This window comes from Lissotriton helveticus, chromosome 3_1, assembly GCF_964261635.1.
Source record: "Lissotriton helveticus chromosome 3_1, aLisHel1.1, whole genome shotgun sequence".
Lineage (NCBI taxonomy): Eukaryota > Metazoa > Chordata > Amphibia > Caudata > Salamandridae > Lissotriton > Lissotriton helveticus.
Genome location: NC_136061.1, coordinates 1,676,191,260 through 1,676,263,348, shown reverse-complemented (window position 1 = coordinate 1,676,263,348; position 72,089 = coordinate 1,676,191,260). Strand labels below are relative to the sequence as shown.

Genomic DNA, 72,089 nt, shown 5'->3' with positions numbered 1-72,089 from the left:
TATTTCGGAAGCATCCCATCTCTTGGGCAAGTAGATAGTTTATAAAGTTACGCACCCCTATATTCTCAAATGCTGGTCATGAGGAGCGCCCACAAATGTGTGCGCTTCATGGCTTTGAACACAAACATTGTCTTCCTTCCTTCTCTTCTCACTCAAGAGTCCCATTTCTAGAGTACAAGTCTGCCCAACATTAGTCTCACAGTGCTAATCAGTTGACTTTCATTTGCAACAGCTACAACAGGTTTGGTACTGCTTAAAAAGGGACCTTGGCAACAAAGATACAATGGAAAGGTGTAATATTATCTTCATCAGCCTCCATGCTGTGAGGGATATATGGCTTGGTCTATACCCTGTTCCTAAGAATCACGTAAAAGCGAAGATAGCAGAGAATCAAAAGAAGATGCATCGCGGAACACGTAACTACATTTACCATAGTCCTTAGGGGCAATACCGCTGGTGTGTGAGTAGTGTGCGACTCCACCCCCAATTGTAATGTTAAAGCTCCCTCGAGCAGTTGGCTGACGAGCCTGGGACCCCGCACCTACGTGCCTGAGTGGTACTAAACCTGGCAGATATTTGGCAGCCACCGGCAACCCCAGAACACGGCCTATCCCTGCTGACGAGGGGTGATACCCCGAAACACGTGTCCAGGGATGGCGAAGACAGCGAAGATAGCAGAGAAACGAAAGAAGATGCATCGCGGAACACGTAACTACATTTACCATAGTCCTTAGGGGCGATACCGCTGGTGTGTGAGTAGTGTGCGACCCCAAACCCTATTGTAATGTTAAAGCTCCCTTGAGCAGTTGGCTGACGAGCCTGGGACGCCGCACCTACGCGCCTGAGTGGTACTAAACCTGGCAGATATTTGGCAGCCACCGGCAACCCCAGAACACGGCCTATCCCTGCTGACGAGGGGTGATACCCCGAAACACGTGTCCAGGGATGGCGAAGACAGCGAAGATAGCAGAGAATCGAAAGAAGATGCATCGCGGAACACGTAACTACATTTACCATAGCCCTTAGGGGCGATACCGCTGGTGTGTGAGTAGTGTGCGATCCCACCCCCAATTGTAATGTTAAAGCTCCCTCAAGCAGTTGGCTGACGAGTCTGGGACCCGCACCTACGCGCCTGAGTGGTACTAAATCTGGCAGATATTTGGCAGCCACCGGCAACCCCAGAACACGGCCTATCCCTGCTGACGAGGGGTGATACCCCGAAACACGTGTCCAGGGATGGCGAAGACAGCAGAGAATCGAAAGAAGATGCATCGCGGAACACGTAACTACATTTACCATAGTCCTTAGGGGCGATACCGCTGGTGTGTGAGTAGTGTGCGACCCCACCCCAATTGTAATGTTAAAGCTCCCTCGAGCAGTTGGCTGACAAGCCTGGGACCCCGCACCTACGCGCCTGAGTGGTACTAAACCTGGCAGATATTTGGCAGCCACCGGCAACCCCAGAACATGGCCTATCCCTGCTGACGAGGGGTGATACTCCGAAACACCTGTCAAGGGATGGCGAAGACAGTGAAGATAGCAGAGAATCGAAAGAAGATGCATCGCGGAACACGTAACTACATTTACCATAGTCCTTAGGGGGCGATACCGCTGGTGTGTGAGTAGTGTTTGACCCCACCCCCTATTGTAATGTTAAAGCTCCCTCGAGCAGTTGGCTGACGCGCCTGGGACCCCGCACCTACGTGCCTGAGTGGTACTAAACCTGGCAGATATTTGGCAGCCACCGGCAACCCCAGAACACGGCCTATCCCTGCTGACGAGGGGTGATACCCCGAAACACATGTCCAGGGATGGCGAATACAGCGAAGATAGCAGAGAATCGAAAGAAGATGCATCGCGGAACACGTAACTACATTTACCATAGTCCTTAGGGGCGATACCGCTGGTGTGTGAGTAGTGTGCGACCCCACCCCCAATTGTAATGTTAAAGCTCCCTCGAGCAGTTGGCTGACGAGCCTGGGACCCCGCACCTATGCGCCTTGGTGGTACTAAACCTTGCAGATATTTGGCAGCCACCGGCAACCCCAGAACACGGCCTATCCCTGCTGACGAGGGGTGATACCCCGAAACACGTTTCCAGGGATGGCAAAGACAGCGAAGATAGCAGAAAATCGAAAGAAGATGCATCGCGGAACACGTAACTACATTTACCATAGTCCTTAGGGGCGATACCGCTGGTATGTGAGTAGTGTGCGACCCCACCCCCAATTGTAAAGTTAATTAAGGGCAGCCTGTCTTTCTTTTCTGACCTTGTTTCGGGTCACGCTGACAGAAGGCTCCCAGTTCCATCCCGCCTTCCTACTAACTACTAGTTGGAAAGGATATAGTAGAATAAGCAAAAGGTATGAACTGCCTAAAACATCCCCCTGAAAGTACTATTAGAATACATAAATGCTGTCTGCAACATTGATATAAAGATGGGACAGCACATTTAGGGCAAATGCACGTCAAGATATCTCTTCTAAAATCTTGTGCCTCCAAACCAGTGACAGCCCAAAAACTCACTATACTCTAGGTATGAGGGTAACTACAGCTAACCTTTCTTACCAGTTAGGGATCAGAAACATGCAGAGTTCTGCGAAATTGCCCGGAGAGACTGCATTGATCCTCATTTGAAGGACAGAGAAGAACAGTTGCTCAGGAGAGATATTGGAGGTGATCTTGGATGAGAAAGATACTGCTGAGGAGAGGGGCTGTAAGGATGCTGAGGCAAGATGAACTGTAGGCATCTGCTGCAATGCAAGGAAGAGCCTGCACTGCTTTGCCCAGGGTCTGGGTTGGCAACCTTGATGTGGCCAATCAGCTTGAACAAGAAATATTTATCTGGGATTAGAGTGCCAGGGAAATGGATACTGTATGTATTCCGCTGAATTAGCTCAATGCAAAGAAACATCACAGCACTAAAAATCTCTGACCCCATCCTGCAACTTACTATTAAAGACAAAATGTATTAGAGGAAGTGCCACCCCAATGGAAAAAACTTAAACCAGCCTGAAGTACTCATCACTGTGAAACGGAGCTGGTAAGATTGTTTAGAAGGTGGGGATCATGATTGGGCCTGAGGGACAACCCAAGTGGCAAGATCCACTGCATCGTGAACAATGCACCTCCGGCGCCACCTCCTCTTCAACTGGTACATGCCCTGCTTTCCTGGATCAGTGTGCACAGAAGCACATGTCGAGGACGGCAGGCATATTGGTCGGCTCACATTAGGACATTGCCAACCCCACTCGGTGACCCTTGCTGAGCGCACCCTAACCAGAGTGATGTTGTCTCTCGCCTACAAATGGAGACTGAAACCCCAGTTTTCTCTGAAAGAACTAGATTGAACAAAAGGTACTGTGCAAAGTGGAAATATACTGAGGGGTGGGAGAAAGCCGCTCAGCAAGAGAGGGAGCTGTGGCCAGAATTGGCATAGGCCATACTGCAAATAACTGGCTAGATGTTTATTCTTTAATCTCTAGGAGATGATTTATTGAGTGTTCAGTCTTTAACCTCACATCTCCTTCCTGAGTAAGTAGGGTTTTCACCTGGCTGGTTTTTCTTTTACCGTCCTGTCCCGTAAGTTTAAGTCCAGGCTCGAAAAAGTATTGCAAAAAGCAATCAAATCTGTACTTTTTCTATTTCAAGACATAATCCTGAAACAGTAAACACATAAATATATGAAATAAAATGTATGGCGGAGCTGTCAAACCTGTGTATGTAGACAGAGAAATGGATACTGTATGTATTCCGCTGAATTAACTCAGCGCCAAGAAACATCAGGGCGCTAGAAATCTCTGACCCCATCCTGCAACTTACTATTAAAGATAAAAAGTATTAAAGGAAGTGCCACCCCAATGGTAAGAACTTCAACCTGCCTGAAGTATTCATCACTGTGAAACGGAGCTGGTAAGATTGTTTAGATGGTGGGATCATGATTGCGCCTCAGGGACAACCCAAGTGGCAAGATCCACTGCATCATGAACAATGCACCTCTGACACCTCCTCTCTTCAACTGGTACATGCCCTGCTTTCCTGGATCACTGTGCAGAGAAGCACAAGTCGAGGATGGCAGGCACATTGCTCGGCCCACATTAGGACACTTCCATCCCCGCTCAGTAACCCTTGCTGAGCGCACCCTAACCAGAGTGGTGTTGTCTCACGCCTACCAATGGAGACTGAAAGCCCAGTTTTCTCTAAAAGAAATAGAAATAATGGACAAAAAGTACTGTGCAAAGTGGAAAGATACTGAGGGGTAGGAGAAATCCGTTGAGCCAGAGAGGGAATATTAGCCAGCATTGGCATAGGCCATACGGTAAATCACTTACTAGATGTTTATTCTTTAATCTCTAGGAGATGATTCATTGAGTGTTCAGTCTTTAACCTCACATCTCCTTCCTGAGTAAGTAGGGTTTTCACCTGGCTGTTTTTCTTTTTACTGTCCTGTCCTGTATGTTTAAGTACAGGCAAAAAGCAATAAAATCTGTACTTTTTTAATTTCGAGACATAGGCCTGACACAGCAAACACATAAATATTTCAAATAAAATGTATTTAACAGCTGTGTAAATCGTTTCCTAGTGAATATTGCAGAAGGCAGAGGGAAAATTGACATGTAATAAAAAAATCCTGAGAAATGTACACCAGATCGTGACCGTCTCAGAATAGCAAAACGTAAACAAATGGCCAGTATTTGTTTCTACAAAATGTAGCAGAAAACATGAGTAAGCGTTGGAAAAGTCAATTTGATTACGTAGTCTCAATGTAAAGTGCTAAAAGATTGTCCTTGGCAGGGTGTATCTGCATGTAAATCTGCATGTTGATTTAAATATATATTGCTTTTACCTAGTATGTGTTTACCCAAATGTACAGCAAAGAATTTGGGGCCAGATGTAGGTCACCAAATACCAGTCGGTAACTGCCGAATTCGGCCGTTACCGACCGGGATTTGGTGATTGAGATGTAAGGGGCATTATTTTACAAAATCGGTAAATATACTGAATCGGTAAATTTACAGATTCTGTAAAATACCGAATCGGTAATTTTACCGATTCGGTAAATCCATATGTAGGTGACACTCCTAAGAGTGCCACAGGCCCTTAAGAGTCGGTATTTTACCACCCAATCATATTGGGTGGTAAAATACCGAATTCTGTGCAGGCACACCTGTGCAATGTGACACACAGACATGCCCTTAGGGCATGTATGTGTGCCACATGTCACACATGCCTGTACTTGGGGTACTTGGTGTGCTAGAGGGTGTCAAAGTGACACCCCCTGCACCCTTGCAGGATTCGGTATTTACCGATTCGGTAAATACCGAATCGGTATTTCCCATTGATTCCTATGGGCTTCAAGGCCCATAGGAATCAATAGGCAATACCGAATCGGTATTTACCGATTCGATAAATACCGAATGTTACAGATTCGGTAATTCAAAAACAAAAATTACCTTCATCTCCCTCCTTCATATTTACCGATTCATAAATACCGAATCGGTAAAATTCGGTATTTATGAGTCGGTAAATTAAAGTTACCTACATCTGGCCCTAAGTCACATGTCTTAAACACACAGTGGCAGACTTACCTAACTCCTTCCTCCACAATGATAATTTCCTTTTAGGCTGCAGCAAGCAATGTTCAGAGAAAAAGATGACAATTCTGGAGTTGAAATTCAGAAATGATAAAGAGTTTTTGCTTACAATATATTGCTCTCAAGGACTCGAATCGAAGTAGCAGAGTGAGTGCTGTATAAATCTGGAACTTTGAAAGCATTAGACGACCCTGCCAAGTCAAACTTGCAACGGCTCCACCCACACCAAAGGGCATTTTGGCAAAGGAGGTGTGGTGTTGTCTCCAGCAGAAATAAATCCCCAGACAGTAGTCAATTATTATACATTACACTTCTCAATTCCACAGTGAATGTTTGGCACGGAGTTCTGTTTTTTGCTGCCAACTGGGAGCTGTAATTCTAGCTGAACCGTTGAAATCCAATTTGTATTTCATAACATAACATTTGTATTTGTCTTCATGTGTTATGTAGCTGTGCGTTATATTTACTTGTTGAGAGAGGTAGTGAAGATTCATGGAATATTCGGGATAGGTCTGGGAGGAATTCAAATTAAGAAGGCAGGATTAGTGACGTAGGTCACTACCCCATGCTCGTGCATTTGCTGAATTTCCTTGAGAGTGTGACAAGTGACCTTTTTGCCCACAAAGAAGCTAACTAGTTAACTGGTAGGCATCTTGAAACCAGACCTTGCTGGTGGCTCTATCCTGCCCTGACCAGTGTAGGAGGCTCGGTCTGCTGGCTAGCACCACTAGCCAGTGGTGACTGACCTCAAACGGGGGAATTAAGGAAGTTGTCCAGCTTGCAGGAGCCCCAGGCTCCTTCCTGGTCCAACTCTACCCTGGCCCATGTAGGGAAGGTAGCCCTGCCCAGTGCCTGGAGCCTTGGCTTCTAAGGCGAAAGCCATGACTTTGCATGCCTCTCATGGAGAAGGGGGATTACAAGAGCTGTTCAGTCTGTAGGAGCCCTAGACTACTCCCCTGGTCTGATACCACCCTGGTCCGGGTAGGGAAGGTGACCCTGCCTGTGCCTAGAGCCCTGGTTTCCCAGGTGAAAGTCATGGCTTTGCCCGCCGCTCACAGGGGGTGGGGATTACAGAAGTTGTCCAGCCCACAGGAGCCCCAGACTCTTCCCCTGCTCAATGCCACCCTGACCTTAGTAGGGAAGGTGGCTGAGCTTGGTGCTTAGAGCCCTGATTTTCAGGCAAAAGCAATGGCTTCAGCCAACTGTTATGGGGGGATTATGGGAGCTTTCCTGCGCACAGGAACTCCAGACTCCTTCCTGGTCCCAAGCCACCTTGGCTGATGTAGAGAAGGTAAAACTGCCCTCTGCCTGGAGCCTTGAATTCCCAGGCAAATACCTTGGCTTCCCCCGCCTCTTCTGGGGGGAGGAATTTGGTGAACTGTTCAGCCACAGGAGCCCCAGACTCCTGCCTGGTCCAACGCCACCCTGTCCTAGGTATGGAAGGTGGCCCTGCCTTGTTCAGAGAAACCTGGCTTTGCCTATCTCTCGCGAGCAGGTGGCAGGAACTGTCCAGGCTGCAGGAAACTCAGAATCCTCCCCAGTCTGATGCCAACATGGTCCAGTATCAGCCTAGGCTTCATATTAGATCCTGTCTCCGCTCTACACCCCAGAGGGGCATGAGAGACCTCGGGAGTCTGCAGCCACTGTGCCCAAGCTCCTGATTGTCACACCGGTCCATCGGCTAAAGAAGCCCTGGGTTGGTGCCTTCCACCTTACTGGTGCATGAGCCTCGGATCTAAGGAGGTCAACCCCCAGCCAACCTCTTGTCTCCTCTAGAGCTTGCCTGGGAAGCCATTTTTAGGTCTCGCCTACGCAGCGCGCATGCGCGCTGCTTAGGAGGAGACCTTAGGCCATCGGTCGACTTTTTCACTCAAAACCGTGCATCGTTAATCTTGCAGGCCCCCCCCTCCTCCCCCCTGATGCCGTGCTCGAGCTTGTGCTTGTTTTCTTTTACTTTTACAAGGCACATTCTTGTTTGGCAGGCAGCGGCTTACAGTCCAGTAATTTATACACTAAGCACTTTGGCACGCCTCGCTACTCCTTTAACTATAACGGGCCTGTCATTTATTTTGTTGTGCACTTTAATTACAATAAAAACCTCCCTTCGCACAAGATAAATCCGAAACCGCGTCCTCCGTGTACATTTCTTTGTGCCCTGCCTCCCCTACTCCTCTGACGGCTTTTGTGAAACTAGGGCACTCATATGAAACAATACAATTTAATACCATTGCAGTAAAGATGTAAAACTCATAACGAGGTCATCATGGTGCCTGTGGATACTATGTTATTGTCTAAGGCACAGACCGCCCGGTGAGGAACGGGAGACTTCTAGCAGCCCTCTTATCCCGCCCCACCCCTTCCCATGCTGCCTTTGTAGAGCGCGTCCGATTAGGCTCGAATTACAACTGTCCCCGTGCTTTACAGATGAAAGCTCTCGCTCCAGTGTCAGCCCTGCTCCTGGAGGCACTTAAGGCCTATCATGCTCGACCTCCTGTGATCACTGCCTGGTTCCGTGAACGCCTCCCACAAGCGCAAACATGTAAGGCGAACACTGAGTATGGGTGAAAGTTCTACTGAACAATGCAGAGTTGGGAAAAATGGCCTTTGTATTTGCTTGTGAAGGAACAAAGGCGTCTGTTTGCCCACTCCTTTGTGTATACCTAGGTTTGAGCCGGTAGCCACCACTTCCTATTAAACCAAGCAGCTTAGTCAAACGGCAAGCTAACCGAGAGCAGAGCATTTGGTAATTATATTTTGATTTTTCTTTATTAAGTATTGGACTGCAATGCAACGTGGTGATGCCACCTTAAACCTCTGTATACTTTTTCATTTTTAGGTTCACACGCATTTGAATGCAGGCAGTTGCGTTGCTTCATGATTGAGCTGCTGTGTCTGTAAATATGTGCCTGCTTGCGCCACACGCCAGCACACTGGACGCAACAAGGATTCTCTTGTTGCACAAATAGCAATCACTAAATGATGTTTGGAACCGCTCTCGGTCAGAGTATAGCACATTCAGCCACTTAACAGCCAGCATCAGGGCTTCAAATCAGGAGGCAAACACATTATAATCCCCGAGGGGCAGTATCTGATGATGTTTCCAGTGACTTGCTGTTAAATTATTTTGCGCCTTTCATCTCGTATGTACTCATACGAAAAAATATGAAGTCCCTGACTTTATTCCTGCACAATTTTATCCCCCCATTTAAAGGAGGTGTATTATAAGGGGAAATGGTCTGGTGTGGTATTAAAGCAAAAGGCGGGCGTCAAGCCCACTTGTAAATTTCTGTTAACTGGGCTCTTTCCAAATTACAGATTTCAGTCATCACTCAGTGACCAGGGATGGCCTGCTGCGAAGATTACCATTTAACGGATTTCAGAGGCTACCTGTGGGTGTCCTTCTGCCTGGGGTAAACCCACCCCTTTCCTGCTCTATGGCTCAGTCATACTTTCTTGAATTTATAGTGTTCAACTGCTCACTAAACTAAAGCTCACAAAAACAAATATTAATAAACACATAGGCAATACCTAATGCATTTACCAAAGCTTGTTACTCTTATTATCTCTCCTACATGCCTGTCCTACTTGGCAACTAAACACTTGACCTGAAACGTTTAATAATTCTAGGTTTTGACGAAACTCACGTTGCATTCTGGGATTTATGGACACATGCGCCAAAAAAGAAACACAAATCTACAGGTCCAAGAATGCAGAATGTTTATTGCCAATAAGTAAGGAATGGTGAAAGTGTCAGACATGAGCTCTCTATGACAGAGGGGTGTTATTCGTATTGTTCGGTTTTCTTTTCGACGTTCTGGTATTTGTGGCTGGGACTTGCATGCATTTTTTCGTATTGAATATTCAAAACTAAAAGTATCACATACAAAATAAAAACAAAACAGGACTGGACGAACAACGCACGTATGTTATAATGTGAGATTCTGGACTGTGACTGCAGAATCTGGTAAAGGTGCGCCACTTTACATAGCATAGATGTACCGTGCATGTGAAAAAAAAGGTGATATTTCATTTTTTTCTGCTTAAGAACGCCCATTTTTTTCTGTGGTCCTACGCGCCCTACCTAGCAGAAGAAGCAATGATGGTCTCCAGATTATTGAACAAACATTTTAAGCAAACATCTTCTCACTAGGAATGGGAAATTGACAATATAGAGCAGCTCGTGCATGTGTCTATACGCCAGGTGCACAAGGATGGACAACATTCAACCAAGGAGTCTCGTATTCGCAGAGCCAAGCTCGAGAAGAGCCAAAAGGCAGGGCAACAATCTTGGGGAGGGGCTCCGGCCTTCTGGGCACCCTCCAAAACACTCCTTCAGCCCACATGTGCAAGGGAGCTGGACAAACCCACGTAATTGTAAAGGACTATGTGCACACCTGGGAAGAGTTGAGCCTATGGAGAAAGCTCGGAATAGAATAGGACGGGCTGCCATTACGGCGGTCGCCCTAGTCCCCGGTATTAGAGAGTGGGGGGGAGGCCGCGTCAGCAATGACGTGGCTCATCCCCGCGTTTAACCCAATAGGCGCTAGTTTCCGCCCTCTTGAACCGGAAGCACTTCGGTGCTTCCTGCTCAACGATCCTCGTACGTTCAGTGAGTCAGGTTTGGTCCGGATTCCCTGGGGGCTCCCCCTTATAAGGGAAGGCCGGGGAGTGGAACAGTCTCTTGGTGCTGCTCCCCGCGTTTAGTGCGCTTCAACGGGTAAGCTGCTGGCCCCATAATTTTCTTTTGTTTATATTTCTTCTGGAGGTCGCAGTTGTTGTGGAGCAGTGGTCGGTCGAGTGTCAGCGGTCGAAAAGCGGGAACGGTTTTCCTGTTCCCCAATTGTGTTTCCCACTGCAGGTCGAGGCGGAGGAGCGGCACGACGTGGCAAGGTGCGGGGAGGAGCGGTGCGGCTGGACACGGACGGGTGCCCGGAAGGAGCGGGACCTCTCCGTGTGTACACGGTGAACAAGGGCAGGTCAGCGGGTGCCTCTGGGATTTAATTTGTGCCGCGTAGCGCGGGATCTTTAACGGGCACGGGCCGGGGGTTCACGAATGCCACAAAACGTGTGTAGAGAGTGGGAGCAGACCAAAGGGTGCCTCAGGGGGCTGATTTTTGTGGCGTATAGCGCTTGTTTCCTGTCAGGCTCATGTTTTTATTACCGGCATAAATCTTAGCTGGCAACTTGGTAGTTGGGCAGCCATCTGTGCTGCCGCTTAGCGCATGATCATTGTCAGGCATATTGCTCATTACCAGCAAACATTTTAGCGTGGGTCTGGGGGCAATTTGGTAATTGGCAGCCAGCTGTACTGCCTGCATCATTCCTAGGCAAGTATACCAGTGGGTGTATTTTGTGGTGTGGGACCCTTGCTGTTTTCTGCTGGTGGACGCTGCATAGATTGGCAGCAGGGGGCGCTCGGACTTTATAGGTCCTGCTGAAAAATATTTAAATGAGACGGAGTTCAAGCTCACTGGCTGGCTAAGGGGCGGTCATTAATCCACGCCATTGCTATAATAAGTGGTGCTGCACAGGGTGGTGCTTTTTTCTTCGGGTTTGATCACAGATAGCGCGTGGGTGCAATCTGGTGTTATTTCTGAGAAGGTAGGGTGCCACGTTGTGAAACCAGTGTTTTGTTTTCTTCCCACAGCCAACGCACTATTTGGGGGGACGTCACTCTTCCTCATCCGGACAGCTGTTGGCGATCATCGGGAGGACTTACTCGGTGACCCCGGCTAGCCAGCAGTACATCGCTTCTGGGAGCCATAGACGGTTTGAGCGGGTGGCTCCCCTGAGCCTACTGGGCTAGCCAGTAGGTCTTGGCTCTGGCCGCGTGACTGCAGAGGTTGGCTGGAGCCCGCTACGGCTTGGAGGTAAGAGGTGGCACAGCCACCAGTGGGGAGTGCACGCTTTTGGTAAGCTTTGCACGGTCAGGCACATTTACAGGATAATCAGTGGCCATGGCCCCTAAGGCGCGGCGGAATGAGAAGCGCTCTCACACAGAGGTGATGCTTGAGACATTAATGCAGCAGGTTCAGGCCATGAGGCAGACCTTAAACAGGCTGCAAGATAAGGTGGAGGGGCAGGAGATGCCTGAGGGAAGACATAGGAGGCCTATTGTACCACCAAGGAACTATTCACCGCCCCCACCAAAATGGAACAGGCGTAGACCGACTGGTAAAGGGGTTGGGGGGACACCACTAGCACCTCCTGTCCCGACAGTCATCACAGGCAGCGCCATTCCCGCACCGCAAGGAGTGGGCCAAAATACCTCACCTATGCCACCTCGAGGGGACGGGCCGGGGGAGCTTCCAGTGGGCCAGGCATCAGTTCCTGTGCCCCCACACGGGGTGGGGACAGGGGTGAACACACCGGGGCAGCCTGACATGGCAGCCAGCCTGGCGGCAGTACTGCCATGGCTGGAGACGGTGGGGAACTGGTCCCATGCTGCGGGGGCATCATCTGGGGGAGGCGATGCAATTGAAAGGGCCAGGAAACTGCTAGCCGATTTGGGTGCAGGAAGGCCGAAAGAGGCACCGGCAGTACCTGTGGGGGGAACGCCCACGCCCGCTATCCCAAGTACCCGTGGCATGGTCGTCCTGATGGGGGCAACCCCCTCCAGACACAGTACTGGCTCCCAGTGGGGAAGGGATTCCAATACCAAACAGCAGCATAAAGGAGCCGGAGCCGCACAAGAAGGTTGATGCATCAGCACCAGCAGGTGCAAATGTGACATTGGCATCGTTGGGCGTGGGCGAAATGCGTTCAGGGAGGGAACCTTTAGGGCGACACCTGTCTATTGAGACTAAGGAAAAGATTTGGAAGGGGAAATATGTTAACATGTTTTCTCTCCTGATTGATGAGGAAGAGTGGGAAGAGGCCAGAAAAAATAAGGAATGGACACACCCCTGGGAATGGGCTAACATTTTGATGAAATAGAGGATGGGGGAGAGCTTAGCAAATTGGATCCAGGGTTTTTCCACCTACATGGGGGTCATGCTGGAGCGTTTTCCCGAAATGGGGCCCGAAATGGCAACTTATCAAAATAGGATCACCCTCGCTCACGCAACGAAGGGTGGAAAGATTACGACAAGGATTTTAGGAGAGCAAAGGCGCAGGACCCAACGTTGAGGTGGGACCAAACTGACATGTTTATCCACTTAAAACATCTGGTGCAGGGCCCGACTGACAGTTTGCGGGGCCCCGTAGCCGACAGCGGGCGTTTTCAGCCCTTTAAGCCAAGCCCCACTGGTAACGCGGGGGGAGTACAGCTAAAGCAGGCAACTGTGGAAAAAAGGGAGTCTGTTTTGATTTTAACAAGCGATCCTGCAGTAGGGCACCTGGCACGTGCAAGTTCAAGCACTCCTGTGGGTACTGCGGAAATGCATCACACCCCGAGTCCAAGTGTAACAAAAAGTCCAGGGACAAGGGGGGCAGGAAGCCAGAATAGCGAGGTACTAATAAGTAAGGCTAGATCCCCAGTCAATGTTAGCACCATGATCCCTTGGTTGGAGCGGTACAATTGCACCAAGACAGCCAGGATGATCAGGGAAGGTTTTGTGGAAGGCTTCAGAACACCAGCAAAGGGACACAGCTGGGTGACACATTGTAGGAACCAGCTGTCAGTTAGGTTCAATATGGACGTGGCAAGGACAAAGATAAATAAGGAATTAGGTCAGGGGAGGGTGGCAGGACCATTTGAGGACATCCCTATGGAGGATTTTGTATGCTCGCCCCTAGGGGTGGTGCCAAAAAAGGCGCCCAGCGAATTCAGATTAATCCACAACCTATCCGCACCGAGGGGCAGACACATTGTGCAGCATGAACTACGCCTCCTTCGACCAGGCTTTGGATATACTCCTAACATTAGGCCAGGGGGCTCTGCTAGCAAAATCTGACATTGAGTCCACTTTTCGGCTGCTGCCAGTTCACCCCGCCTATTTCCACCTGTTGGGTTTTCAGTTTCAGGTCAAGTATTCTGTAGACAAATGTATGCCGATGGGTTGCTCAGTGTCTTGTGCATATTTTGAGAAGTTCAGCTCTTTTCATGAATGGGCATTCAGGAGGGATTCTGGGCATCAGTGGGTGCTGCATTACTTGGACGACTTCCTGTTTCTGGGGGCTCCAGGTTCTGGGGAATGTGGGGCTGCACTGGAAAGTTTCTGTGCCCTCATGCGAGAGTTTGGGTGCCCTTAGCCCTGGGTAAAACAGTAGGTCCCCACACCACGGTTGAATTCTTGGGGATTGAACTGGACTCGGTGCAGGGGGTGTCTAGATTACCAGGTGACAAAGTCAGGGATTTCAGAACAACTTTGGAATTTTGCCTTAGCAAAGAAAAGGTCAAGTTACACCAGTTGCAGCAAGTGGTAGGTCAGTTGAACTTTGCTTAACGCATTATCCCGATGGCGCGCCCTTTCTCCCAGACCATCGCGCACACCATTTCGTGCCTTAGGGAAAAGCATCATCACACCAGGCTGTCCAATGAAGTCAGGCAGGATACGCAAATTTGAAAAACATTCCTGCGTGACTTCAACGGCAGAGTAGTCTGGCCCGGCCCACCCGTGTCCAGCCCGGAACTGGGTCTGATGACCGACGCTGCCGGTAGTGAAGGCTTCAGGGCCATTCTGGGGTGCGATTGAGTGGCGCAGCGGTGGCCGGACTGGTGGAGAAGCTCCGGGCTCACCAGTAACATAAGCTTCCTGGAGCTTTTTCCAATTCTGGTGGCACTGTCCGTTTGGGCGTATTGCGAGGAACCAATCGGTGATATTCTGGTCTGACAACATGGCAGTGGTGGAATGCATACACAGTCAAAATGCCAAATGCGGGATGTTGTTGCGTCTGCTGGAAGAGATTGTTTTACAGTGCATAAGGCTGAAAGTCCTTTTCAGAGCCAAACATGTCCCAGGGGTTCTGAACCATGCAGCTGACGCACTGTCTCATTTTAAAATGCAGGTATTCAGGTCACACATTCCAGCGGCTGCTGTTCACGCAACACCTTTCGCAGAACCGCTTTGGCAACTTGGTGCCCCAGAGTTTCGCACCTCGTGGCAGCAAGTCTAGCACCAAAAACCAGGCGTGCCTACGAAGGGGCATTTGGTTCTTTTTGCCTTTTCTTAGGGGAACAGTGGGAACTCAAGTGGCAGGACCAGGAGTCAGTGGTGGCGTACCTTGCTTTCATGTGGGAGCAGGGGCGCACGGTAGCAGGAGCTAGAAGGCATATTGCAGCCATATCGTGTTTTGCAAAGATGAGGGGAAAAGGGGATCCCACAAAGAGCTTTGTGGTACGGCAGGCACTGAAGGAATGGCAGCGACTACAGGGAGGGCAACCTGATGTGAGGAGACCCATAGGGTTGGAGACGCTAGGGAAACTAGTTGGGGCATGACCACAGATTTATGTTTCTCCTGAAGAGACAGTCCTTTTTCAAGCTGCATTCTGCCTGGCGTTTTACGGGGCATTTAGGGTGAGCGAGCTGGTTGCAAAGAATAAGAGGGATTGGGCAGGTGGTTTGCAGGCAGGGCACGTGAAAGTAGGGAAGGATTCGGTACTGATCTCCATTTTAAAGTCAAAAACAGAGCAAGACAGGAAGGGGGACAACGTAGTTTTACACAGGGCAGCGGACACGACATGCTGCCCGGTCTAGAGGTTGGAGGCCTTCATGGCCCAAAGGGCACGAGTATCAGGAGGACCCCTCTTGGTACATGGAGACGGGTTACCACTCACAGTATTCCGGTTCAAGAGAGTCATGCTCCTGGCATTAAAAAAGGCTGGTCTAGACAGTGCAGATTTCGGGAATCATTTGTTCAGGATAGGGGCAGCCACCGAAGCAGCGGCAAGGGGGCTGGGTAGTGAACGTGTTAAGAAGATTGGTAGGTGGCCTTCCAACTGTTACAAGAGATGTGTGCAGCTTCACATGCTCTAGCTCAGGGTGACCCATTGTAATGAGCACAATTTTTTCTGTGTCCCCTTCTTCCTGTGACTCAGAAAAGGGGGGTGGTGTTGCACTAAAATGATGGTATTTTCGTGCAGTTATGGTAGTCATGTGTGATGATCCAGCGTGGAAATCCATTTACCTTGGCTCTCTTTTTTCCACGTTACTTGCAGTTTCTTTATCCTGTGACTCAGGAGAGCTCAAACTTCAGGAGCGACCGTTAGAACGTGGAACAGCAGGATCCAAACGAACGACGCACGTGGTGGCGCAAGTTCACTCTTCGCACGAAGAAGATCAAGAGGTCTGGGTGGTAGGACATTCATATGTTTGCCGTTTGAAGAATTTCTTTACAGGATCTATCAGGGAGAGGGCAGTTCAAATGGGGACAAAATTGTCATTTATTGGACAGGGCGGTTTGTGCGTTGGGCAATTCAGGGAACTGGTGAACCACGCTTTACGAACAAGCACGGGACCACTGGCGATCTGGATCCTGCACCTAGGGGGCAACGACCTGGCACGGTCGGGTAGGAAGGTACTAGTGGAGGACCTACTCACAGAGGTGGGGTGTCTAGCGAAGCAATGCCCTAATTTTCTCATAGTCTGGTTCCACATGATTCCTAGGTTCCAATGGAGGGGGGGGGGGGAATCAGTCAAGGCATTGAATCACGTGGTAAAACGGCTCAACAACAAATTTGATAAGTTATTCAGGACCTCTAGGTTGGGTACCATTAGACACCGGTACATCAGAGGGGAGCAGTTTTTCCTACGGGACGGGGTGCACCTCTCGCATAAAGGGAATCAGGCAGTTATGGAAGACATATTAGCTTGGGTGGAGAGTCTGACGCGCAGGACAGGACCTTTCTAGTGAGCGAGGGGGAGGCCAGGTAGTCAGTCAACTATGCTGGCCTGTTGCGGTAAGGTCAACATTGGTAAGCCTAGTCTGCGGTCCTTAGCGGTCAGCACCATGTTACTCCAGGGGTAGTGACCCCTGATAAGTAGGCTGTTGGGTTGCGGGGACGGGGGGAGTCATCCTTCCCAGTGGGCCCGGGGTCACCCCTGCACACGCATGTGCATCAAGGCGCAGATATGCAGAAGTCTGCAGCCCCCCTAAGGGAGTTCAAGGCACAGGGCATAGGGGGGTCCCGGGGGAAAGTATCCATCTGATAAGCTGTACCCCCTGTGCAACCTTGCTCCGGGAGTAGTATTGGTAGTACCCAGGGACTGGTGAGGAAGCTGCCAGACGTTGACTTTGCGGTAGGCTTTAGAGGGGACACGCAGAAAGTAAAGTCATGCATTGATAGAGTTACGGTAGGAGTGCCTTCTGTATTAGACTGTGTTAAGGTTAGCGATTGAAACAACATGTGTCTATCAATGTAACTGTACTTTCTACGTAAATTTCTGTAATGAAAGTTTTTCAATATTTGTTTGTTGATTTTAATAAAATACAGCCAGGGGGGTTACACCCCTCTAATCCAATTTTTTATCCCAATCTTGGTGTGGTGTCCACTCCTGTGCAAAGGGGGAGGGAGGAGATATCCGGAAACCCAGTGTGTGTAGAAATAGGAGACCTAGGTAAGTACCAGACCATATTGCTATATTCAATGATCACCTTTTTTTCGTAAAAGTGGGCCGTTTATTACCAACATTTGACGTAAAGGGCAGAGAAAGTGACTGAGGCTAAGCTTACCAATTCACTCTATCCATGGACGGCACGATATATTTTTCCTTAATTCATATTCGTTACGTTAATGTGAAAGTAAGACTACAACACCCAGAATGCACTACTTTGTTACGTGAAGCGAGAACTCTGACCCATTGTTACTCCTGTGACTTCAATGTTTTTAATAGCTCTACCTCGGACAGACATGATAATGTACTCAGGACATGATAATGTACTCAGGACACGTGCCCAGAATCAGACTGGCAGAACGCGAAAGCTCAAGACATTCATAACCTCCAAGTGGCAACTTGTCATTTGTGAAACCTTCGGCCAGTCCTGGCTTTTAGCAAAACAAAATGTTGAATTCTTGGTTTTGAAATACAAGTTGAAAAAAAGACCAGCATGCAAAGCGTTTCTTGCTAAAAACAAAAGCCATGGCTGTCTGGACTCTGGCGGCATAACACATCTGTCCAAAGCCATGGCTGTCTGGACTCTGGCGGTATTACACATCTGTCCCTGGCAGATGCAGACATTATGTTGTGAGGTAACCACGTGACCAGGGACCGCAGGGGCACGTGCCAGTCCTGGGCGACCACGGGGCATTGGATGAGTTGAAGTGGTTGCGGCTGCTGCTTTTGGCAGGTAGAAAGTTATTGGACGCGGAACAGCGGTGTCCGAGTGTCAGGTGACTGGGTGCATCTGTGAGTCAGTGGGAGTGATTCACACGTCTCACCCCTGAAGGACAGGGCGTCACACCTTATGGATGCCGCAGCTGGGGGCGGAGTCAGAGCTCCGAACCACAATTCTTCGCTCTGTTAATATTTATCTGACAGTATTTCCAGAGTGCGAACCTGGCTATGAGGGCTCTGAGCACCGTAGTCACACTAAGAGACCACAAAAATGGCTGCTCGCTTCATCCCGTGGATGCGAGAGCTGAACCGTTAAAGGCAACTGGCTCCGTCCACTCTCCTGGGTGATGCCAGTTTGGAGCAGTTGTTCGCGCCCTGATCGCCTCTCACGCTCTCGAGTGAGCTCCATCCAGACAGGGGCACGCGCTCAGCTAAACTGGTAGAACCGTACGCATGCCAGGGAGACACTGGTGTGTTGGCGGGCCGCTACCCTGCACGAGTGATCAGATCTGTCTCTACTCGCATACGGTACCATGGGTGCAGCTTCCACTGGTGCAGCAGGTGTGGTGGGACCGGGGCAGAGAGGCATGAGGGGCTCAGGAGCCCTGGTGACTGCTGTACTTTATAATTCAAACCGCAGCCAAGGGACACATTCCTTCCTTGCACTAGGGCCCAGGACACACTGGCTTTGCTGCTGCGAGTTACCTTTTTTCCCCCTCTTATTTTAGATCCCAATGCCCTCTTCAAGGGCGCCTTGGTTAGTTAAGAGCTAGATGCGGTCATTTGCGGAGGTCTGAGGGTTTTGACTTCTAACCTCGGCAAGGCCTACTCAGCTTCTCACCACACCCGGTCGAAAATTGAGTACTGGTCTATTTAATAATATTAAGAGGTATTACAGTACCCAGAAGCAGAAAAGCTGCTGTATTAAATTCTATACTAAAGCAAACTATAATTAATCATGACATTATGTTAATTGGCTCATCCCTTTACTGTCATCTACTAGATAGTTTTCATCTCATTTCTGGCAAAGGCGCAGCTCATTTTCAATCTTATGAGCGACCAATCGAAGGATCATTCTTCCACATCTATCTTCATCCTCCGGGCAGTCTGTGGTCCAGACCTTCATCATGTCTTGACCTGGCTGTACGTTAACACTTGCTATTGTGGACTTCCAGCTGGGCAGAAAGCTTCTCTCGAGGGAGCCCCGAATGATACTCATCTTCTCTTCCTCCTGTCCCATCACTCCAACATGTCTGCCACCATGACAACTTGCATTGGCTTCCTGTTTCCATCCATATCATTTTGAGAGCCTCCCATAAGTTTGTTCCCTGTTGCTTGCATTCACATTTCAAGTCTTACTGTGTTGCATGTGGTACTTGAATCATCTTCTCCTCTTTGCAGTTCCGTACTTAAAGAAGTCACAATTGGGAGGCGGGTGCGACTCTTATCGAGGTGCAATAGACTGGAACAGCCACCATGTCTCCATCCATCTCATGGATGGACACATGCATTCCATAAAGCTGTTAAAATCCGGATCCCCCTAATTCTTGTCATTTAAAATTTTCTTAACCTACCTATCGTCCTGATACTACGAGCTTGTTGCTAATTCTCTGAAGCACCAAGATTCCCTTATGGGTGACGATTCACAGTGTATAAATATTACACATCATAACAATGCTGTGGAGAGGACACTTCGGCTTCTTCCATTGCTGGGGCACCAGATGGCAAGGATGTGGTAAAAGTTGCGCCAGTACGTTACAGGATGGCACGAGGACATAGATATTGAAGATGGATTTGGACCAACAGGCCCTCGTAGGCTTCCCTTGCTTGTTGTAACTGTGTAATGTTGGGGTGTGCTTCCACAAAGCTCCCAAGTGGCCCCATGTGATATCCGACCACTTCAGACTGCACCCTTCCCCTCCATACTAGTTGTGCACAGCACTCCATTGCTTTACAGATAAGTTTGCATTCTGTGAAGCCGTATATAAAATAATGCTCAGCTCCTGTTAAGTAAGCCGAACAAAAAATTTCCCCACAGAATTTAGAAACAGTATAGAAAGGCTTCTCTCATCTAAAGTTGTTGAAATAGATATTTCCTTGTTTTTTATTTACAAAGTGCAAACTACTGTGATCTTAGTTCTTATCATAGCAAAGCTGTTACCAGTTCCTTCCACAATGCCATCTTTACTGCCTTTGGAGAGTGTAGTACCATCTGGACCGCAGAGAAATCTATTCCAGGCCTCAGATGATAGCACTGATTGTATGCCGGAATTATGCATGTGTTTAGAATGCATACCTTTTTAACGCCGCCATTAGTACTAGCATGTCGTAATGACTCAGTTCTTTACCACTCAAGTCCTTACAACGACTTGCCGGGAGGACAGGGCTTTGGATTAGTATAATTTACTAATCTATCTCCATTCTGCGATTCTGTAGGAAAGATGTTGGATTTTAAATCCAACACCTCTGCACCAATGCAACCCCCCAAAGCAAGTCTTTGTAATGTCTTTTGCGTACTAAACAAATGCGTGTTAATGACACTTTTGTTTAATTGCCGACGCTGTAAAGGCACAGTGTGATTCTGGCGTTGTGGTAAAGGCTGTTTCCCCGAAGCTCTAGTTAGCACTGAAGCGGCCCAAGGATTTTCAGAGCTCCAGGCAAAATTACTTTTGTCACTTGGGTGCTATCTTTCTTCTAGCACCTAGTAATTGTAAACTAGACAAATCTTAAACAAGCATTGACAAAGCCAATAGGTTTCTTTTATGCAAAATCTATTGGCTTTGTTAGTTTTTTTTTAAATGTTGCACAGCGAAGCAAGCTGCTGTGCTAGATAGCTTAAAGTTAAAATATATATATATTCACTGAAAAAACCATAGGTTATAGACCATATATAGTTAGGAATTAGCATTTACAAAACCTTGAAAATTCACTGAAAAAACCATAGGTTATAGACCATATATAGTTAGGAATTAGCATTTACAAAACCTTATTTTACTCACACAAAACCATTGAAATTCCATATATAGTTAGTTGCACTAACTATATATCGCGCACCCGCAATCCACTGCTGATGATGTCACATATTACATCATTCATGACATGGTCAGTGACATCACTGATGACATCACTGATGACATCTCAAATGACATCACTGATGACATCACTGATGACATCACTGATGACAACATACAGTGACTGTATGTTTCTGTAAAGTTAAAATGTGTCTTACATATAGAAGAATGAGTGGAAGTATAAGTGTCTGGACAAAGGATTTAGTAGGTGCATGACTGAATGTATGAGTGAGTGATTAAATGTGTCTCACTGAGTGCATGGGTTAGTGACTAAACTGTCTTAATTTGTGCATCATTATGTCTGTTGTTCTGTAAACTGCTGCATGTGTTGATCAGTAGCTATATGATTAACTATATGGGTTACTGATTGATTGTCCAAGTATTTGTATGGGAGACTGAGTGTGTGTGTGGCTGGCTGGGAGGTGTGTGACTCTGTGCAGATCAATGTGTACTTGTATCAATGATTGTATAAGAAGGTAAGTATGTGTTAGTATATGTTTGAAAATGTAAGGTGCTCTATGTTTAACTGTATAGACAAGAAAATGGAAGTGTCATTGATTCTTTACAGGACTGACTAGGTGTGTGAGTAACTCCATGGATGAGTGGCAGACTGTGAGTGTCTGTATAGGTGTATGAGTGCATATGATAGTGTTGTAAAGATGAGTGATTGTATGTATGAATGATTGTATGAGTGAATGAGTGAATGTGTGTGTAGACATAGGAATCAGTGAGTGCGTATGTAGTAACTAGTATTGGTGTGTCAATGGTTTCAAAAATTATACTCTGTATTTAACACTGGGTGAAACAGAGGTTATATTAAAATGTGAGGAGATGCATTGTATTGTCACATGAATGATATCATCAGTGATGTGGTCATTGATGTCAAATGAGATGTCATCAGTGATGTCATTTGAGATGTCATCAGTGATGTCATCAGTGATGTCACTGACCATGTCATGAATGATGTAATATGTGACATCATCAGCAGTGGATTGCGGGTGCGCGATATATAGTTAGTGCAACTAACTATATATGGAATTTCAATGGTTTTGTGTGAGTAAAATAAGGTTTTGTAAATGCTAATTCCTAACTATAATTGGTCTATAACCTATGGTTTTTTCAGTGAATTTTCAAGGTTTTGTAAATGCTAATTCCTAACTATATATGGTCTATAACCTATGGTTTTTTCAGTGAATTTCATTGGTTTTTTAACAGCTAATATCTGTAGCTGTAAAATGTATTCTTCTTTAAATCCAAAAATATATTTTATATGTTTATGAATATTTTTTTTTTTAAATATTTTTTTTTCTTCGTTCCCGCTTCGCGAATCGGGAAGCTTCCCGTTAGCTGACCTTGATGCCGCGAAATAGACCGCGAGCCGGTAAACGTTTCTTTACCGCAACTGCCGCGTTAGAAAACAACATCGTGACGCCTCCCGTCCGCATGACGTTTCACGTTGTCGCGTGATACGTCATATGACGTGCTACGTTAGCGAACTGGTACGCGAAGCGAGTTGCAAAGCGCAGGTTTCTGGAAGCAAACCGGGAGGCCCTGCAAAGCGCTTAACGTAAACACAGCAGGTCATGTGACTTGGTAATAACACTTTTCATTGGTTCATTTCACTTTTGGTTTCCTAATGATGTAAGACTAGGTCATATAATATAAAATGAACACTTTTCATTGGTTGAGAACTCTTGTTTTTCCCAAATGATGAAAATCCCTCCTTCTTTCCTCACTCTGACTTTCATCTTTGTGAGAGAAAGACCCTTTGTTACCAGTGAGCAATGGCTTCTTTGGTAGCTTCAGCTGGTGCTTCCCCACCACCTCCACCACATCCAAGGAAGAGTGGACCACCTGCTCAAGTTATAATTCAACAAGAAGAGGAAGAAGAGGAACAGGACGACGAGCACGAAGAGAGGCAGTTTTTGCCTGAGGAGCCCAGGACGTCTCACCGGAAAGAAAACTTCATTTGGCAATTGTTTAAAATTCCCAAAGGTCAGAAAAAAGTAAATGCAAGATACGTAACTTGCCTTATATGTCAAGATAGACTGTCCAGAGGGACCGAGAAAAAATACAGTTTCGGAAACTACACAATGCATCGCCATATGACTAGGTGGCATCCTAACAACTACAGTGCTGCACAGTTTCGGAACGACCTAGATAATCTCCCTATTATGGCCAGAAGATCTGTTGTACCGGAAGTAACGGGACCAGAGGGCAGGGAGATAGTGCCAAATATACAAATGAGATTTGGTGAAGTAAAACACGTCTGCGTACATTGCGATGGATTCATTTGCTACGGAGAAAGAAGCATCACTCTGATCAACAGAGCTATTGACTATCATATGCAAGTTTGTACGAAACGCCCAAAATAATAAATACTTTTTTTTTGTTTTGTTGCTCCTGTTGAGCCCTTTACAATGAATCGTTTTCATTGCCCCCTCCAAGAAAAACCCAAAAAAATATAAAACTGTTCAGAAAAATTCAAAAAAAGTAAAAAAATGTTCAGAAAAATAATAAAAAAAATATAAAACAACAAAAACAATAAAAAAAAAGTTCTTTTCAGAACTACCTCCCCGTTATTAAAAAATTGGTACAATATTTGGAACTGTGCCAACCTCTATTTCTCGTAGTTCGCTTCCCAGTTCGCTCGCCGGTACGCGAACCGGAAGTGAACCAAAATTTTTTTTTTTAAAAAAGAACAGTAAGTATAAGGGAAGGAAACAGACACTTATGTTAAAAGAAAGACAGCTATAAGGGAGTAAACTAGAGATACTATTACCCGTAATCCACTGCTGATGATGTCACATATTACATCATTCATGACATGCTCAGTGACATCATCAGCAGAGGATTGTGGGTTTTTTGGCAACGTGCCTTATCCACGGTTTAATAACGCTGCCTTTTGCTTTATATAAGTTTTCAAATTGTATGAAATATATACCAATAGGTCGTTATGAACCTTTAGGTAGTGCTTTTCTTCATGAGGTCTGGTCGCTTCCATACACATACAGATGTTTCAAAGATGATCAAGAAGTTTATCTGAATGGAGAGGAATGCACTGAGACGCCACATCATTCACTAATGTGTAGGCACATACAGTTACACGGTTCATGCAACAAACACCGACCAAATATGGCTTGCGTGTTGCAAGGCACGCCAGTTCCTGCTATCATCCCCACGTTCAAGTTGTTGGAAAATGGTAGTTATTTGATGCTCAATAATGAAGATTGTTCTGGGTTAATTAAAAGTATTCCTTTTATCGTAACAGTAAGTGAACGGGTTATTTGCTGCAGAAATGTTCTATTTCCTCCCACACATGAACATAGGGAGTTTTCAATCTCGCCACAAATACCAACCTTGGGAGCAGATTTCAACGGCATGGCAAGAATAAGAGCTCTTTTGTCTCAGAGAGAGGTGGCCTTGAGTTCGGCCCGTGAAACTTTCGTGCTTCACATAGCGAACACCCGTACAGAGGTGCAGACCCTTTTCAATACAGATTTGCCTTTCCATTTCAGCAAGATGGTTTGGACTATCTTTAACGCGTCCTCCACAAAGGCCCTGGCGCACTTTTTTAAAGTTGTTACCAGTGGTCTCGTGACTTCATTTGAGAAAATCTTTGGAGTCATCCCTGCTTTCTTTCATTCTATTTTTTCCACTCTGCTTCGTGGATTCCCATTTTCACTTGCATTACCAGCGGACGCTCTTGTGCTTTTTTACATTTTTAAATATGGATGTCCCTCCTGTGCAAGCTCCCGTCCTGCAGCTGCTGACACTGTTCCGCAATCGCATGCTAGAATATTATGGCACAATGCCGTTGGCGATATTAAGCACGGCATATGGATTATCTTTTCGATTCTCCTACTTCACCTGTGTCCAGCCTGTATTTCACTGCCTGACCTGTGATTTCGATTGGGCCATTGATTTGTGTCTCTGCGGACCGGTTTCTCCTGACGTCGACTTTAATCAGCTGATGACTCCTATCATTACTCACGAGTTGGTTTGTCCTGGCGAAAGGATTATGGCTGTGGCATTGATGCATGGACTAATTGGTCCCTGGAATTTACTGGCGGCAACACAGTCTTTCTTGGAACAGAGCTTTCTTGAAAACCCACCGAGCTGTCCTCTGATGGTGATAGAGGATCCGGTGTTGGGAGAGCACGTATGTTCTTTTCCGCTTTTAAATTGGATGGCTGAACTGTTTTCGGATGAAGACGGTGACTTCCTATTGGAGGCTGTTGCAGCTTATTTTGCATACACAGTTATGTCATAGACCTTTTTCATGTTTGATATGCTGAGTACTAGCATTTCATTGACAATTCATTGACTTATTTGTCAAGTTTTTATTATTTAGCTTGCCTATTGGCTTAAGACTCGATAAAGTACTTGGCTGTTTTATTTTTCTTTAGCATTAAATTTTCCTAGTTTTTAATGCTTTACCTTGCGGACCGTCCACATATAAACTTGCAATCTGCTCTCATGAGATGGCACTTCTATTATCTTATTCAGTTCGTTTCCGGATCATGGGGAGGTGTCATCTAGGTCCTGGATATCTTTACACCGTGTTAAGTTAGCATGGGCTCATTACCGGTTTAAACGCCATTTTTCCTTTTTTGCAACTTCTGCACACGACACTTAGTTGTTGCTTTAGCTTTCAACCTAGTAGTTCATCGTGGTTTACATGAGAATAATATGTTCTTGCTCTACTATCTGCTTTGCTTGTTAAACTATATTTGTACAGCGAGTGCTGAAGTTTCAAGAACAACACGATACAGAATTGTTATGAGGTCTGATCTCCACGACTTCATACTCATAACATAAGTGCAACTTCTGCCAATTCTGGGCATGAGGCGGGTTTTATATTGCTTTGCCGAACACACATACACAACAGTTGATGCGGTTCACATGAAGAGAGAGCTGGTGTATGCTGATGTGATTCCTTCAAATCTAAGACACTAAAGTATGGGCACGCCCTAAACCAACACAAAGAGACCTTCTTAGCAAATAATATAATATGTGTATTAGGGAGGGTGAGATATAAGCAGCCGCGGGCCGTGGAGGGAGTTACGGTGGGGCAGGGAGGCGGGGAGGGGGAGGGGCAGGGTGGAGCCCTCTCCACCCTGCCCCTCCCCCTCCCCGCCTCCCTGCCCCACCGTAACTCCCTCCACGGCCCGCGGCTGCTTATAAGTGTTGCTAACTCTTATTCATTTACAGCATGTTAACATACTGTCACCATTCGCTTTTTATGTACTAGTAACTATGCTGGTAATTTTGCTACTGATAATATGTGTACTTGTATTATCTAACATACTACGCCTGAGAAGACGGCATTAGTAAATAAACATTTCAAATACACATGTGTTCTTCTTAACTCCATGTTCTGGTTTCTAAGAAATATATAACGACCGACTGTTCATGAGTTCCACGTATCCTGAGGTACTATAAGTTCATATTCTGGATTGTTTAAACATTGAGAGTTTGTTATATCCAATGTGACACTGTACCTAGCTTGCTAAGGGGTTTTGATTACTAAGGTGAGTTCTGGGACACTTTAATTCGCCGAGGTTCCAATCCTCTGTCCACAGTTCTGTGTGAGAACAGAAACCCTGCGACAGGGGCACCCCTGAGCCTTGCTGGAGCTTCATCACACTTGCGATGCAACTCCAGCAATGCGCCACCTTTACGGCACAGATACGTCACGCATCTGTGCTGTTTTTGCCCCATGATGCGCCGCATTGTAAATGCAGCACACCATAGGTGACGGAACAGCGGCACAGAATGACTAACACATCCCTGGTGATGCGCCAGTCATCATAAATCTATCCCTATGCTTCTTATCTTGTTAGAGATGAACCGCCATATGTATCATCAAAGTTTTTTGCATTTCCTAAATAGCGAACTTTAAGGAATAAATAGCGATTCTTTACCATTCCTAGTTTGCGATGACCTATTTGCTAATTACAAATTACCCATTCATTTCCATGCAGCAGGATGCCCATAGGAATGAAGGTGCAATTTGCGATTAGCAATTACCTCATCGCAAATTACGAATTTTTCCGAGGGTGCAGGGGTGTCTCAAGAACACCCTGCTGCACCCCCGAAAAAGAAATTTGGGGGCATATGGCGCACATAAATTTTGAAAACATTACTTTACCTCAAAAACGATTTTCTTTTTTTTTATATATTCATACTTTGAGTTTCAAAACAGTCTCAGAAACACACCAATTTGTCTTCAGCAGAGCAAAAGGTATGCACTCCAGAGTCTGCAGCTATCAAAAGCACAGAAATGCTGTAATTCCTCACACATATCTCTCATGTCACACCAATCAAAACTCTTCCCTCACTTTTTTTCAAAGCAAAACCCTGCCCCCTCTCTGCTTTTTCTGCATAGCAACCACCTCTTGCAAAACCTCTGGTGTTTCCAAGTTCACACAACAATGTTGCAATTGAACTCTGAACTCTCAGTGCACCTGCATATCCAGAGCATCCTTTCATTTAATGATTTTTTCTTCGCCACTCAAAATACATCGTTCAACGAACTCATCCATGCACACTAACTTTCTGTTTTCAGCAATCAAAATCCACCAATCACTCTTACTGCTTCATTAACACAGAAACTCCTCAGTTTTTTTCATTTTACACTCTCATTTTTTCAACTGCCATTTCATTGCCACACTTCATCTGACTGCAGCAGAACCTTCTCTCGCCATATTTTCTGTCTGGATTGTTGGACATAGTTATATCTATTGGGCTCAAAGGTACGCTGAAAACAGGAATTTACCTAACCTCAATTTACAAGATGTGGAAATTAAGTGGTTTGGCCACAGAGGATTAAAATGTCACCAATTGATACCATTGGTGAAAACCTTTATGCATTTGCCAAAACCTGACCTGTTAATTGTGCACTGTGGAGGTAATGATTTGGGCACTTTGACTGGGGTAGGTCTGGAAATGCTTTTAAAGGACACCTTTGAGCAATTGATGGCACTTTTTCCTCAGACTGCCTTGGTATATTCAAATATATGCCAAAGACAAAAATGGAGGTGGTCGAACCAATTTTGTCCACAAATTGAGAAATCGAGGAAGCATGTAAACAAATGTGTTTTAGCTTACATGAGAGACCATGGAATGGGCTCCCTGTACAACAATAACTTGCGTTACTACATGCAAGATATCTACAGAGGAGATGGAGTTCACTTCTCAGATGAGGGCAACAGAATTTTCACTCTGAATTTAAGACTGTGCATTGGTACCTACTTATAAGTACCTAAATGTACCATAAACCCAAAAGCTCTTCTCAGAGCTACCCTACATCTGATCACTCACAATTATTATTTTACTCTAACTTTTTTCACTAATTTTCAAGAAAGTACGCTCCCCAGAACGCTTCCCGGTTCGCGAACCGGGCGCACTCCACGCAAAAAAACTAAAAAAACGGTATATTTTTTTTTTGCCCTGCGAGACCCTTTCAAAGCCTCCACATCAAACCTAGGGGGTCAGGGACGATCTACTATGCCCCCTTATGGTCATTTGCCCCTTCGCTTTGGCCTCCTCTTGTCTCTCGATCCTACCGAGAGACAAGATGGCGGCCGCTACGGACTGTTTGGAATGTTTACAGACGCCGAAGAACCAATCAGCTTCGCAAACCTCCATAACGCGAAAAGTACATGAAGCGGAGCGCTATTACAGATATATATCTTTTCTTTGAACGTTAATTTCTCAAAATCCACTGGAGCACATATATTGAGACCTAGCAAAGGCACATCGGGCTACCAGTCCCTAATATTTTACCAAGTTTCGTGCAAATCCATTCAGCCGTTCGATTATTATTATTATTTTTTTTTTTGCCCCGCGGGGCCCTTTTAAAACCTCCACATCAAACCTAGGGGGTCAGCGAGGATCTACTATGCCCCCTTATGGTCATTTGCCCCTTCGCTTTGGCCTCCTCTTCTCTCTCGATCCTACCGAGAGACAAGATGGCGGCCGCTACGGACTGTTTGGAATGTTTACAGACGCCGGAGAACCAATCAGCTTCGCTTCACAAAGCTCCGTTGCGCGAAAAGTACGCGTCCTGGAGCGCTGCCCGGTCCGCTGTTACAGATATATATCTTTTTTTAAACGTTAATTTCTCAAAATCCACTGTAGCACATATATTGAGACCTACAAAAGGCACATCGGGCTACCAGTCCCTACAATTTTGCCAAGTTTCGTGCAAATCCATTCAGCCGTTCGGGCTAAAAGTGAGGCCAACCGCCCTATGGAAAACTCAATGTTAAAAACACGTTTTGGGACCCCCCTTTTTTCTCGGCCCCCCCTTGACGAACCCCCCCAAATTTTCAAGGGCTGCTCAGAAACAAAATGTGCCATTTTCCTGAAAATTTCAGCCAATTCCGTCCACAAACGCCAAAGTTATTAGACATAGAATTTTCAAAAATCCCATAGAGAAAAAATCCTAACTATATATACCCACTGGCGACCGCCAGTAGGTAATATATATATATATATATATATATATATTCACTGAAAAAACCATAGGTTATACACCATATATAGTTAGGAATTAGCATTTAAAAAACCTTATTTTACTCACACAAAACCATTGAAATTCCATATATAGTTAGTTGCACTAACTATATATCGCGCACCCGCAATCCACTGCTGATCATGTCACATATTACATCATTCATGACATGGTCAGTGACATCACTGATGACATCACTGATGACATCTCAAATGACATCACTGATGACATCTCAAATGACATCACTGATGACATCACTGATGACATCTCAAATGACATCACTGATGAGATCACTGATGACATCATCCAGTGACTGTGTGTTTCTGTAAAGTTTAAATATGTTTTACATATTGAAGAATGAGTAGATGTATAAGTGTCTGGGCGAAGGATTTAGTAGGTGCATGACTGAATGTATGAGTGAGTGATTAAATGTGTCTCACTGAGTGCATGGGTTAGTGAGTAAACTGTCTTAATTTGTGCATCATTATGTCTGTTGTTCTGTAAACTGCTGCATGTGTTGATCAGTAGCTATATGATTAACTATATGGGTTATTGATTGATTGTCCAAGTATTTGTATAGGAGACTGAGTGTGTGTGTGGCTGGCTGGGAGGTGTGTGACTCTGTGCAGATCAATGTGTACTTGTATCAATGATTGTATAAGAAAGTAAGTATGTGTTAGTATATGTTTGAAAATGTAAGGTGCTCTATGTTTAACTGTATAGACAAGAAAATGGAAGTGTGATTGATTCTTTACAGGACTGACTAGGTGTGTGAGTAACTCCATGGATGAGTGGCAGAGTGTAAGTGTCTGTATAGGTGTATGAGTGCATATGATAGTGTTGTAAAGATGAGTGATTGTATGTATGAATGATTGTATGGGTGAATGAGTGAATGTGTGTGTAGACGTAGGAATCAGTGAGTACGTATGTAGTAACTAGTATTGGTGTGTCAATGGTTTCAAAAATTATACTCTGTATTTAACACTGGGTGAAACAGAGGTTATATTAAAACGTGAGGAGATGCATTGTATTGTCACATGAATGATATCATCAGTGATGTGGTCATTGATGTCAAATGAGATGTCATCAGTGATCTCATCAGTGATGTCATTTGAGATGTCATCAGTGATGTCATCAGTGATGTCACTGACCATGTCATGAATGATGTAATATGTGACATGATCAGCAGTGGATTGCGGGTGCGCGATATATAGTTAGTGCAACTAACTATATATGGAATTTCAATGGTTTTGTGTGAGTAAAATAAGGTTTTTTAAATGCTAATTCCTAACTATATATGGTGTATAACCTATGGTTTTTTCAGTGAATTTTCAAGGTTTTGTAAATGCTAATTCCTAACTATATATGGTCTATAACCTATGGTTTTTTCAGTGAATTTCAATGGTTTTTTAATAGCAAATATCATAAGCTGTCGAATGTCAAGTACGTGGTAAGTGAAAACATTTTCGTGTTTATGCACACTGATCTGCTTTGAATGGTGCCCCCCCCCCCTCATTTCTATTAGGAGTACTCTCTCTTTGCAGATAGTGAAAGGTAGTTAACGCAGGCCTTTGCCCCCGTTGTAATCCGTCGTGCCTGCTTCTCTCTCCATTTGATTGATTGTTATCCAAGTATTTACTGTTTTAGAATTAGTTCTCTTTGGTTCATTCTCTATTTACAAACAAACACAGAGTCGCAATACTCTGTTTAGTCTTTGCAGATAACGAAAAATCGTGTAAAAAAAAAGAAAAGGAATCGAGCAAAATCAGTAGGCCACTAATGGGATCTCTTTTTGACCTCGCTAAAATAGAAACATTAGGAACAACCCCTCATGACAAATACAAAACTAGTGAGATGAACTGAACTCCACACAATGATGGCTGCAAAACAGCTCGGCTCCGCCACCCACCCCGCCCAAAATAACGATAAAGAGCGGCTGCCATGATTGGTTGCGGAATGGCCACAACGGAGCTACGAAATGGTGCTGCTCTCATGCTAACCCCAGCTTCGGTCTGAAACATCCAGAAACACTGTAGACAACCAATTCGATCAGTTCCGGTAGCGCCCCAATGTAACCCGGTAGAGAAGAACTAGCCCTCCCCTCTTTGACTGATGGTTCTTGTTGCCTGTCCTTTCTGTTGTCATTTAACAGAACTATTTAGCCTGCTGAAAGGGGTTGTGTTTCGACCGCTGGTTGGTGGAGACATTTTGACTATATTCTGGACCTGCGTTGTCGCGTAATGCGTCATATGACGCGCCGCGTTAGCGCATCCGGAAGTCATCCGGGGCGCGCAGCGCGTAACGTAAGCATAACAAGTCATGTGACTTGTTAATAAAACTTTTCATTGGTTCATTTTACTTTTCTTATTCTAATGATGAAAGCCTTGGTCATATCACTTAAAAATTACGCTTTTAATTACTTCCGAACATTATTTTCTCTTAAATATATGTTATAATGTTCCAGGCTAATGTACTTTCCCGGAAATTTTACAACTGTCCTGCAAGTAAAATATATTCTTTTTTCGAGAAAAAGAGCTTTTCTTCGTCCCATGACGGAGCCGTTGAGCAAAAGAGGGTCGACCTGCTGTCTTAGTCGCCGATACGCCTGAATATGAAATTCTTATCGATCACTTTATGTTGCAGGAATAGAAAACACAACAGCCCTTGACCATTTATCTTTACTGCGTTCCTTCGTATTATACCTTTTACCCTTCATGTAATTGGTCTGCTTTATTTCACTTGCCTTTTAATGATTCTAAAACAGTGACTATTATTAAAAACTTTACCAATGTATACACTACTACCATGTTTTCTTTTAAAAACCTTTATTGTGAAAATTTCATTATACAAATACGAGCCTATAACCACGTGGGCCTGCCACGGAGCAAACTGTAATCGTATATGATGAATAGACATTTACACTGTAGAGGAACGTAACGGGCGGGCCATTAGGTTGCAAAAACTAAGGTGTCTAACAGTTACGGAATCGGTGGACGTACATTTTATAATTAAAATACGACAGGGCCAGTTACAATAAAATTATCTAGATATACATTTGCGGGCAAGTACCATGGGTGACGTTAATTCGAATTTTCAACAGTACAGTAATCAATAACACATCAGAACTTAATATCAATAGGGATGTCGAAATATTCAATCAATTCTCGTCCCCGCCCGCCATGTGCTTCAAAACTGCATACGTATCTCGTGATTTCAAGGTTCTGCAACCAGTACACAACAAGGAGTTACGAGTCCCATTTATTCCGGCGCCATTTTGGGCGAGGACGGGCAGGTCCAGGATATAGTCAAAATGTCTCTACCAACCATCGACTATGATGATGTTCATATGCTGTATTTATTAGAGTAACACTCATCTGCCCACATGAAATTAATTTACCACAATCTAAACATGTCATTTTAATCTTTCCAAAGTTCTTCTAAATATTTGGGACCGTTTCCCTTGCCTCTGAAGCTCTCAGTGCCACTTCTTTGATGAATGTACTAGCAGGTCAGGGGTTCTCCTCCAAATCTCTCTTTTATGCAGCACTATAATTAATTGGTGCCACCTCTCCATATGACGATGCATGGTATAGTTACCACAACTATATATTTTTTCGGTTCCTCTGGAGAGTTCATCGTGGCAGATGAAGCGTGTAACATACCGGGCATTTACCTTTTTTTGCATGTACAGGAAAGGAAAAAAAAATCGAGCGTTCGAGTTCTTAGGTGTCCCAGGGCCATTTTAGTGGACCAGGCCCAAATCCAAAGAACAGCTATCTCACAGGCTAATGGGGCGACCCACGCCGAGTTTCAGCATTGTAGGATGACCACACAAGTACAGCAACTTGCTAGACATCACCTCGGTGCCATCCGGATCTCGGCGCCCCATTGCAGATGAAGTGCCTCTCAACTATGAAACCACCACGGTGACATCCGGATCTTGGCGCGTTGTGCTGCCTTCGGCCTATTCGCACATCGGTCCGCTACTGACGCCATCTCACAGGCTAATGGGGTGACCCACGCCGAGTTTCAGCATTGTAGGATGACCACACCAACTTGCTAGACATCACCTCGGTGCCATCCGAATCTTGGCATCTCAACGCCTAGTGGTATCTTCCATACAGAAAATATTGTTACGCTGCCTTTGGCCCCATTCGCACATCAGTCCGCAACTTAGACATCACCTCGATGCCATCCGGATCTTGGCATCTCAGCGCCTTGTGGTGTCAGTCAGAAAATATTGTTGCGCTGCCTTTGGCCCCATTCGCACATCAGTCCGCTACTGACACCATCTCACAGGCCAATAGGGCGCCCCACGCCGACTTTTACCATTGTACGATGGCCACACCAGTGGCACAACTTCCTAGACATCACCTCGGTGCCATCCGAATCTTGGCATCTCAACGCCTAGTGGTATCTTCCATACAGAAAATCTTGTTACGCTACCTTTGGCCCCATTCGCACATCGGTCCGCAACTTAGACATCACCTCGGTGCCATCCGGATCTTGGCATCTCAGCGCCTTGTGGTGTATTCTCTTCAGAAAATATTGTTGAGCTGCCTTTGGCCCCATTCGCACATCCGTCCGCAACTTACACATCACCTCGGTGCCATCCGGATCTTGGCATCTCAGCGCCTTGTGGTGTCTTCTACTCCGAAAATATAGTAGAAAATATTGTTGCGCTGCCTTTGGCCCCATTCACACATCAGTCCGCTACTGACACCATCTCACAGGCCAACAGGGCGCCCCACGCCGACTTTTACCATTGTACGATGGCCACACCAGTGCCACAACTTGCTAGACACCACCTCGGTGCCATCCGGATCTTGGCATCTCAGCGCCTTGTGGTGTCTTCAAATCAGAAAATATTGTTGCGCTGCCTTTGGCCCCATTCGCACATCGGTCCGCTACTGACGCCATCTCACAGGCCAACGGGGCGCCCCACGCCGACTTTCAACATTGTAGGATGGCCACAGAAGTGCGACAACTTACTAGACACCACCTCGGTGCCATCCGGATCTTGGCGTGTTGTGCTGCCTTCGACCTATTCGCACATCGGTCCGCTACTGACGCAAACTCACAGGCCAACGGGGCGCCCCACGCCGACTTTCAGCATTGTTGGATGGCCACACCAGTGCGACAACTTACTAGACACCACCTCGGTGCCATCCGGATCTTGGCGCGTTGTGCTGCCTTCGGCCTATTCGCACATCGGTCAGCTACTGACGCAAACTCACAGGCCAACGGGGCGCCCCACGCCGACTTTCAGCATTGTAGGATGGCCACACCAGTGCTGCAACTTGCTGGACACCACCTCGGTGCCATCCAGATCTTGGCGCGTTGTGTTGCCTTCGGCCTATTCGCACATCGGTCCGCTACTGACGCCGCCTCACGTGCCAACGTATTTTCTCCTAATTTTACACCCTATGCCGCATAACAGGTCATGTGACTTGTTTATAAAACTTTTCATTGGTTCATTTTACTTTTGGTTTCCTAATGATGGAAGGCTTGATCATGTGACCTAAAAACAACACTTTTCATAGGATGAAAACTTTTTTTTTTCCCCAAACGATGAAAGCCCCACCTTGTTTCTGGATGTTTCAGACTGAAGCTGGCGTCAGCATGAAAGCACCACCATCTCGTAGCTCAGTCGTGGTCATTCCGCGAGCAATCATGGCAGCCGCTCCCCACCAGAAGCCTGCAGGAGTCGGAGCCCCCAAAACTTTTGATGAATTCTCAAGGCGGAGGGGACGCTTTCGAGAATGAGGTCCAAGACCTAGCAGACAAGCGTCCGATTTCCAAGGTGTCCCAGGGCCATTTCAGTGGACCAGGCCCAAAAAGGAAAGAGCCTGCCGCCATTTTGAGAGTCCTGTGACAGCCGCCTATCGCTGCACCGCAAGAGTGGGCGCAACTCAGCTGAATTGCGGCTTTTGACACAGTGGACCAAAAACGGACGGAATGGCAACTGAAACGGTAAAGGGGCGCCCCACTACAACAGATGACACTCCACCTGGAGAGGCCCGTTCACGCCGCCTCCCCCGGGGCGCTCCACGCCGTTATTCGGAGCAGCATTGTAGGATACCAAAACCAGTGCGGCAACTTACTGGACATCACCTTGGTGCCATCGTTCTGCTGCCTTGGAACTATTCGCGCAACAGTTTGCTACTGATGACCCACCCCCCGCGACGCCCCATGCCGTTATTTGCTGGGTGGCAACTTACTAGACATCACTTTCGTGTCATCTAGATTTCAACGCGTTCTGCTGCCTTGGAACTATTCGCACAACAGTTTGCTACTGATGACCCACCCCCCGCGACGCCCCACGCCGGAAATCTGGACGTTGTGCTGCGTTGGGACTATTCGCACAGCCGACCGCTACTTCGTTGTTTTTCCCTAAAAATGTTTATATGTTATTACTATTTTTGTTTTCTTGTATATATTTATAAATTATTAAAGTTTTATAATCTTACTACTTTGTCGGAGTGCTATATATTTTTAATGTGACACATAATTGTAAAAACTTTGATATACAAACAGTCATCCCTGGAATCTTCCGCTTCAGGCTCGGTCCCCTCCCCAATCACAATACAGGATGGTTTTCAGATAATAGCAACGCTTCTGCTGTGACGAATCTCATCGAGTGTGGGCCTTGATCTACTATAACTCCTTTGAAGAGGGGTGATTCTTTACAGCTGTGGCCATAAACTACATCTGCAGGGCTAGCTGATACCCTAGGACCAGCCTGGACAATCGGACACAGAGGAAAAGGAGTGTCAGAGGGTGCGGTAGTGAATAGGGCGAAAGGGAGGTGTCGGGCGGGCACAGGGTGTGATTCTCAGGGAACAGCAGCGCAGATGGGGGAGGTTTATTACCCATGCATAAGACAGAGAGCGGGGGTGACCACTGCCTGGGGGAGATGTTTGCGAGGGTGGGGAGCCATGCTAAGGATCGACAGCGTGCACAGAGTGGGTCTGGTCAAGGCATCTAAAATGGCTGCCGTGCACGACAAAAGTGTGGCATTTGAAAAAAGACAAGATGGCGCAGACAATGTTTTTCAACACTTCCTGATTTCCTTCGAATCGAACGTTAACAGACGTTGGGGCATATTACCAAAGTTAAGCGATATTTATCCCTAACGATGCTTAGCAACGATTTTTTTACCGTCAGAAATTATCGCAGATAAACCTTGCTATTATCAAGGTTTATCGGAAATACGATAAAAAACGACCGCAATGCATTAATATCGCTGAAAACTCAGCGATATTCATGCATTACCGAGCTAATGCTCTTAGCCATGTTATCCACCTCCCATTGGATAACATGGCTAAGAACTGCTCAGGGCAGGTGGTAGCTTTTAGAGATATTCGCCCTTATCTCGAATATTTCCAAAAGTTGATAATAGGAGATAGCGATGTTAGCGACTGTTTCCAGTCGCTAACATCTTGGCATGCCCACTTTGCATGTCATTAGTGATAAATATCACTCACATGCAAAGTGGGGCCCAAGATGGTCGCTATCTTCTACTAGCCGTCGCTAACTGGTGTTAGCAACAGCTAGGTAATACACATATAATTTTATCTCCGCGAAGCGGAGCGCTGTTACAGATATATATCTTGTTTCTGAACGTTAATTTCTCAAAATGCACTGAAGCACATATATTGAGACCTAGCAAAGGCACATCGGGCTACCAGTCCCTACAATTTTGCCAAGTTTCGTGCAAATCCATTCAGCTGTTCGATCCTACCGAGAGACAAGATGGCGGCCGCTACGGACTGTTTGGAATGTTTACAGACACCGGAGAGCCAATCAGCTTCGCTTCGCAAAGCTCCGTAACGCGAAAAGTACGCGAAGCGGTGCGCTGTTACAGATATATACCTTTTTTTGAACGTTAATTTCTCAAAATCCACTGGAGCACATATATTGAGATCTAGCAAAGGCACATCGGGCTACCAGTCCCTACAATTTTGCCAAGTTTCGTGCAAATCCATTCAGCTGTTCGATTATTATTATTTTTATTTTTTTTTGCCCCGCGGGGCCCTTTTAAAACCTCCACATCAAACCTAGGGGGTGAGCGACAATGTACTATGCCCCCTTATGGTCATTTGCCCCTTCGCTTCGGCCTCCTCTTGTCTCTCGATCCTACCGAGAGACAAGATGGCGGCCGCTACGGACTGTTTGGAATGTTGACAGACGCCGGAGAACCAATCAGCTTCGCTTCACAAAGCTCCGTTGCGCGAAAAGTCCGCGAACCAGAGCGCTGCCCGGTCCGCTGTTACAGATATATATCTTTTTTTAAACGTTAATTTCTCAAAATCCACTGGAGCACATATATTGAGACCTACAAAAGGCACATCGGGCTACCAGTCCCTACAATTTTGCCAAGTTTCGTGCAAATCCATTCAGCCGTTCGGGCTAAAAGTGAGGCCAACCGCCCTATGGAAAACTCAATGTTAAAAACACGTTTTGGGACCCCCCTTTTTTCTCAGCCCCCACTGGACGAACCCCCCCCAAATTTTCAAGGGCTGCTCAGAAACAAAATGTGCCATTTTCCTGAAAATTTCAGCCAATTCCGTCCACAAACGCCAAAGTTATTAGACATAGAATTTTCAAAAAACCCATAGAGAAAAAATCCTAACTATATATACCTACTGGCGACCGCCAGTAGGTAATATATATATATATATATATATATAAAGTAGCCAGATCGCTTCATAGCCCTTTTTTTATTTTTTACTTTAAGCAATGGACGTACAAACAAGCAGGGGTAGCTCCTCTAGTAAGGATGAGGAGCGCTGCCCCACTACTTTAAGGTAATGCAAACGAAAAATAAAATGATAATAACGAAACATTATTATCATTTTATTTTCAGTACTAGCAGCCCGTCCCGACGTTGTCCGGGTATGAAATAGAATGTGTGTAATGTGTGTATTTGGCAAGGGCAATTTATTTTAAAATTTCGCAGTAGACAAAATTTTTTGTTTCATTAGAATCGGGATGGAGAAGGTCCAGCTGCAGCCCTGGTTGATGTTAGCAGGCACGTGTAATTGGTGTAGTGATCCGCCGCCTGAGCCTGGCTACAGCCCTGGTTGATGTTAGCAGGCGCGTGTAATGTCGTTGAATGAGAGAGTTATCAGCCGCGGGTAAATCCGTTTAATGAGAGAGTTGAGTGACAGCGAGTAGGAGAGGCTGCAGTAATTGTTCCCGCAGAAACGCTCGTTTGCGTGTTCCCCCGCTTGAAGCCCAGATGCAGGCCTGTTTGATGTTATCAGGCGCGAGTAATTAGTGTACTGATCCGTCGCCTGAGCCTGGCTAGAGCCCTGGTTGATGGTAGCAAGCGCGTGTAATTTAGTTGAATGAGAGAGTTCAGTAACAGCGCAGGAGAGGCTGCAGGAACGTTACTTACCACGCCTCCAGCTGAACGCGTTTGTCACGCCCCGTCACACGGCCACAGCAGACGATCTTCTGATTAATGTACGACCCACATGGCATGAAGGGCGGAACGTAGCACACGCCCCCAGCATTTCTCACGCCCCCAGCATGCCCCTTGATGCGGCGCAATTGCGTTCACATGGCATAAAGGCCGGACACACGCCCCCAGCGTGTCACGCCACCAGAGTGCCCCTTGATGCTGCGCAGCAACGTAATTGGCGCTTGTATGTAGGACTCACATGGCATGAAGGGCAGACACACACCCCAAGCGTTTGTCACGCCCCCAGCGTTTGTCACGCACAAGCCCACAGCCCACGATATGATGGCCGTACCACACGCCCCCAGCGTGAGTCACGCCCCCCAGCTCATGCACACAGCACAACGCAGACACACCCACAAGGGACTACTTTGCTGGCACGGTTCTTTTACCTTTTAAATGTATAAGGTGGCCGTCTGTATAGCCTATGTCCTTCTGCTGCAACTGTCCTTTCCAACGCTGTATTGGGTGTTGTGATTGGTGCTGTGGTTACTGAGATTACCCGCCTCAAAGGTTTGGGCTCTCTCTTTATAATATTAGTATGGATTGCAGTTGCACTGAAGCCAACCAGGAGGCAGGGCGGGAGGAGGAGTGGCGACTGCACCATCAGCGCCATGACGGTTTGGCCTGCCTTCTCGGGTCGGCCAAACCGTCATGCGTACTGTGCATGTTCTCCATAGGCTGTATTATACAGCCTGGGTGGAGAACATGCCCAGCCTCCAAGCCCCTGTCAGAGCGCCGAACCACAGAGCTCAGACCAATCACAACACTGCTTTTATTAATGAAAAAAAACGGAAATAAAACTTACCTCGGTTCGCTGTCACCAGGACAAAGACGTGAAGCTAAGCAGAAAGCTGGAGGGAGGAGGAGGCACTGACCAACAGGAAGAAAGGAAATAAGAGTGACGTGAGAGTTGACCAATGGTAAGTGAAAGGTACATAATGGGTGGATTCTAAGCCCCTTTTAAGATTTTTCTTTAATTACAAGAGATTTAGTAAGCACAGAGAATCTCAATACTGAATACATTTCTACAGATGAGACCTTACCAGTGTTAAGAACATTGTGCAGCAGCAAATCAACCTCCCTTTATGTTGAATTGCATCAGCAGTCCTTTGCACGACAACATTACTTTTCTTTCCCCATGATCTTGTCATTTTGTTTACCCACTTTTAAGTCCTCCAATATGAGATCTCTAGGACACTCAATGACAAGGGATGCTTGCATGGCACCCCTCTGTTCTGTATCTGTTTAATGGGTGCCATGGAAGTTTGCCCTGCTTTTTGCCTGTGTTGTAAGTTTGCTGAGTTAGGTAGGTTTACACTGCAGCACGTGACATCAGCAGAATTAGTCTATTGCATTGTATTGAAACTGCATTCACACAGGCCTTCATACACCTGTCAAGGTGCCAAAGTGCTTCTGGTGGGCGTTAAGCCTCCTGCTATGTAGATGTTGTACCTGTTCTGTTTGCCTGAGGGAGGCTTACAAAGTATGGGTTTTTGTTTACGAACTTAAAGGATTCTGGGAGTGAGTTGAAGTCTTGGTTCACTCTAATTGATGCTGTTCAACCAACGCACCTGAAAATAATGATTTGTAAAAGAAAAGACCAGCACTGAAGCATGAGCCCTTCGCGACATGTAGTCATCTCAGCTAGTAACCTTGGGTAGAAGGCACAAAATCAACAAGCATTGGCATAGCCAATAGGTATCGCCTTTGGAACCTTATAAGTGTTTAACCATGCAACAGTTGATGTTGTTGCACCAAGGATTTTGTGCTGCATATCTAAATAATTATAAGGTCCCAAAAGCGAGACCCATTGGCTATGCCAATGCTTGTTTGTTCTATTGCTGTGATGTAGTTAATCAACCCAGATTGCAAGTGTTATAACAGGCTCACTTAATGTGGGAATACATGTACTTGATGGGCTATGTGACCGTATTAACAATGCCCTGTCGTGCTATATAACTCTAGTTCACAACGTACAGCTCTCTCGAGATGTTGAATCATTATGGTTAAATACATTTAACCACTTGGATGCTAAGCCTATTTGTTGATTCCCATGTAATTTCCATTGAAACCAATGGAAACTCCATGACGAGCTGGGCTCGTCATGAGCGTCGAAGGGGTTAATTTACCGTGCAACACTTTGCCCACATCTTGAGTATAGTGTGATGCATTTTTAAAGGTGTAGAGGACTAGGAATCTGTTGTTTTGTCTGACAATATGTTACTGTAAATGTCATACTTTAGAGTTCTGATACCTGCTACAAAAGTACTTATGAATGTAGATGCTACTAATAGTCTCTAATTACATTACATTGTTTACGGTGCTGGTGAGGGGCACTGGTGTTTTGTAAATATTGGGACCTTATAATATACATACTGTGTTTTTGATGTGTGTTCTTATATCTTTACAGAATGTGGACCTGACTACAAGCTGGCACCACAGATTAATCCTACACTAGTGAAAGTATGGTAACCTACTCTTAATATTATTATTTTTGCATAACTAAGCAAAGTGACCTAGTGAATGGTCCTGAGTAATGGCAAGAACCTTTCTGGTCTATTTAAGGCGGAAACATGTCGACCAGACCCTATTGGGAATATCCATATCTTCACTGAGCATTTTTAATCTATCCACGGGGGACACTAATAAAAGATTAATCTTGCCCACCAGGAGATAGTTTTGAACTCGGATTTAACTTTATTATTTTTTGCACTCTGCCCTTTCACTCCGCCCTACATTGGATGATAAAAAACACCTTGCGCTCCTTTCCTACGGGAGAGTTGTAGCCCACACTGGGTATTTTGTAGTCCCGGTGTGTAAGAAGGAACCCATTGATGAAGCATGTCACCCTAGGGTGAGTGAGGGTTCTCGTCTTAACACATGTGCGCGTCTGTCCATTTTTCCCTACCTTTGTTTCTCCAGTGAGTTGTTAGGATACACCATCCGGTTACCTTTTGTAAGTATAGATTACATGGAGTGGAACTGTGGATGGTAAGAACTCCTCCCTCTAGAACCAGTATAGTGAGATTATATCTAAACTGGTTTGCCTGGCTCCCCTGGTGGCTGACCGGACTGTGCACATCACTGTTGCCCATTCTCATCTTTTATTGATCTTTTGTGGTTTCTTTCAATTGGGTGCTTCTTGCTGTAAAAATGCTGTCCTCAAATTAGGTAGAATGCAAATAACTAGGAACGTAGTAGCAGTAGTCAAAACTCATATACAGAATGTCCCCAATAATGTGACTGTTCTGAAGTATGGGTTGGACAATGTAGTTGAAAATTTAATTACAGAGCGGAAATGCTGTTATTGATAAAAACGGTGCTAATGCTTATGATGGTCCATTCGCATACACAGATGAAATTGCATTGCTATTCTCAAATTCACCCATCATGAGCTCTCCATGAACCCCATTTTGAAAATACGTGATCAGGCAGGCTCTCTAAACCAGGACAGTGGTAACTGATTGACAGGTCATAGATTGGGTGGCACATAGCTGGCATTAAAGTTTTGAACAGGAAACTCAGGTCCATCCCCCAGATAAGCACAGTGACACCACAATGGTCCATGAAAATTAGCTTTGCTAAAGCACACATGGTCAGCGGGGTGCAAGCATTCCCAAACATCATAAAGTCAGATGCCACATAGAGTTAGGAAAACGCAGCCAATCAGGACACAACACACACAGTACATGCATTGATCACGCGCCCCTCATGCCAGACATCTGGACACACTACCCAATGACCCACATTGTGCCCACACAAGGTCCACCATCATTTGTTACCAGTTACCTCTTATTTATGACTCCACAGACAAGACCCGCATTCTTTTACCAAACAAGGATCACCGGATGTAAATGTATTGCCCCCAAAACTGTAGAACAATCGCTTGGATTGATTGTGCTTTGAGACAGTCCTTAGATTTGTTTCTGCAAGCTGTAGTCCTGGCCACAGTGTTTAATTAAACCAACTGTTCCTGGTTTGCCAAACGCCTCTTGTCTTTTGTTTTTTCAAGGGAAATTCACATCGAGCAACACTAAAACTTTTTTGAAGCGGCTTTGTTTGACACTATCATTTAGAGCAGTGAAACTCAAAGTAAAGTCCAGGGGCTGTATGCGGTCCGCCTGACTTTTACATCCGGGCCCTGGTTAAACAGCAGCACTAGGCTGCTGTTTACTTTTCAAAGCTCTAATACTCATAAAGATACTAAATAAATGCAAGCATTTATTTACAGTCGAACTGAAAAAGTAAAAAAACAGTTAAAGAAATAAGAAGCACAGATGCTGTCCCGCACCTCTTGACTTTAAGAACACTTTAATTTTTAAAGATATTTTGCAACATTGCAAAAAACGTATACAAATATTATGAAGTCCCTTCAAAATTCAGAAAAGTGTATTTCATTAACTTGCTGAAGCATTTCACCTCAGTACATCAGATTTTAAAAGTGCAATTTCTTTCTTTAAACTGACAGTTTTCGAGCACAAATCTGGAAACATTCATGTCTCCTTCCTCCCCCACCCTGACAACAATGCCAATAGGCAAAGTAAAACAATTGCCCAGGATCTCACCGTTTGGTCCAGTGTGGAAGCTGGGATTGCTCCCAGGTGCAATTCAAATACTAGATATACATGTGTTGCTTCCCCTACGCCCACTTTACACTTCTCAAGCCCAACAACCACCACCATGCTGGCATTATTGCGGCCCTCGGTCACACCAGAAATGACCTTTTTGCCCCAGGGAAAATGTTTGCGAGTACCCATGATGTAGGGGGAGGTGTATGACTTTTCCGGTCCCTGTATACAGGGGATATAGATGCACTGTAGACAATTCAGACGTAGATATCTGCAGGAGTAATTAGATTAAAAACCATATTTATAGCACCTACTAATTTATTTAGCCCAATTTAATAGCTTTTGTAGAGCTACTCATCCGAACAGAGGGTGTCACAATCTTTTTCTTTGTGAGAAGTTAATTTCGAATCATTTCTAGTACAGGAAAAGACTAGAGCGGAGTGGATGAATACCCTTAAACATGTAAATATGTGAGTGTGACAGATTCACAGTGCAGCCCAACCCTATAAATATTACTTCCTGCCTACTTCCAACACCTCCATGTACATTTCTGGAAAGATGACAAAATTAGAGTCTTGTTAGAATCAAAGCTCAGATATAATATGAGTCCTAGCATAACAGCAGAGGCTAATATCGGTATGCTGATATAATAAGGATGTTGCCATAATTTTTCAACACGATGAATGTCATAAAAAGGGACAACTGGATTTTGTGACATGGCAAGTATTTTTCTGAAAGAATTCTCAGGAGTAGGGATGCACACCATTTTCTTACAATCGCTTTTCAAACTTATATAAGTACGTCCATTATTTGCGTGCCGTTTGGCTTGGTGCCATGCCCTCACGGCACCTGGGTAAATAACATTCTCAAAATAGGGGCGTGTTATTGCCCCTGCCAAACGCACAACTGTAGTTACCTAGTGTAGGCAGTAGTCCAACTAAACCAAGTAAATCCATATATTTCGGTGTAGTCCAGTTTATGCACACTTTTGTTCAATTTTTCAGACATTTTCTCTCCACACGTGGAGTGGATTTGCCAATTTTCATGATTTGACATGTTAAGGCTGGGCCATCCAAACCTCTTGCACAGAACACGAGTAAAGCAATTTCATCACTGACAGTGTAGTTTTTTTAAATACCCAATGTATTGCCATTTACAGCATCAAACATCAAACCAATACATTAATATACAATTAAGTTTCAAAACTCCAGATCATTGGACAAACTTTTCATCTTTCTTACGTAGCCACTGTTATTCATAATACTGGTGAGATTTACTGTCTGTCCCCGTATGTAAGTATATTTCTGAAGCATCCCATCTCTTGGGCAAGTAGATAGTTTATAAAGTTACACACCCCTATATTCTCATATGCTGGTCATGAGGAGCGCCCAAAAATGTGTGTGCTTCATGGCTGAGAACACAAACATTGTCTTCCTTCCTTCTCTTCTCACTCAAGAGTTCCATTTCTAGAGTGCAAGTCTGCCCAACATTAGTCTCACAGTCTCACAGTGCTAATCAGTTGACTTTCATTTGCAAATGCTACAACAGGTTCCGTACTACTTAGAAAGGGACCTTGGCAACAAGAATACAATGGACAGGCGGAATATTATCCTAATCGGCCTCTATGCTGGCTGGATATATGGCTTGGTCTAGACCCTGTTCCTAAGAATCACATAAAAGCATCTGGTTTAACATTGCAAACTCAGATTACTGTTTTCTGGCTTTTCGGCATAGGCGGACTATGAAAGCTTATTGGATTTGACATGGTTTACAAAGACTTTGGAATTGCTTTACAAATAGCAACAAAAATATTATACTGCTTATGAATTGCATTACAACTAAAGTTATGAATTTTGGACACATTAAAAACTGTTTTACTTGGTTTGCTTGTGGATCAAGACTGAATACAGTCACTCATTATAAGTATGATGGCAATACCTTTGACTATCTCTGGTACTGGGACCCACATCTTAACCCAGTGTTGAGATCTAGCTTTCTGCCACATTTGGTGTACTTTCACCTTTTGAATCTTTCCTGGAAGAAGCTGAGGTGGATGAGACTTTTTGGGGGAAAATCTTGTGAAGATTAGTGAAATAATGGCAAATTATAAGCAAACAAAAAAAGCCTTTCCTATGGAAATGTGATGCTAAATATCATTACTGAGTAGCAACTGATTTAATGCTAAAATACACAGTTAAAAACAAAGGCATGGCTCTGGCTTAAATGTGTTAAACTACCGAAATCCGCCAGTTATGGATTCCAACGCATACAACGTACGCCACAACTTATGCCACCCACCATTTTGATTTTTATAGCGTTTTTGTTTTTGTACTGTTGGCAAAACGATGTTTTGAGCATTAGTAGGGCTACCCTTCACAAGTTAACAGGTAGTTAAGTATGGACGGCCTGTCTTTCTTTTCTGTCCATGTTTCGGGTCGCACTGACAGAAGACTCCCAGTTCCACCCCACCTTCCTACTAGCTACTGAGTAGAAAGGTTATAGTAGAATAAGCAAAAGTTATGAACTGCCTAAAACATCCCCCTGAAAGTACTATTAGAATACATAAATGCTGTTTGCAACATTGATATAAAGATGGGACAGCACATTTACAGCGAATGCACGTCAAGATATCTCTTCTAAAATCTTGTGCCTCCAAACAAGTGGCAGCCCAGAAACTCACTATACTCTAGGTATGAGGGTAACTACAGCTAACCTTCCTTAACAGATAGGGTTCAGAAACATGCAGAGTTCTACGTAACTGCCAGGAGAAAATGCATGAATCCTGATTTGAAGGAGAGAGAAGACCAGAAGCTCAGAAGGGAAATTGGAGGTGATCTTGCATGAGGAAGACACTGCTGAGGAGAGGGGCTGTAAGGATGATGAGGCAAGATGAACTGTAGGCATCTGCTGCATTGCAGGGAAGAGCCTGCACTGCTCTGCACAGGGTCTGGGTTGGCAGCCATGAAGTGGCCAATCAGCTTGAACAAGAAATATTTATCTGCGATCAGAGTGCCAGGGAAATGGAAACTGTATGTATTCCGCTGAATTAGCTCAATGCAAAGAAACATCACAGCACTAAAAATCTCTGACCCCATCCTGCAATTTACTATTAAAGACAAAAAATGTTAGAGGAAGTGCCACCCAAATGGAAAAAACTTCAACAAGCCTGAAGTACTCATCACTGTGAAATGGAGCTGATAAGATTGTTTAGATGGTGGGGATCATGATTGGGCCTGAGGAACAACGCAAGTGGCAAGATCCACTGCTGAATTCCAAACTCCAAAAAATAAACACATTTTCAGATACGTCTGATTCAGACGGAGAAATCAGCTCCAATTATCAGAAACAAGATGGCCCTTATAATCCACCTAAAAACCATAGGAACTCTCGCCAGCCTTTTTTAGGACAGCGCGGTATGAAACGGGGTCGCCAACGGGTCAGATTCCAACCACAGCCCGGAGGCCACTACCAGAACCCTCAGTACCTGTCAGACCCTCACCAGTATCTGGAAACACGCAGCAAGCAGTACTGGAAACAAGGAATGTAATTCCTATCTTCAATTTATCTTCACACAATTTAGACCATGCTGGGATGAATTTATTGTCAAAAGGTTTATCCTTTGTTCCACATACTAATGCAAACATTTTTGAATTATATCAGGACATTTATTCTTTCTTCAGAAAAATCAGGTTAAAAAAGTTTTTTTCCAATGATGCAATCTCTGATCGCGACAACAGAATTGACAACATAGTTTCCCTACCATCCACCTTCACACCTACTTTAGAACAAGTAGGGCCTGAAGTCGCTGTTTTCGAAAAGGTTATCCTTAAACAACTAGAACAATCTTTGAAATGTATTCCGAAACCCCGCTATAACATCACCAAAGAAGAATTCAACTCCATACAAAAATTTAAAAACGATAATACCCTCGTCATAAAAAGTTGTGACAAGGGAGGCGGGATCGTTTTGATCAATTCCAAAGATTATGAAATAAATATGCAGAAAATGCTAGATGATCAAACCTTTTATAGGAAAATTCAGAGCAATCCCATTGACAAAATCATCAAATCTATACAAAAAATGACAACTGCAGCTTTAGAACAAGGAATTCTCACTACTAAAGAATATGATTATCTTAACCATTCAGACAAAAAAACTGCGTGTATTTACGGGATCCCCAAAATTCATAAAAATCAACAAGACCCCCCATACCGTCCAATAGTGTCAACGATAGGTACACCAACTGAAGCCATATCAAAATATATAGACAACATTCTTCGTCCTTTCATTCCCCTCACTACTTCTTACATCAGGGATACGGGAGACATCATCTCAAAAGTTGAAAATCTGCCATTTGATCCAGCTAAACACATATTAGTAACATTAGACATCGAGTCTTTATACAGTAATGTACCACAACTGAAAGCACTAGAAGCAGTTATGTGGTTTATAGACACTCATCAAATTCCTTGCTTCAAACCGTTTGTCTATGAGTGCCTTAGTCTAGTGTTAAAAGAAAATGTCTTTGAATTTGGTGATCTCCTGTATCTTCAAACCAAAGGAGTGAGTATGGGAGCCTCGGTAGCTCCATCTATAGCAAATATTTACATGTCTCAGTTTGAGGCTAAATTTATCTACAACGAAGTGGCCCCCTTTTATGAGTCTGTTTCCCATTGGTACCGGTTTATAGATGATATCCTTTTCATCTGGACTGATGGGGAACAGACTCTAAATTATTTCTTTTATGGCTTAACCTGACAGATGTCAATTTGAAATTTACAGCACACACAAGTACCAACCAAGTCGAGTTCTTAGACATTTGTATTAAACATAATCATGGCAGCCTGGAAGTGGATCTGTACATCAAACCAACAGCTAGAAATACGCTGCTCCACTTCCAGAGTTACCGCCCCAGATGCCAAAAAAACAGTATTCCTTTCTCACAATTCCTCAGAGTCAGAAGGAATTGTACTAATCTTAAAGATTTCGACGACCAAGCTATCGAAAGGAAGAAGACATTTCTAGATCGTGGCTACCCTCACCGGCTGGTGAGGGAGTCCTATAAAAGGGCACGCTACTTTGATAGGGACCATCTTCTAAATAACACTAAACAAAATAAAGATTCCAAACTAGTATGCATTACAAAGCATTCTACCCTCAACTCCACAATTAAACAAATTGTTAATTCAAACTGGCACCTATTGAATATTGATCTTAATCAAGAACACATTCCTAAGCAGCTTTTTGCTCATCGCCGAAATAAAAACATTAAAGACCTTATTGTACACTCTAGACATACTGCCACTAATACCAATCGTCCGTTCATTCAGAAATCCATCGACGGCAATAATCCTATCAAAGGCACAGTCAGATGCTCATCTTGTCAGTCATGTTCCAACATCCTAAAAGGCGAAGAAATGATGTTCAATTACTTTAAAATTCAGGCTAAAGAACTATGGAACTGTAACACCAAAAATGTTATTTACTTGATCCTATGCCCGTGTAACCTCGGTTACGTTGGCGAAACCTCGAGAGCCATTAAAACACGCCTCAACGAACACAGATCTGCTATAAACACATCTAAAATGACAGCCCCCCTGGTAAAACATTTCAACGACTTTTAACACTCCCCAACAGACATCAAATGGCGAGTGTTGGAAAAAATAATTATCTCCAATGACAGAGGTGGCGAAAAAATAGGCAAAAAGAGAGAAGTGTTCTGGATCTTCTCTCTAGACACTTTCCACCACGGTCTAAATAATGACCTACCTTGGGAAAATGCCATCATTTAGACATAATAAATATAGTTCAGTTACAATTTTTGCCCACCATAGGTATTTAACCTTGTCTCCTTTAACTCTAGACTGACAAACAATCCTCTATTTTCCCCTTGCATCACAAAATTAGTTCATCACGTTAGATGCCAGTCTGTCTCCTTTAGCATAATTAGCTGAAAACAGGCCTTGTTGTGATCGCACATTCCTTTGCATGGCCAAATTCCCTTTCCTTAATAAATATAGAGGCATTTGTTGTTAATCTTATAGAGGTATTTGTTGTTAATCCATGAATAATCAATGCTGAATTTCAGCAATATATTTGTCTGCCCCTGTCAGAGATCGAACTCGTGTCTCTCAGTATAGAAGCTGGATAATTGGCCTCCTTACATCCTGTGCCACCTACAGATCTTATTCATTTAACTGTAGATGCTAGTAGGTCTTTTTTAGTACAATTAGTCGAAAGTATGCCTTGATGTCCTCGCATATTTCACAGCGTGGCCATCCCCTTTTTTTGTAAAAATAAAGAGGTTATATCTATTTATTCAGAAATAATTTATAGAGATTTTCAGCAACACATTTATCTGCCTTTGCCAGGGATCGAACTCTTGTTTCCCGGCACGGTTCCTATATCACCGGTCCTTTTATTGCTCGCGCCACTCACATACCCAATACATCATTAACTCCAGATAATCATTTGTGAAGTTGTGAGCACAGCTTCGGCCAATTATTAACACGGGTGGTCCGTGTTATTTCAATTATGTTGCAGCTGAAGCCCCTTCAAATAGGCGTGTACAGAATCAACTTCTTAATTGTCGGTGACAGCGCTACAGCGCAACAACACGCGAGCCTACTTGCTCGACGGTCTGCCCATTAGCCTGCCGGTCAGCATCCAGGGACCCAGGTCTACCATCAGCCACACGGGACGGGAATCCAGAGCCTTCACTACCGCGCCTGCTGCCTGCTGTCTCCTCCCCCCGCTGCAGCCCTCCACCATCGGGTCTGCAGCTGAGCAGGGGGAGTAGAGACTACAACATCCAGCAGCCTCCGCGACACGAGCGGAAGTCGTGTAGAGGCTTGGCGCCCGGAGGCGCTGCATAAGGGGCTGGCCTTCCCGCGTAGCGGGCCCACGCGCGGGGCTAAGCCCGGGCAAAGGGCGGGCCCTCTGTGGCCCTCAGAGGCCTGAAGAGACTGGGCTGGGCACCACCCCCTGGCCAATTCTGCACTGCCCGTTAAGGTATTACATTTTGTGATCTAAAACATATTGCAAATGGCTCCAACTGTATCCAAATCTACCACTAAAAACATGGTTAAAAAAACGCCCATTAACACACGTTCTGTTGCAAGGATCACCGCCCAAACCAAAACACCGTTACCAACGCTAACTGCTATTGACCGCATGCTTCAACAGACAATCGTAGTGGTAGCAAATGCAATTGAAAACACCGAGAGACGATTGTCTCTACCACCCAGCGCTTGTCTAATTCACCGCACACCACAACCTGTTGACAGTACTGTATATAACATTAATATGACTGCATTATCAAATGACTCCATTTTGATGCAATCTTATACAGGCCTTCCTGGGACTGTGCCATCTACCTTGGAAGATCCTCCTATGCTCCCTATAACATTCCAAGATAGGGACAGTCGTCTGTCCCTAACTCCTAATCTGCAGATTAATGCTACACCACCTGAGGATCTGGGCCCTAGTAATGCGCCAAGCGCAATATTGATATCCTGCGACAATGAAGATACCACTCATACAATAGACCTACACAACAATAGTAGCGTCAATAGTACGACCAACCATGGCACTGCCCATCGCAGATCTAGACGTACCCATAATAGGAAACTACTAGCCCCTTTTAGGGGACATGCGAAACAAAGGGGTAGAAGAAAGAAGATAATTTCACCAACACCTCCCACAGAACAATCTAACGGAAGCGAACAACCATTGCCAAATCTAGGACCCGCAGTTAATATGGAGTCTGTATTGGCCCAAATCATGGATGCTATGAAGATTCTAATTGCCCCCCTAAACGACAAACTTGAGCAAATAGGTAAAAAGGTGGAAAATCTGGAAAAACTGGGCATAGCCAAATTATACATTCTAGAACACCTAGGCCCACACATCACTCAATCTATCACCAATGTACCGACCGTGAATAAGGCCAATACGACTGCCCATATTATACCTAAACCACAGGCTCTACAAGCTACAAAAATGAATTCCTCAACATTTACCGGTAAAACTGCAAATTTACAAAGTAATGTTACCAATGGCCCGTCTCCTTCCACTTCCCACAGAGCAACTGGGGAGGTGTCCAAGGACTACACTTCAGTAAGCAGGAACCTACCGGCGCGTAGCTACTACAATAATATTATTCCCGCCGTGATCAATCTCCCACCAGAAAGCAGGCCTCTCGTGGCAATCCTTGCCAATGTACCTAAACTTAAACCTTCCCAATTCGAAAATGGCGAAACACTTAAAAACAAAATTTTATATTGAATTGTCCAGAACTGTGGTTTCCCCTTAAGTGGTGCAGGCCAGATCATTTCAACCCAAAGGGTAGGGTGGGTGGGCCCTTGTAAAAAGGAAATAAATGGGGACTGTGTAATCATAAACTACAAAACCACTGAATGGGCAAGAGATTCCATCCTGAATGCGCCCACCCCTTCAGACAATGATTACAACACAACCCTGTTCCCTTTGGACTACTTTTATAGAAATCTGGTGGGGTTTAATATTCCGGTGCAGAATTTTAAACATCCCAGAGCAATTAACACACCTTACCCACTTGTACAGCAGGCACCAGTACAACGTGCTGGGTATCCCTTGACCCCTTATGATTTCAGTAATCAGCATGTTCCACAACCACCTTTGGAATTGTACAGAATGCCTAACCCGAATTACCTTAATTCCCACAATACCATCGGGCCTGGAAACAACATCTATGGTCAATTCGCAGTGCCAACATCAAATAGATTTCAGATATTTAATTCACTAGACGAAAACGATTGACTCGCGAACACATTTGTCGGAGAAAGTGAACCCCACATAGACACTTCTGCAATAAGCTTAAACAATCTAACCACGATAGTTAACACTACTGGTACTTGTACTGATGAAATCCTTCCCGCAAATGTACCTCACATAGATAACCCTGTAATCACCTCAAATGATCTGACTATGACAGTTAACATCACTTATACTGTTGAAAATCAACTGGGCAACCAAATACTATCGTCAGCCACAACAGATACTTTTTCACCTCAAGTATCTAGGGAAGAGTCATTGAGGGTTATCACGTGGAACATAGCCGGGCTAGCTTCCAAGGTAAACACACCCGCATGGGATGACTTTCTCAAACAGGGCTACGACATCATATGCCTACAAGAAACCTGGGATAAGGCTGAAGTATATGTCGAGGGATATACCTCTTTTAACGTGTTGGCTGTGGCTTCGCAGGCTGGTCGTGCCAAGGGGGGGTTAGTGACCCTGCTATCTTCAACATTGACTGAGTTTTGGGTCAGTGACCAGGCAGTCTTGGGAGATTATGCTTCCGTTTTGCGTGTGGCCCACAGTGGATACAGAGACTTAATAGTAGTGAATTTCTACAACAACATTGCCGGGCATAGACAGGGGATGTTTATTTCTGATATTGAGCAGGCCATCGATGCAATGTTATCAAGCTCATCAAAACCAGCTGCAATTTTGTGGGCCGGAGACTTTAACACCAAAACATGCACTTATGCACTCAAGGGGGCATGCGGCCACAGGGAGGAATACTCTGGAAGGGAAACTACATGTGTATTCAATCACTTCCCACACAACAATTTTGGCAGTGCTTTGAATAATTTATTGGCCAAATATGACCTGGAACTTCTTGAATGTAACATGAATGCAAACAATGCCAGAAGTCCAACATTCCATGGAAGGAATAGTCAATCTTTTATTGATCATATCATCGTATCCTGTTCTGTAACCTATATTAATGTCTGGGTAATTGAACAAACGGTCAGTGACCACAATAGTGTATCTGTCGAACTACTGGGCTGGGGGTCAAAAAGGAACTCCTATGGACAATCCATTCAGGATATCTCCGTAGGAAGGCCAAACGGGACAAGGGTGAAATGGACAAAAGCCAACCCTGCTAAAATTGTCACTAATGTAATCACAAACTGCTATGGAGAGGTGGAGTACTGTCTATCCCCAACACCATGCCCAGAAATCTTGCTGTCTAAATTCTTAATTATTACGCAAGCCATTGAGAAATCATTGACACGCAAAACACGGGAGCCAAGAAAAGTTAAGACAGCGTGGTTTGATGACAATTGTGCCCAGTCATTAAAAAGGTTAAAAATTTCGCTTGATGCCAAACCGAGAGACCCTTGTAAGATCAGGGAAGAGCGTTATCATTACAAAATCGTATTAGCCACTCGGAAGAGAGAACTTCAGGACGAGGCATGGGCTAAATTAGATCAGGCTGCAGAAACAAAAGATCATAAACTTTTCTGGGACACTGTAAACAGCCTGTTTTTAAAAAACGACAACATTCCCGAACTAACCTCGCATGTCAGTTGTCAAGCCTGGATTATACACTTCACTGGGATTTTTAACTCTGATTTTACCTTTGATTCTATTCCGGCCCCAGACTCTAATGTTTTAACTGTAATGCCAACCAGTTTTAATTGGGAGAAATTATCGTTTTTGGTATCTTTAAATGAGGTGCGGGATGCAATTGAGAAAAGCAAGGGGGGGAAAGCCCCGGGCCCAGATGGGGTCCCTGTGGACTTTTTTAAATCTATGATTGATTTATGGGCCCCCATTTTAACACGCTACTTTAATGCTGCTATTGAGGACGAGCTACCTACCTCATGGGGTCAATCTATTTTGGTGCCACTTTTTAAAAAAGGTTCAAGGGCTGAAGCACGAAATTATCGCCCAATTTCGCTCTTGGACTCGTCACTAAAAATATTGAGTCGCGTGCTTCTGGGAAGATTAGAGTCCTGGGTCGAGGACAAAAATGTCCTGTCACCAATCCAGTACGGGTTCCGCAGGGGCATAGGAACCATGGAGCAGTGTGTGAACCTTGAGCTTATTATCGGCAAGTACACAAAAGCCAAGGAAGGGAATTTGTTCATGTGCTTTGCCGATCCAAGCTCAGCGTTCGATCTAGTGGAACACACACTGCTCTGGCCAACATTACTTGCTATGGGCGCACCCCCTGAAATTATTCATTTGCTGGCCAGAATGTACAGCAGCTTATCAAGTAAAGTCAGATTTGGACCGAATGGAGAATGCACCCCCTTTTTTAAAATTGGCAGAGGGATTAGGCAAGGGTGTGCTCTCGCCCCCTTGTTGTTCTCCCTTTTTATAAACCAGGTTGACCTGTCCCTACAAGAATCTTTTGCTGACGCCCCTATGATAAATGGTAAACAAATACCCGTCCTCTTATATGCGGACGACGCGGTCCTGATTTCCAGGACCGCGAATGGGCTCCAAAAGCTAATTGACAAATTTAATATTTTTATTAAGGGCAGAAAGCTTAAAATTAACAAGGGCAAGACTATGACCATGACCTGTGGAAAGAAATTAAAGAAAAGTAAGTCATTCTTCCTTGATGGGGATAAACTTGAATCTGTGCAACACTTCTGTTATTTAGGCATTACTTTCTCAGGGGATGGGAGATGGGTAAACGAGCAATCCTGTGTAGACATGAAGATGACTAGAAATACAAACTGTATCTTCAGATTCGCTTCAAAACTGGGTGGGCGTAGAATAAGAGAGATGATCTCTATCTATAATGCCAGGTGTATGTCCTCTGCTCTATATGGAGCAGGGATATGGGGACACAACTCGCAGATTGCCCTATCCATTCAGCAGGAAGAAAATAAGTACCTTAAACGCTTATTATGTCTTCCTGCTTCAGCATCAAATGAAATTATCCATAGGGAGCTGGGCATACATCATGCCACAGATTTGATTGCACTACGCCCCCTTTCCCTCTGGCGATCCATTTGGGCTAAAGATGAAACCCAGTTTACTCAGGAAGTAATTTTAGATTGCATTAAATTGGATCAGCACTCCAAAATCCCTTGGCTAAAACACATTTTCCATTGGTACAATGCCCTTTTTGGTCAGGATATTTTTAAAGATATCCCAACAGAATTAGTTTTAACGAAGCGTGACCTTAAAACCACCTATATGGATCATGCAAAAAGGATTAGAATGAAGGGGTATGTTACACAAAGTACATTTAAATTGTACCTGGAATATAATCTAAGTACAGGATTTCCATCTTATCTTATATTTGTCAATATTAATTCCCATCGCTTCGTTCTGGCACGCCTGAGGCTGGGCATAGTTCACCATTTGGTGGCTTTCCCTACTGTAAAAAAGCCCGGGTCTTGCCCGTGCCCATGCGATGGGAAATCTAAACAGAGTATCTGCCACTTTTTATTATTCTGTAATTTTTATACTGGTTTTAGAAAGTTTTATTTAAAGCAATTATTTTTAGAATACAGTATGCGTGATATAAGAGCTGCAATGCAATTGTTGTTTGACCTGTCGTCCCCCAATGTGTGTTACCGTGTAGCCACCTATGTTCTTAAATGCATCGGGCACAGGAAATCAATCATTATATGATCCTCGTTGGTAAAGACACTTACTGATCAACCGTGAACCACTGTTAAACCACATGCATTTCTCTTATACATGAACTTTGGTTATTATGTATTTTATACTTTGTATCCGGGTAATGATTGTTGCCCGGCTCTGTACCCTTCTGGACTAATGTCTTTTTAATTTTCTGCATATAAATTGCTGCTAACATATGTAAGAGATTATTACGTAAGAGATTATATAGACATTGCACTTTAGTTATATCCTTGCATATTTTGCATATACTATTTCACTTTATGGCCAGCGCAGGCTTTTCTCTGACTTGTGTTACCTCACTTGGCATGTTTTGCACTAAATTTCTAAATTGCTGCTAAATACAACGTTCAATTTTTGCATATTTTACACACACTATTGCACTTTATGCCCAGCATAGGCCTCTTGTTTAGTACCATCCCACTTGGCATGCTTTTAAATTGCTGTTATATATAGTGATTATTTTCTACCGTATTACAAATGTGATATATTGCAGGTTTTAACTTGATTGGCATGGATCAAAGTAATTGTTTTAGAAAGTTTCATTATTCTTTCTTCTTTATAAATGTGACCTCAATTGCATTTATGAATGTTGCTATATGGTTGTACTTGTACAAACCGAATAAAGCATTTTGAAACGAAACGAACTTCTTAATTGAAAACAGGCCTATAAATACCTTAGAATGACGGCATAACAAATTGTTCCAGACCGGCATCACCAGCTTGAGAGGAGGCCGCCGCAGCCCCCTTTAAGGTACACTTGCAAAATCTACTTAGAGCACACCATGCTTCTTCTCTAGGAAGACCCATTTAACTAATGTGCCCTACGCTTTTCATCTTTAGATTTGTGCTGTCTCTGCAAACCCCGTAGCGAGACTTGATCCCCGTTTCCTCCTCCATCGTGTCTGATATTCAAATATACAGCGATTGGAGGGAAAGAAAATGTCGAGGATTTAGGGTATGTTATCAACGCGGTTAGGCGCTTTTGCGTTTGTTGCACTTGACCTTTGAACTGAGAGTCTGACATGCTGTTTCTTGACTTAATTTAGCAGAACAGCGTTCTTTTTCGATACTGTGAACAAAACAACAGAAATCCATACAGACACTTATTTGGGTATGTAACTCGGCATTATTTTGTCACGTTAGACTAGCCTACCTTTAAAATTCTCGTTGTATTAGATTTATCATTGTGTCTCTTTTCATGCTCCATGTCATTAGACACCACGTTGAAGAATAAGTGCTATCGATAAATAGCTGGAAGCCGAAATCACAGTGACATTTTACATTAATGCATCAGCAAGTACTTGATTCACAAGAGATACACCAACAAGCTAATATTCTCGACATCCATGCCATAAATTAGGTAAAAGCTTGATCTGGTTCAAACTTTGTAAATCTTCCATCCCAGGTTGACATGGTCTGTATGTCGTTTTAAATAATATAAACATATTTTCTCTATCTCTTACACCCTAGTGGCTGGCCGCCTCCTATATTTGTCCGTTTGAACTAAGTATTCCAAGTTGATCATAACCGGTTTGATGCTGGACTATATCTTTACTTAACTCAGGTGAGATTGTGTGCCAATCATAATAAGCGCAGAATGTCCCCTAGTCGCTCTCTACCCGCTAACTATGAAGTATAGACCGAGAAACATATCGACTTTCAATCAAAATGGCAGTCTATTCCTTTTGTATAGAGGCAGTATTGTTTGATGCCTTAACTATTACAGCACCAATATTGGCCTAGCATCTTGACAATACCGTGTTGAAAAGGTTTTCTAGAGAGGCAGCATTATCTGTAGCCAGCAGACCACCACAAACGGTGTCCAAGCTATATTCATATAACGCTTGGAGTCTCCCGCAGCATTAGAGCTAGAATTATTTCATCTAATGCGCATTTATTAATGAGTACAGGTGGAAGATCATACTTATCTCTATCCTGTTAGTCCTTGGTTCTCCCAATTTGTTGTCTATTTTGGTCTCTATCTTTCTATTCTATTCTCTACTCCCACCTATTTTCCTAAAACATCTACCAGAGCTTCTCCCTATGTATACAGAATAACGGCTTTGTTATATATATATTAAAATAACGACAATGTTTGCACCAGCTTTTTATTTTGCTTATCTAGATTTAGTTGTGAATACTGTTTTGTTTTTTAATTTTTTTTTAATTTTATTGTAGATAATATACTTGATGGTACTTTCCTGACGAAGACACCTAGTGTCAAAACGCGTTGAAGATATCGTCAATGCCTCAACTTTACCATCTTTTTAAACTGTATTTTATGTATTTTGATTGTGTTATAAATTTGTTTTCTAAAACAAGCACATGTTTTTTAATAATTCTTATATATATGTATTTGAAATGTATTAAATATTTTGATTGGTTTTTACAAACATTCATCTTAGTTCAGTGTTATTAATTTTTTGTGCTGGTTGCATTGCATTGTCGTACTTTGGTTTTGCCTGGGTTGTTATTTGTCATTATGGGCCAGATGTAGGTGGCCAATTACCGGTCGGTAACGGTCGAATTCGGCCGTTACTGACCGGTAATTGGATTTTGAGATGTAGGGCATGCATTTACAGAATCGGTATTTTACCGATTCTGTATTTACTGATTCGGTAAAATTACCGAATCGGTAAATACAGACTCGGTAAAATACCGATTCTGTAAATGCAGATGTAGCTGGCACATGTCAGAGTGCAATAATAAACAAAGGGGGGAGGGAGAGGGAGAAGTGAATTCTGTCTCCCCTAGCAATACTCATAAACAATAAGGAATCCACTCAAAGGGGTTCGGTTGTCGCTACAAAGGTGAGGAGCAACCAATGTTGTTTAAAATACCCCTCACACACCAACAGGCCCCTTGGTGTCATGCTTCATCATCGGGGTCTTCGCAAACCTCTACGGGATACGGCGTGCTACGAATCACGACTGCGTAGGAGCACTATCAGTGAACTATGTGCTGGTGTGTGTGGGTAAATGTGAGTGGTGAGGTGAAAGTGAAAAATTAAAATTAAAAGATACCTGGCACGTAAGTACTGAAAATTTTTTTTAATTAGTCTTCGGCTGGTATCATTAAAAAGAGTGCAAGAGAGGTTGTTTTTTACTGGTTAGGGTAAGACAACCATGTTAGTGCGTTACCATGTTACCATGTTAGTGACGCACTAACATGGTTGTCTTACCCTAACCAGTAAAAAACAACCTCTCTTGCACTCTTTTTAATGATACCAGCCGAAGACTAATTAAAAAAAAATTTCAGTACTTACGTGCCAGGTATCTTTTAATTTTAATTTTTCACTTTCACCTCACCACTCACATTATTTACCCACACACACCAGCACATAGTTCACTGATAGTGCTCCTACGCAGTCGTGAGTCGTAGCACGCCGCATCCCGTAGAGGTTTGCGAAGACCCCGATGATGAAGCATGACACCAAGGGGCCTGTTGGTGTGTTAGGGGTATTTTAAACAACATTGGTTGCTCCTCACCTTTGTAGCAACAACCGAACCCCTTTGAGTGGATTCCTTATTGTTTATGAGTATTGCTAGGGGAGACAGAATCCACTTCTCCCTCTCCCTCCCCCCTTTGTTTATTATTGTTTCTAGACAGCGCACAGCTGTGGGAGCCCCTCCCTTTCCTGAACAACACTTTTTTGGCGACACACTTCACACTCAACACCGTATTGATCATCCACCTCAACCACCATGGAGGATGAACATGGGCTAACATTTACCGAGGATGATATTGACAGAATTCTGGCGCAAGATAATCCATTCGAAGGCTTGAGTACTAACAATCCAGCTCCTACAGTAGGGGATTGGGATGAATTGACCAATGTACGGAAAGTACAGATCAGAGCTGCCTTGCATGGTCTGTTAATGAGGGAGTATTTAAGGAATAAACTAGCCCCTCAGGGTTTACTGGTAAAAAACGAACCCTTTATCTTCCAAGATGACCTCACTTTCAAAAAAGCCTGGTCTTTGATTTCCTGGCACTGCACCCGGGATTGGTTAGTACTAATAGTACAGACTGCGAGTAAAAAATCCCAGGAATTGAAAATCGAAATACAAAGACTAGAAGTCCAACTAAAAACTTATATCCAACCCGCTGACCTCAAGAAAGGGTTAGAAGAACTCAATAAACAGATGTCGGATTTTGAGGCCACTTTAAAACAAAGCAAATTCAATAAATTTAAGAAAGATAAAGATCGCTTCACAGCCGAGTGGGCTTACCCATACACAAAAGCAGATTATGTGGCCAGTGGGAACGTGAGCGATGCTGACAGCGTCAACTCAGATGGAAGCTCCTCTAGTACAAACTCAGGGGGATTCAGGAACAAAAGGCAACAGAGGGGTGGTTACCGCCAACAAAGAAACCAGTATCCACGCCAGAGAGGATGGCGAGGTTTCCAAGGACCACCGATGTTAAACCCTTTCCAGGGCCCTTTTCAGTTCCCTCAATATCAGTACGGCCCACCACAAATGGGACCTATGTACCCACAATGGGGAGAAGACCCATCCATTGCACAACAGCAAAATCAACAGCCTTTTTTATCATGGGGCCCAGGATCCAACAGAGGCAGGAACAAGAGAGGAAACAACGTCACCTGGCAGCCGGTGACCGAGACAGATCCCAGAATGCTCACCAGGAGCATGACAGCGGGTCAAGCGTCAACCAGCAAGAGAGGGACTTAGTTATAAATATATCACCTTGGCCACTAACCGATATGCAAAAACAGGTATTGAATAAAGGCCTAGGCTATGTCCCCACGAACAAGCCAGATGTATTCCTCCTACATAAAGAGGTTCAGGATTTTGTCAGGACTATTAAGCTAAAAGCTTTTTTTCACAACCAAGCACCCAGAGTCGAGACATCCGACACAGGCTTAAGACCAAAGTCTTCCTTTACACCACAGGACAACCAACTTCCAGTTGAAGTCCTAGCTTTTGAAAAAGCAGTCATGTCGGAATTAGGCAAAATAGATACTGACTCTAGAGTTTTTCAAAATATGAGCAGACTAGAGATGAAGCAGTGAGGGAACTGTCTCAAAACAAACTGATCGTCATAAAACCCGCGGATAAGGGCGGGGCTGTCGTGATTCAAACGATGGTGGCATACGACCAAGAATGCAGGAGACTCCTTGCAGATAGAAGGAATTACCAGGTTCTGGATGGGGACCCCACAGAGTCCATACGCATCCAAGTAGGAGCAATGACTGAAGAAGCTCTTAGCCATGATTGGCTTTCAAAGAAGGAGGCACTCTTCTTGACACAAAAAAACCCGCGGATACCCTATTTCTACACGATACCCAAGGTTCACAAGAATCTAGAGAACCCTCCGGGCCGACCCATCGTGTCTGGCATCGCATCCATACTGGAACCGCTTTCTAAGTTCGCAGATGCTTTCCTGAGACCACTGGTGCAGGCCACTGATACGTATCTTAAGGACACAAAAGCCGTGCTCCAACTGCTAAAAGACCATCCTTTTAATCCTGACTCTCAAATACTACTGAGCCTCGATGTGGAGAGCCTTTATACCAGTCTCCCACATGATGAAACTCTCCTCATCATTGAAGAGGTATTACACAGCAAACAATGGAACTACCATACCCCACGGGGTGTAGTGATGGAATGCATCTCGATGGCCCTCACTAAGAACTTCTTTGAGTACGAAGGAACCCTTTACTTGCAACGCCATGGGACCAGCATGGGCAGCACATTTGCGCCGAGCCTGGCAGGTCTCTATGTACACCATTTGGAGACCACCAAAATCCTTCACCAAGACAATCCGTTCAGGAGCAAGATCCTCTCCTGGAGACGCTACATTGATGACGTCTTGGTCATATGGGATGGCGACAACCAATCTGTCATGGAGTTCATGCAATGGATTAACTACCAGAACGACTTCCTGAAATTTACCCACCAAATGTCCAATGAATCAATGGTCTTTCTAGACCTAAATATTTATCATGAAGCAGGCCAATTGAAAACCGAGACACACTTTAAACCTACAGCTAGGAACTGCCTCCTTAGGTTCGACAGCTTTCACCCGCGTCACCTAAGAGAGAACTTACCATACGGGCAGTTCCTACGCCTGCGCCGCAACTGCAGCGATGTGGGGAAGTACAAAATCCAAGCACAGGATCTGAGTAAGAAATTGCAACAAAGGAAATACCCAAACAAAATCATAAATCAGGCTATGAAAAGAGCCCGCAATAATAACCGGGAAGCTCTTTTGGAGAATAATCCCCCAAAAGAGGAAACAGGAAACAGAACGGTCTGTGTCACAACATACAGTCCTGTCTCAAACCAGGTTTCCAAGCTGGTTAATAAACATTGGCGTATCCTGACAAGCGGGAATCTAGTGCTAGACAAACCCATTTTTGCTCACAAAAGAGGAAGGAATCTGAAAGATATCTTGGTGCATACAAGACCCCAAACAAATGCAATACAACAGACCAGGCTGCAAGGTCTACATGGACATTACCCGTGTGGTAATTGTAACAATTGCCACCTCACTGAGAAAAGTCTGAGTCTCGAATTCAAAAATGGCACCAAGTGGGAACAACGTGCTGTCACGAATTGCAACAGCCGCAATGTGGTGTATCTCATCACATGCCCCTGTGGCAAGGAGTACGTGGGAACGACGACACGTGCTGTGAAGACCAGAATTAATGAACACAAGAGTAATGTGAGATGTAAGAAACAGACAACAAAAATGGCATCACATTTCCTTGAGGCGCAGCACTGTGTAAATGATATACATTGGACTGTAATTGAACAATTGCCTTCAGAAAGAGGCTTGTTTGAAAAGGAACAGAGATGGGTGTTTCGTCTGGGCTCAGATGTCACGGGTTTGAACGACTCCATCCCATGGAGCCAACTACGCTAAACTGGAGTCCCCAGACACTAGGTATCAAGGTGCTCAAATGCTGTATGGCTGTCCATCTACTGTACTCTCTGTAACTTCTGTAGTTTCAACCATAGGCATTATGATATAGCCTGTCCCTATTTTCGCTCCTAAATCTTGCCAAACTTTGTCAATTCATGCTCTAAAAATGTCAACTTTGAGCACCAAAAGCACCAAGTGATAGAAGTGTTCGAAATACTATATGGGATTCCACTTCCTGTATTTCTGACATGATGGGAATTAGGATATAGCCTCGTTCCAAAAATTTCCACCAAAAAACGTTTTCAAGCCTTATTTATTTCCCCCTCGCGCCTGGCCCGCCTACACCCATTTTTCTACTTTCTATTTCGAAAATATGCTGAAAATAGAGGTTTTTCCAAAGGGAACTCTGCCATGCGCGAGTGTGGAGTAATCTCCTCCGCGCATGCGCCAGTGTCTAACAAGGCACCGGCGGGTGTCACTACCCGTTCGCACATGCGCACCATCATGGAAAAGCCCTACCCAGTGAGCGCAGAAGCGGATTAGACACGAAGGGTCATGCCCCAATATGGCCCTTTTCCGTTCTTAATCAGCGATCAATTAGGGACAGAGAAATACTACAAAAGGGCTCACCTCTGACCAAATCGACCATTCGTCGGAGCCGCGTGGAGGGGTAGAAAGCCAGACAGCCCTGGAAGTAACCGTGAGTGTGTTTGTGTGTATGGGAACTTTTACTTGCCTGAAAACCTTTACTAAAATCGAGGGCTCATAATGCTTTAACACAACTCCCTTGAATACCTCACAGGTTGCCACATCAGGCAGAACGGACCCCCTTACAACGTTTGGCTCATGAGGCAATTTGGCCCTTTACTATAAGTAAGCAATACATCTATGTCAAAATTTCTCATCTAAGGGCATCGCCAGAGACCATTAATGTGTATCCCAGTCTTTGTGTTCGTTATTTTCTTTTTCTTTTTAGGGTTCCTGGACCTTCATTTTTGTTCCTTGTTACCCTCCTGTGTATTTACACAGTGCTAGCTGAATAAGTGTATTACATCTTGGTTTACCAGACCTTTTCTATTCACAGGTTCAGTTCCTCGCCAATTGGGCGCATCGGACTTTACAACCTTTAAAAACAGATAGGCACATTTCACCTATTTATTTTTGTAGAGCACACTTTTATATCTACATACATGTGAGTAAGGTGGGGATAAGTAGTGCACATCCTCGTCCTGAAGAAGTAGTTTTTTCCACTCCGAAACATGTCGACGCACTAACATGGTTGTCTTACCCTAACCAGTAAAAAACAACCTCTCTTGCACTCTTTTTAATGATACCAGCCGAAGACTAATTAAAAAAAAAATTCAGTACTTACGTGCCAGGTATCTTTTAATTTTAATTTTTCACTTTCACCTCACCACTCACATTATTTACCCACACACCAGCACATAGTTCACTGATAGTGCTCCTACGCAGTCGTGAGTCGTAGCACGCCGCATCCCGTAGAGGTTTGCGAAGACCCCGATGATGAAGCATGACACCAAGGGGCCTGTTGGTGTGTGAGGGGTATTTTAAACAACATTGGTTGCTCCTCACCTTTGTAGCGACAACCGAACCCCTTTGAGTGGATTCCTTATTGTTTATGAACATGTCAGAGTGCCACAGGGCTTTAAGAATCGGTATTTTACCACCCAATCCAATTGGGTGGTAAAATACTGAATCCAGGTGTGCATGCACATGTGTGCATGCACACCTGTGCCATGTGACACACAGACATGCTCTTAGGGAATGTCTGTGTGCCACATGGAGCACATGCCTATTTTTGGGGTGCCAGAGGGTGTCAAAGTGACACCCCCTGCACCCTTGCTAAAATCGGTATTTACCGATTCTGTAATTACAGAATCGGTATTGCCCATTGATTCCTATGGGCTGCAAGGCCCATAGGAATCAATGGGCAATACCGAATCGGTATTTACAGAATCGGTAAATACCGAATCTTAACGATTCGGTATTTACCGAATATGAAATACCTACATCTCCCCCCCTCTATTTTACCACCTCTTAAATACCGATTCGGTATGAATAGGTATTTAAGAGGTGGTAAATTAAAATTACCTACATCTGGCCTTTAATCTTTTGCCCATACCCAGGAAATTGATTCAAACTCAGGGGGTCCTTGTTATCTACAATCCTCAATGCAACTCTGGCGCCACCTCCTTCAACTGGTACATGTCCTTCTTTCCTGAATCAGTGTGCACAGAAGCACAAGTCGAGGACTGCAGGCACATTGGTTGGCCCACATTAGGACATTGCCAACCCCACTCGGGGACCCTTGCTGAGCGCACCCTAACCAGAGTGGTGTTGTCTCTCGCCTACCAATGGACACTGAAAGCCCAGTTTTCTCTAAAAGAACTAGAATGAACAAAAGGTACTTTGCAAAGTGTAAAGATACTGAGAGGTGGGAGAATGCCGTTCAGCAGGAGAGGGAGCTGTGGCCAGCATTGGCATAGGCCATATGGCAAATAACTGACGAGATGATTTATTGAGTGTTCAGTCTTTAACCTCACATCCCCGTGACTGTCTCAGAATGGCAAAATGTAAACAAAAGGCCAGTATTTGTTTCTACAAACTGTGGCAAAAAAAATTAGTAAGGCTTGGAAAACACGTTTATTACGTAATCTCAATATAAAGTGCTAAAGAAGTGTCCTTGGCGGGGTGTATCTTAGCCAGGGAGATTTGGGGCTATGAATTTCAAAAGTCCCAACTATAAAAAGGAGAGAGCTTCAGGGTGGAAAGATGAGATGACCAAGGTTCAGGGAGGACTGTTTCCGTGATAAACAGGGTCAGAAGACATTTGCATTGGGTGGGCCTCTGTTTATAGTAGCACAGTGGGTGAAACATGAAGGGTTGAAATGCTATCCCAAGCTATTGCAAGTGGTTAGACTTTGTAAGGATACATCGTATCAACTTTTGGGTGTCTGATTGCCAGTAGTATGTGAGGAAACCTGAGACCTGTACTGCTTTCTAAGCCTACTACTGCCATTATTTGTTAATTCCAGAATGTAGTTCATTCGCACCCTTTTAATTGACACTTCTATAAGCACAGACAGAACAAACATGACCGAGGGCCCCCAGACCCAACCACAAAGCCAAGAAAGCATTTGGGGTGTTTTACCCCCCCCCCCCCACCCACCCCTTCCTGAAGCTTGACCCCTGCCTGTCCCACCTGGCCTGGTAGTTCTTCTAGGGACCTCATGACTATGGTCACGTTAAACACAATAACCGGACTCCATGCCATGGGATCACATGTATTAAATGTATTCTACCGAACACATTCTGTTGCGAGAAGCCTTGATGGCGGAGCTGTTGTCAAATCTGTGTATGTAGACAGGGAAATGGATACTGTATGTATTCCGCTGAATTAACTCAGCGACAAGAAACATAAAGGCGATAGAAATCTCTGACCCCATACTGCAGTTTACTATTAAAGATAAAAATTATTGGAGGAAGTGCCACCCCAATGGAAAGAGCTTCAACCAGCCTGATGTACTCATCACTGTGAAACGGAGCTGATTAGATTGTTTAGAAGGTGGGGATCATGATTGCACCTCAGGGACAACCCAAGTGGCAAGATCCACTGCATTATGAACAATGCACCTCTGGCGCCACCTCCTCTTCAACTAGTACAGTTGGCCCACCGCTCTGGGTTCCCCTCCTTGTCCTGTGAATACTGTGAAGAGCTTGGGGGTTACCATCTCTAGTGACCTCTCGATGCGGCCACATATTAACACCGTCACCCCGGCATGTTTTTATCATCTTCGCCGAATCGGGAAGATCCGCAGGTTTTTATCCCAAGAGGCCCTTATTCTTGTTATCCTGGCCCTCATCACCTCACGTCTAGACTATGCCAACTGTCTATACGTGGGGGTTCCTGCCTGTCACCTCTCCCGACTTCAACTGGTTCAGAACCAGGCAGCCAGATTAATCTTTCAGCAGCCTAAACATCAGCATGTCACCCCTCTGCTGAAGACCTTACACTGGCTCCCAGTTGCGCAACGGTGTGTCTTTAAGATGGCCTGCACCATTTTTAAATCCCTGTTTACCTGTGCCAATGCCTTTATCTCCTCTTGTTTGCACGCTTATGTTCCTTCCCGTCACCTCAGATCTTCGGCCCACAATCTTCTGATCACTCCCAGGTTCAACCGCAAGAAACACGGGGGTGCCTGTTTCTCTTTTCTTGCTCCCGCTACCTGGAATTCCCTTCCTCTTTTTATTCGTCTGTCCACCGACTATCGCTGCTTTCGCACTTTATTGAAGACCCACCTGTTCCGTCTTGCGCATGGTTAGCTGCCCGACCCCGACTGTTTTTCTCCACCCGGTCTCGAGCGCCAAGAAACCAATTGGTGTATGTGCGCTGTACCAAATCTCTTTTAATAATAATAATACATGCCCTGCTTTCCTGGATCAGTGTGCACAGACGCACAAGTCGAGGACTACAGCACATTGGTCGGCTCACATTAGGACACTTCCAACCCCACTCGGTGACCCTTGCTGAGCGCACCCTAACCAGAGGGGTGTTGTCTCTCGCCTACCAATGGAGACTGAAAGCCCAGTTTTCTCTACAAGAAATAGAAATAATGGACAAAAGGTAATGTGCAAAGTGGAAAGATACGGAGGGGTGGGAGAAATCCATTGAGCAAAAGAGGGAGCTGTGGCCAGCATTGGCATAGGCCATACGGCAAATCACTGACTAGATGTGTATTATTTAATCTCTAGGAGATGATTTATTGAGTGTTCAGTCTTTAACTTCACATCCCCTTCCTGAGTAAGTAGGGTTTTCACCTGGCTGTTTTTTTTTACCGTCATCCAGGCTCGTAAAAGTATTGCAAAAAGCAATAACATCGGTACTTTTTCTATTTCGAGACATAATCCTGAAACGGCAAACACATAAATATATCAAATAAAATGTATTGAAGAGCTCTGTAAATTATTTCCTAGCGATTATTGCTAAAGGCAGAGGGAAAATTGACATGTAACAAAAAAATCCTGAGAACTGTACACCAGATGGTTACCGTCTCAAAATAGAAAAACGTATAGAAATGGCCAGTATTTGTTTCTACAAAATGTGGCAAAAAACATGAGTAAGCCTTGGAAAACTCAATTTTATTTTGTAGTCTCAACATAAAGTGCTAAAGGAGTGTCCTTGGCAGGATGTATCTGCATGTAAATCTGCATGTTACTTTAAATATATATCGCTTTTATAAACGAACGTAGATACAACTATACGAATGTGTAGCTAATACCTAGTATGTGTTTACCCAAATGTACAGCAAAGAATATAGTCACATGTCTTAAATACACAGTGGCAGACTTACCTAACTCCTTCCTTCACTATGATAATTTCCTTTAAGGCTGCAGAAAGCAATGTGCGGAGAAAAAGATTACAATTCTGGGGTTGAAATCAGAAATGATAAAGAGCTTTTACTTACGATATATTGCTCTCAAGGGCTCGAATGGAAGTAGCAGAGTGAGTGCTGTTTAAATCTGGAACTTCGAAAGCATTAGACGACCCTGGCCAAGTCAAACTTGCAACGGCTCCACCCACACCAAAAGGCATTTTGGCAAAGAAGGTGTGGTATTGTCTCCAGCAGAAATAAATTCCCAGACAGTAGTCGATTATGATACATTACATATCTCAATTCCACAGTGAATGTTTGGCAATGATTTCTGTTTTTTGCAGCCAAATGAGAGCTGTAATTCTAGCTGAACCGTTTAAATCCAATTTTTATTTCATAACATAACACTTGTATTTGTCTTCATGTGTTGTGTAGCTGTGCGTTATATTTACTTGTTGAGAGAGGTAGTGAAGATTCATGGAATATTCGGGATAGGCCTGGGGGGAATTCAAATTAGGAAGGCAGGATTAGTGACGTAGGTCACTACCCCATGCTCGTGCATTGGCTGAATTGGCCTGAGAATGTCACAAGTGACCTTTTTGCCCACAAAGAAGCTGACTAGTTAACTGGTAGGCGTCTTGAAACCAGACCTTGCTGGGGGCTCTATCCTGCCCCGACCAGTGCAGGAGGCTCAGCCTGCTGGCCAGCACCACTGGCCAGCGGGGACTGACCTCCAACAGGGGAATTAAGGGAGTTGTCCAGCTTGCAGGAGCCCCAGGCGCCTTCCTGGTCCAATGCTACCCTGGCCTGGTAGGGAAGGTGGGCCTGCCCAGTGCCTGGAGCCCTGGCTTCTCAGGCGAGAGCCATGACTTTCCATGCCTCTCATGGAGAAGGGGGATTACACGAGCTGTTCAGCCTGTAGGAGCCCCAGACTCCTCCCCTGGTCTGATACCACCCTGGTCCGGGTAGGGAAGGTGACTCTGCCTGTGCCTAGAGCCCTGGTTTCCCAGGTGAAAGTCATGGCTTTGCCCACCGCTCACAGGGGGTGGGGATAACAGAAGCTGTCCAGCCCACATGAGCCCCAGACTCCTCCCCTGCTCAATGCCACCCTGACCTTAGTAGGGAAGGTGACTGAGCTTGGTGCTTATGGCACTGATTTTCAGGCAAAAGCAATGGCTTCAGCCAAATTTTATGGGGGGATTATGGGAGCTGTCCAGCGCACATGAGCTCCAGACTCCTTCCTGGTCCAAAGCCACCTTTGCTGAGGTAGGGAAGGTAAAACTGCCCATTTCCTGGAGCCTTGACTTCCCAGGCAAATACCTTGGCTTCACCAGCCTCTCCTGGGAGGAGGAATTTTGGGAACTGTTCAGCCACAGGAGCCCCAGATTCCTGCCCGTTCCAATGCCACCCTGGCCCGGGTATGGAAGGTGGCCCTGCCTGGTTCAGAGAAACCTGGCTTTGCCTCCCTCCCACGAGCAGATGGCAGGAACTGTCCAGGCTGCTGGAAACTCAGAATCCTCCCCAGTCTAATGCCAACATGGTCCAGTATCAGCCTGGGCCATCACACTGGGTCCTGTCTCCGCTCCACACCCCAGGGGGGCATGAGAGACCTCGCCAGTCTGCAGCCACTGTGCCCAAGCTACGGATTGTCACACTAGTCCATCAGCTAAAGAAGCCCTAGGTTGGTTGGTGCCTTCCACCTTCCTGGTGCATGAGCCTCGGATCTAAGGAGGGTCAAACCCCAGCCAACCCCTTGTCTCCCCTAGAGCCTGCCTGGGAAGCCATTTTTCATAGATTATCGTGGGGTTTTGCAGAGCCTAGGGGGAGACAAAAGTCAGAGTTGGATGTTCCGGCAGGCCCTCCTGCTTACTCCGGCAGCAACTGACCGGTCATCTGGTCAGCCAGTCATTGGCTGGTCATTTGGTAGCCCAGCCTTGCAACCAGGTGGCTGGGCCCAACCCGATGACCAGAATACCCTGGCAGGAGATGACGACGATGATAGCACTCACGAGGTTCCTTCTTTTAGCCAATGACCGGCTTCTTTCTACTAGGCGGCTCTGATGGTGTCTGTTCTGGCCATCTGTTCACCTCGCTGTCCAGTGAGGTGTTGTGTCCCCATCCTTTCACCCAGCGGCGCAGGACAGGAGAAGGAGGCCCCTATGCCGCACTGCACATGTTGGAGGCAGCCTCCTACGGGCTGTCACCCCATCTCTCCCACCAGCCTAGTGGCAGATAGACCCGGGGGAACTCAGGCATCCACAGACTAAGGCAAAAGCTATGAACAGAGGATGTCTTTCAATAGATCACAACAAGGTAGTTGCTCTGCTACTTATGAAACCCTGACCCAGAATCAGGTACTCTACAAATGATTTAACACCAGGTGCCCCATGAACATTAGGTGCCCAAAGGGCAATGGAGACTGCCCCCTTCCATTCAAATTCCACAAATGAGCAGCTCTACACACTGGTACAGAGCCAGCTATCCCATGCCAACTAAGGCTCCAACTTACTTCGTAATCATTAAGATTTGAGGATGTTAGACCTATGATCCTTAAATCAGCAAAGATGGGAGGCAACAGGCAAAATGGTTGGGGGAAATCCCCAACCATTTTGCATGTTGCCTCCCATCTTTGCAGATTCTTTTTGTTGGCCTTAGAACGCTGAGAACTTTTTCACTACTAATCAGTGCTAAAGTGCATGTGCTTCTCTCTAAACATGATGACATTGGTGTATACCTGATTGGCATATTTGGTGTACTGGTAATCCCCTGGTAAAGTGATATACCATATACCAAGAGCATGAATTTCTATTGCTTCTAGTGGGCTGCAGCACTGATTGTGCCACCAACAGAAGTAGCAGTTTACTTAGCCTTTATAACTGCATGCCAAGTCTTAAACTCCCCTTTTATTACATATCAGTCAACCCTAAAGTAGGCCCTAAGTAACTCTAAGGGCAGATGTGCTGTTTAAGTAAAAGGTAGCACACAAAAGACTTCCTACATTTCTGATGGTGTTGTTGGACTCTGCCTTTTGTTAGTCCTACCCTTTCCTAAAGTGCCAACTCCAAGCTCTGACCCTCAGAAGTGGGTTCCACAGCTGTTTTCATGAACAACCAATGCATTAAATCGACTGTGTGAGAAATTCGCTGTATTGCCCTTTGATTCAGCGTCTGACAGACAACAGTGGTTCCACGGCCTGCATGGCTCAATGACAACGCTTTGTGTGGCTCGTGGACAATGCATTGCCTTCACTTCAGTGAGTCTCGACTACAATGAAGCGACCGACTGCGTGGAAATGATTGACACGTTGAGCTCTCAGCGTCAACGCCTTGCTCCATCCAAGGTACTTTCTCAGTGGGCACAGTGGGGTCCTGTAGCCGACTTTCCCTCCATCACGGTCGGCCAGAACTTTGGCTTTGCACTGGTCCCTCGTGACCTCAAGTAGCTTTTTGACCGCCATTGACTTCTAAGCACTATTTTTCGTTTATTCTTTAAAAATTCATATCTTGGCATCTACTTAATATATTTTTATTGTTTTGGTCTTTTTTCACTCGGATAAATATTCTCAATTTCTCTAAACCTGTGTGGAGACGTTTTGTGGTGTATTCATCGTGTTACTGTGTCTCTGTATCGCACAAATACTTTAAACATTGTCTTTGTAGATAAGCATGACTTCTCTGTGCCAAGCTACTAGATCGTGAGCACAGGGTATCCTATTTTGTATCTGGCTTACCCTGAATAGAGTGGTGGTTCGTGCTTGGTCTGGGTGCGTACCTCAACCAACTAGGAATCCCATTTATAACATTGAAGTTCTGACTTAGAGGCATTTAGTCATAATTCAAGAGATGGCATCTTCAATCCATTGGATCCTCAGCTGAGCATATACACCAAATGTCAGAATCTATGGTTCCCCTCATACTGAGCAGGATTAC

At 44.8% G+C, this 72,089-nt stretch overlaps 1 long non-coding RNA gene across 1 annotated transcript; it reads left to right on the top strand.

Moving 5' to 3' along the window:
- Positions 1 to 15,714: 15,714 nt before the first annotated feature.
- Positions 15,715 to 58,230, top strand: LOC144825090 (uncharacterized). Its single transcript, XR_013609262.1, has 8 exons — positions 15,715 to 15,821; positions 41,281 to 41,333; positions 56,539 to 56,627; positions 56,717 to 56,831; positions 56,923 to 56,987; positions 57,092 to 57,236; positions 57,347 to 57,440; positions 58,055 to 58,230. It is a non-coding gene; the product is annotated as an uncharacterized LOC144825090 (long non-coding RNA).
- The last annotated feature ends 13,859 nt before the right edge of the window (positions 58,231 to 72,089 follow it).